This window comes from Sciurus carolinensis, chromosome 12 (assembly GCF_902686445.1).
Source record: "Sciurus carolinensis chromosome 12, mSciCar1.2, whole genome shotgun sequence".
Classification (NCBI taxonomy): domain Eukaryota; kingdom Metazoa; phylum Chordata; class Mammalia; order Rodentia; family Sciuridae; genus Sciurus; species Sciurus carolinensis.
Window position 1 is genome coordinate 74328952 of NC_062224.1, and position 72089 is coordinate 74401040.

General features: G+C 37.8%; 1 pseudogene; it reads left to right on the forward strand.

Annotated features, from left to right (window-relative positions):
* Positions 1-34938: 34938 nt before the first annotated feature.
* Positions 34939-35526, forward strand: LOC124961405 (60S ribosomal protein L7a-like; annotated as a pseudogene).
* Positions 35527-72089: the final 36563 nt, after the last annotated feature.

Sequence of the window (72089 nt, forward strand, 5' to 3'; positions counted from 1 at the left end):
CCATAAAATCTTTAATTAGTCACTTAGTGTGAATAGTTTTCATCACAGAAATGCATTTGACTTCAAGTTGTGCTCCTGGATGCCACAGAAGGCTTCATATGCATATAGAGTATGTGCAAAATAGTTCTGCCCTAAAATTTGAAATAATCAGAATTCCAAAAATGCCTGACTGTGGGGATTTTGGAAACCTGAACGTAGAACTTATTTTAATCTTTTAAAAATATTTCAAAGTCTCTGGGTGAAACTTTGGAAGACAGATATCTATAGGTTAAGAAAATAGAAAGTTCCGACCAATATCTGTATTCACCTATGTGATAAACTAGGAATATACTTTTTAAAATAGAAAAAAATTTTCAGCGAATGTTTGATTGTCATTTATCTCTTCCTCATAAAAAGTTTATGAATGTGGGTGTAAAAGATTTTTTTTAATATTCTGGTAGTTTGGACTGCAATTAAATGGGGAAGTCTGTGTAAATACATTTGCCTCCTACTTGTGAACTTTTGAAAAGTGAGAATTTGTCTTTTCACAAAGTTTAAATGAGACAGAACAAGTGATTATGACTTTCTTCTGGGATGGAAGTGCTGCTTAAGCCAGGAAGTGTTTATGTTTTGAATTAACCAATAAAACAAAAAAAAATGCTAAAAATAAATGCTGAGCTACAACACATTAAAACAATTATACAAGTGTTATTCCTAGTAAACAAAAGACTTAGATGATATTAATGCCTTTCTACATTTCCCCCACCTCCCAAAAAAACACTAACACTGGAAAAGTAAACAGTATAATTTCGTGGCTTTACTGACGCTTCCATGTAAATTGCTTGGTGCTCTGAAGCTGTTCCTCTGTATTTACCACATTGATTTGTCACATGCTGATGATGTTGGCTTTACCACTGGGCTTCTGTGAACTTAAATGAACTGTTTCTTTTCTAAATTTTTCATTATGAAAAAAATTAGGTGTACACCAAATAGGGAGAACAGCAAAATAAACCACCCTAGATCCTTTAACCAGATCCAGTGATGTCAGCATTTGCCACACTTTCTCTATTTATCTCTCCCCATCCCTGTCCCTGTCACTCATTCACTCCATTCTTTCTTGCTTTTTCTCTTCATGCCATTTTAAGGTCAATTAAGGATGAATTTATAGAGGAAAATGAGGGGAAGGGAGTGGGTGGGAATAAGAAAAAATAACAGAATGAGACAAGCATCATTATCCTGTGTACATGTATGTTTATGCAAATGGCGTAACTCTACTCTGGGTACAACCAGAGAAACGAAAGTGTACAATGAACCAAAATTTTTTTTAAAATATGATGACCCTTCATCCCAAAATGCTTCAACCTTTATTTCTAAAATAATAAGCAGTTTTTTAACTTGACAACATCATGAAAACACTTAAAAAATAACAATAATAATTTTATCTAGTACCCTGTCTGTATTCTAATTGCATCCATTATCTCAAAAATGTCTGAACAATGTTCCTGTCTTTCTCATACCATGTTTCTCTTTCATTACTTCAAATTATAATAATCTGCTTTGCTTGAGTATATTAAATGAAATAATATATTCCTTATGGCATGAGACCCATATAATCTGTATCTGGTTTAAGTGAGTGGTCACTGAAGCTGGAGGACTCGGACTCAACTCCCAGCTCCTTCACTTACTTGCTGTGTGAGCTTGGACAGGTTATGTAATTCCCATATGCCTCACTTTTCTTGTCTGTAAAATAGGGAGAAAAATAGCATAACACCAGAGGTATTGTGGTGAAGAGTGAATGAATCATTGCTTATAACGCATTTACTACACTGCCCAGCATGCAGAAAGCACAGGATTTATTGGATTTATTGTTTTTCTGTGTTGTGCCTCTTTCTGAACACACTGTATGCTTACTTTCTGCATTTCTGCAATTTGCTCAGCATTTCTAGCACTTTGAATTTATGTTTTTATATATCCAAGGAAAAATATATACAGTATAGTCGTTAAAATGAAGGCAGATATTCCTGTACCAAACATAAATTGTACTTAGCTCTTTCTTGGAAAGAAACAGTTCCCAGCCAACAAAGAGCTTCATCCACTTGTGAATGTGTCAGATAGACAAGGGGCATCAATATGGCCTAAAATCACATCCTTATTGGACCAGTACAGTGTTTAGAGGGGGAAGTGAATTTCCATGCAGCACATGCTTTTTCCTCTGTGCCCCAGTTCCCACTTATTTTAGTTTTCTTCTCCAAGGGAATTCTATCCTCCGTTTTCTAATCTTGGTTTGTAATAGTTACTAGTTGCATGACGATTTTTCAAATGTTGCCTAAATTCTCTGGTGATCAGTTTCCTCATTTTCAAAACAGGTCTAATAAAACTTGCTTTCCAAATAGTTGTGAGGATTCAGTAAAACAACACACTGAAGGACATTTTACATTGTAGTTCATCCTTAAATATCAGTCTCCTTTCCACTTTGGTTAAAGTGATGGCTCCTTTTATTGTAGAAATGACATCCTATCCCTTTTGTGGCTCTTTTTTTTAATTCTCTCACTCTGCCTCTCCCACTCTCTTCCTGTTTTCTTTTTCCTCTCCTCTGACATCGCCTTTTGGCATTCAGCCAGAACCTCTGTGCAGTATCCTGAGCTAAGGAGGTTGAGGCGTCAACTAGTTACCATTGCCACAACATCCAAAACTATTAATGCCACTCTCCAGCCAATATTTAAAGCAATACCATTAAGAACAAAAACTGCTTACATGTGTATGGTATTGTTAATCTTAAGTGGTTTTCATACATCATTATATTTGATCTTAGTCATAACCCCATGAACAGGATATCATTATTTCCCTATGTAGAAAAGATTTGTTCAAGGATCCAGAGAAAATGTTCTTAGCAGTATTCTTCACCAAGATTAGCTCCATCTCAATTAACAGCATAGGCTGATGAATATTTGACTCTTCTGATTTGAAACATATTGAGGAAGCAGGAAGAATAAATTTTGGCTTTGTGTTACTGTTTCGTTTCAATTGTTGGTTAAAATAACTTAATTGTGAAAGAATATTGCACGCCTTAGGAAATTGTTCCTAATTTAAACAGATTTGGCCATTCCAAATTCTGTCTTGAAGGTTTTAGAAGAAGCTATTGCCAAAGGAATTGTTTAATGTGTTATACTCAGTTTACTAAATCCTACTGCATTCGTACATTTTCTTTTGCAAAATACCTGAGGCTGGATAATTTGGCAGGGGATGGAGGAGACGTTTATTTACCTCACAGTTTCAGAGACTAAAAGTTCAACATCAGGCAGCCCCATCTCTTCAGCCTCTAGTGAGAGCCCATTAGGTGCATTCCAACATGGCAGAAAAATGGAAAGCAAGCAGGTCAAGTTTAGAAGAGGCCAAGCATGTGGGGTTGGCCTTCACTTTGTAACAACCTACTATTTGAGGACTAACTCACTTCTTTTTTTTAAACGTTGATAGACCTTTATTTTATTCATTTACTTATACGTGGTGCTGAGAATCAAATCCAGTGCCTCACACAAGCCAGGCAAGTGCTGTACGACTGAGCCACAACCCCAGACCCCTAACTCACTTCTTAAGATGAGCATTAATGCTTTCTGAGGGTAGTAGCCCCAAATGACCTCATTACCCCTCTCACTAGGTCCCACCTCTTAAAGGTTCTAGCACTTCAACACCTCCCTGCCCACACTGGATACCAACCTTGGAGGATACATTCAAACCATATCTAAACCAGAACAACTGCTAAGGGCATGAAAGTTAGGGACAGAAGCAAAAACCACCAGAGTGTGTGTGTGATAACCTCTCTGTTTCTGTGAAAGGTGAAAGAGAGAAGAAGGACTATGTAAAGCAAAAGAACTTACTACCACTGGTGGTCAGTAAGGCCAATCCACATGTTCATCTTCACTTGATGGGAAAATCAGCTGCCTGCAGAGACTTAGTGATGGTCTCCCTGAGTCCATAACACTTCCCTAGAATGGGTTTTTGACTGTTAATTAATAGAAGCAAGGTGAACACCTCAAAAATAATAATAAAAAATTATGCCTTTTCATTTTAAAGATTTATTAGAGGTTAACAAATTTAGTCTATTACAGAATGATGAGAAAGATATCTATCTAATCAGAGTAACTTGCTTTTTGTACTGTATTCTCTTTATAACTGTCACACCAAAATTATCCTTTGAAGAATATGCTTAAATTACACAAATTCCAAAATTATACCTTCTCTAGTTTCAGTTTTATCAAAAGTCCCCAGTGGGAAAATCTGAATATAAGTTGTTGCTTAAAATTGTCCAAATATTTATAAGGCCAATACACACTGAATATCAAATTCAACTGTTTTTTTCCATTTTCTTTCCAAACATAACATAGTTCAGGGCATTATAAAGGATAATGGAGAATAATGATGTTTATAATGGCAAAACTGTTATAAAAATAAAACGATTGAGGAAAATACGCAAAGGAAAGGGATATGAGAAAGGAAGCAATTAAAACTTCAACCAAAAGAGAGCAGGTGTGGGAGGAGAATGGAATGGAAATGGAAATGGAAGTGAGATTTTAAAAGAAAACAAGCACTATTTTCATTATTGTTCAATAAGTATTTAGTTGTCAGAAATATCAAAGTGCTCTATAAACCAAAGACTCAGAAAAAAATTCTTGCCCAGGAAAATAGATCAAAGACCTAAGGTTGCTAATGGATGGAACTCAATAACTTGACTACATTAATTCATAAAATGGGGACAACTCAAGAATTAAATCGACTCTGTATCTCCTCTCTAGATTATAGCTGTTTTGTATTTCAGTTTTTATACTGCTTTATTGAAATGACTGACATCTTGCTATGTCTACTAGATGATGCCCTTCTTCCTCAGAGACTGGACTTCCACTCATTTCTCAATCCTCAGCTCCTTTGTCCCCTCGATCAGGGTAGATGTAACCTGAATATGTCTCATATAAATTTTACCATCAGTCTCCATCTGTGCTTGCTCCTTCCCCATTCTCTAAATTAATGCTGTCCATCTCCTGTGTCTTCCAATATAGAAATGTAGTGTCCATTCCTAATTTTTACTTTTCCTTTACATCATACATTGAACTTGTCAACAAACATCTCAATTAATTTTTCTCTAAAACTGTCTCTCAAATCTGACTTTCTTTCTCCATTCATATTGCCATACCCTAGTTTTGATGTCTCACTTGAAGCACTTTGAAGAGCCACATGCCTGGTTTCTAAACCACAGGTTCTCCCCATTCCTATGCATCTTTCACAAATTATGGGATTAAACAAACTAACAAAAAATAATGTAATCCATTCATTTATTCAGAGGTTACCCATCGCTAATGAGAAAGTGCTGCTTTTTCTGCATGACACCATGTCTCCATGATCAGGTACCAGGGTTTTCCCTCAAGCTCATCTTTTCTTCTTCTCTTTTTGTCCACACTCCTACATTCCCCCAAACTGAATCTCTGCCTGTCCTTAATAAATGCTCAACACCTCCATTACTTTATACATACTATTTCTTCTTCCTAGACTGTATCCCTCTTTTATTCAAGGCAAAGTTCTACTCATTCAAGACCATTCTATATCATGTTTAAAATAATTTTTCAAACTTCCAGGCAAAATTTGCTGCTCCAGGATCACGTTCTAACAGCACATTGGTCATATTTTTCTATTAAACTATTATTTATATAGTATCATCTTTGCTCACTCACACCATGGTCTCCTCACTGGCTTCTGAGCTCCCTTGAGGGTCAGCCACTATGCAATCCCTGTCAGCAGAACTGGCTCTTGACACACATATGCTTGAATAAGAAAATGAACTGATGAGTTAGTGAATGAAAAAGAATATATTAGATAGAATCTCTAAATCACTTGAAAGTGTTCTCAAGCAATTTTAAGCCCCACTTACATGAAACCTACCTATAAACTTTTGATCAATAAAGCCAAGGTAGATCTCTGGACCCTGATTATGTAAGAGCATCAAGGTTATGGCATTACATGAAAGTAATTATTCCAATAATTGTTGCTCATCCAGGTTGTTCTTCCTCTCAAGTTCTTTGGATTTTGTTTGCTTAAAATATATTTCCCTTGCAAGATACTAAGTTTCATCAGAAAGAAGATCAGAGTTTCTTTGCTCAACCCTACTTCCTCCTTGCATTATCTGACTCAGAGCAAGCTATTGATATTGATGCATGATGGATGGATGGATGATTCTTATCAGTTGCTACAGATTCTGACAGATAAAATGGTTTAGAATAAGTAAGTGGACAAAGCTATGGTTAATTTAGTGGAGAAGAAAATCCAATATAATGACTTGGATACCATATCCTCAAGAGCTACAAAAACACCAGAAGCTACACTGGGAACAATAAATAGCTGTCACTCTAGCTGGTTTGGAAATTTTACACTGGTAATTCTTCACAAGGAGTCATTAAGGTTTTTTGTACTTCTTGAGGTGAGAAAAGATGAGTTTGTCTTTTAGGAATCTGACAGCCTACTTTTGCCTTCCTATGTATATCACACACTAATTATAGAAAATAATTAAAAGTGTGCATTATAGTCATACATAATGGTGGGATTTATTGTTACATACTTGTACATACTTACAATGTAACAATATAATCTGGTCAATATCACTTCCCTGCACGTCCCCCTTTCTTCCCTTCTTCCTACCCGCTGGTCCCTTTCCTCTATTCTACTGATCTTCCTTTGATTTTCATGAGATCCTTACTTCTCCCTACCCCCCACTTTTTCCCCCCTTTTCCTCTGTAGTTTCTATATTTCAGAGAAAACATGAACTTGTCCTTTGGGGTTTGAATTTCCAAGTTCTATCCATTTTCCTGCAAAGGACATAATTTCATTCTTCCTTCTGGCTGAATAAAACTCAATTGTGTATATATACTACATTTTCTTTATCCATTCATCTGTTGAATGGTTCCATAGTTTGACTATTGTGAATTGTGCTGCTATAAACATGGGTATGCATATATCACTATAGTATGCTGACTTTAATTCTTTATGTTAACTATTGAGGAGTGGTATAGCTGGGTCATGTGGTAGTTCCATTCCTAGTCTTCTAATGAACTTTCATACTGATTTCCATAGGGATTGTACTAATTTAAACCTTACCAACAGTATAAAAGTGTTCCTGTTTTTCTACGTCCTCTCCAGCATTTATTATCGTATTTATTATTGTATTCTGACTTGTGTGAGATGGAATTTCAGTGTAGTTTTGATTTGCATTTTCCTAACTGCTAACAATGCTAAACATTTTTTTATATTTGTTGACCCTTTGTATTTCTTCTTTTGAGAAGTGACCGCTTAATTCATTTGACCATTTTTTAATTGGAGGCTTTTTGGTGTTAAGTTTTTTTAATTCATTATGTATTCTAGATATTAATCCTATGTCAGAAGAGTAGCTAGTAAAGATTTTTCTCCCATTCTGTAGGTTCTCTCTTCACATTCTTAATTATTTCCTTTGCTATGCAAAAAGGTTTTTAATTGGATGCTGTCCTATTTATGAACTCTTGGTATTATTTCCTGAACTCTAGGGGTCCTATTGAGAAAATTGTTGCTTATACCTACATGCTGGAGTGTTGACCCCACATTTTCCCTTCTAGGAGTTGTATTGTTTCTGGCCTAATTTCTAGGGCTTTGATCCTTTTTGAGTTGATTTCTGTGTGAGGTGAGAGTTAGGGACCTAATCTCATTCTTCTATACCTGGATTCTATGCCAGTTTTCCCAGTACCACTTGTTAAAGTGTTTTAGTGTACTATTTTTTATTTTTTATAGATTGAATTAAAGGATTGATCTTACATGTACAGTTTACTTATGAAAAGATTTACCAAGGCATTTCCTTGCATAGGAAATTCATTAGTACTTGTTAAATAATCTTTGGTTTATAATAATTCAAAACATTTAAGTCACTGGGTAGGCAGTATACTGAGAAGGCAAGCAGGCTTAATTTGAACCCTGGCAGTTACTAAATAATAACGCATATGCTAGTTACAAACATTAAATGTCTTAAAACATATAAGGCCCTTATCTCCATGATAGTCACATAGAAATTACTCAATAAATGCTTTTTAAAAAATTGATAGTCTTTACAGCTAATCACCTGCTTTGAAGCTTTAGGAAAATTCTACAAAATTTTATAAATTAGATTGTATTGTTTATCCATGTATTGAAAAAGACACAAGATTTTTCTTTCAAAAATAAAAGACTTGGTGGAAACTCATCCCTAGAGCACATGCTTGTCTGGTATTCATAAATCAGGTCCAGCTGATGAAGCTGGAAATTTCTGAATGGAAGATTCACTTTTGTTCCATCTTTCCTATTTAAGAGGGAAAAAAATGTTTGATGTAGACAATGTCTAAATACTTTTATTTATGTAGCTTAGAGTTAACAGTATCCTTTTCTTGTTTTATCAAAAAAACTCTTAAATGAATGAATCATTAAATTAAAAAGTAATTATCAAACAAAAGGGATTAATCAGTATTGGAATAGAACAGTCACAGTAAGTAGCAATGATACTAAAACATTCTGAATACTCTGAGTTGTGATGATTGAATTTATGCTTCTGATTAGTTTTTACGCTTATAAGTCAAAGACGTAAATAGAAAATTAAATTGAGCACAGAGCAGACCTATCAATGCCTAATTAATGACCAAAACAAACTTTCCTTCTATTCAAAAGTACTGCTTTTCATCTGAATTACCAAACTACACATTCTTGGATAGAATTTGCATATCATTCCAAAAATGCTACAGACAGCATAGAGTTAGCAACAATCCATAGAACCCTAAAAGCATAACCATGGCCAATATGATCAAGATTGATATCTTTGTTAGACTATATAAAATATCTCCCTCTGAGAAATGTATGATAAAATTATGAATGCATGCTCTATGGGGTGTGCCACAGTCGGGTAACAATGGCCTGTCTATGAAGTAAGGGTCTGCCAGCCTAGCAAGCAGAGGGGATGGGAAAGATATTCCCTTCATTGTATAACACTGTGTACCCTCTAATTTCTTCAAATTTTATGCAAGTCCATGTTTTACCTATTTAAAAATAAATGTATAATATTTTTAAATGACAAGAATATCTTCTTCCCTACCTACATTGAAGTATAAAATACAATGCTCCAGCCCCTGGTGCAATCTCCCCACACTTTCGCTCCTGAACTTCTTCATAAGCCCTGCCATGCCTCTCAATTTTGTTCTGTTTCCTGGACTAGATTCCTCCTCCATGGGTTGATCCTTCACCTGGATGACCTGGCTACTTTATCCTGATTTATTTTCCTAGATGTTGACTTTCTGATTTCCCTCACTTTGTCCTGCATATCCCATGGAACTCCCAGAAGTCTACCCCAGGCACCTCACTGAATACAGACTCCCACTCACCCAAGATGGACGTCTGAGCCTTCCTACCTTAGCAACCCACCTCTCTAATCTGTTGGTCTTGAAGTCCAAAGTCCAAGTTCAAATGTCTTCTTGAGCATTTAGATATGTGACCCTAAATAAGATATCAAAATTAAAAGCTGTCTCTACACTTACTAGCTATACATCTTTGGTCAAGTTCTTTCTCCTCCACATCTCTTGATTTCCTTATTCAAACCACATAGATTATACTATAACTGCCTTAATAAGAAATGAAAACAAAATATCTCACTACTCAGAATGGATCATGACACATAGGTGAGATGGGTCAGATATTATATTGAGGATATTGTTACTATTTGTTGTCATTATTTTTACTTTAATCACCACACTGGAGTTTATCTGCTAGAACAGGGTTAGCAAACTTTCTCAAAAGACCAGAGGCAGACTCAAGGTTATGGTGTAAGTATTAATATAGACATTTAAAACATAGTCATTTCAAAATGTGAAAAACATTCTTAGCTGGAAGAAAGAAAGAAACAAACAAACAAACTGCCATATTTGACCTATGTGCCCTGGTTTTCCAACTTCTGTTCAAGAATAACACTGTCCAGCAGGCAAATAAGGTAAACCTCAAATGTGAAAATTGTCTAGTTGTCATAAAATTAAAAAGTAAAAAATGACTGAAATTAGTTTAAGAAAATATTTTACTTAACCCAATATATTTTAAATATTATCATTATAAAACATAATCAATATAAAATATTATTGAGATACAATTTTTTGATACTGACTCTTTGAAATCTGTTGTGTATCTTACACTTACCGCGTATCTTCTGAGCATAACTCAGAAGAGACACATTTCCAAGGTTCAAGAGGCATATGTGCCTGATGACTATCAATTTGAATAGCACTGCTCTAGAATTCTAAAATGAAAGGGTTGGGTTAAATGATATGCATGTTTCCTTTTGCTCTAACATTCAATTATGAAGCTACTTTAACTTTCTAATATTTTCACCAACTACTCTAGTTTGAGTCTTAAGTGTCCCCTAAAGAGTCATGTGGTAAGACTTGTTCTCCAGCATGTTACTAAAGGAAGTGGTGGAAGCTTTAAGTGGCAGGGTCTAATGAGAGGTCTTAGGTCATTGGGGTGTGAAGGGATAGTGGCACCCGGCTCCCTCCTCTTCCTCTGTCTTTTACTTCTTTGGCTTTCCTTACTCTACCACACATTCCCCACTATGATGAGCCACAACAGACCCAAAACAACAACTAATCATGAACTAAAACCTCTAAAATTGTGAACCTAAATAAAACCTTTTTCTTTAAGAGTTGATCATCTCAGGTATTTACTATACTGATGGAAAGTTGACAAACACTCATTTTAATCATCCTCTATGTGCCAGGCACTATGTTGAGCCTGAAGAAAAGACAAACAGCTTAAGAATAGTTCCTTTCTTCAAGACTTCACTGCTAATGTAAGAACAATTTCTAAGTTTGTAAGAACTTAACATTGTACCATATTTCAGCATGTAATTGGCATCACCACATAATCATCACACCCTGTTTTTTCAGTACAAAAATTGGCATACAACCTTTTATCACATCATCATCACATGGTATAATTCCATTTATATGCCATTAAAAAGTAAACAGAGTGGCTACACCAATTTGCAAGTCCACCAGCAACGTGAAAGTGTGTCTTTTTCCCCACATCCACGCCAACACCTGTTATTGTTTGTGTTCTTGATAATAGCCATTCTAATTAGAGTAAGATGAAATCTTAGAGTTGTTTTCATTTGCATTTCTCTAATTACTAGAGATGTTGAACACTTTTTCATATATTCGTTGATCACCTAACTATCTTCTTCTGTCCAGTTCCGTGGCCCATTTATTGATTGGGTTCTTTGTATTTTTGGTGTAAAGTTGTAAGTTCTTTATAAATTTTGGTGATTAGTGCTCTATCTGAAGTATAATGAATCAAAATGCAATCTTTTTTTTTTTTAAGCACACTTTCTTTTTTTTTATTGTAAACAAATGGGATACATGTTGTTTCTCTGTTTGTACATGGCATAAAGGCATACCATTTGTGTAATCATACATTTACATAGGGTAATGGTGTTTGATCCATTCTGTTATTTTTTCCCTTTCCCCCCACCCCTCCCACCCCTCTTTTCCCTCTATACAGTCCTTCCTTTCTCCATTCTTGCCCCGCTCCCTAACCCTAACTCTAACCCTAACACTAACCCCTCCCACCCCCATTATGTGTCATCATCCACTTATTAGCGATATCATTCGTCCTTTGGTTTTTTGAGATTGGTTTATCTCACTTAGCATGATATTCTCCAGTTTCACCATTTGCCTGCAAATGCCATAATTTTATCATTCTTTATGGCTGAGTAATATTCCATTGTATATATATACCACATTTCTTTATCCATTCATCAATTGAAGGACATCTAGGTTGGTTCTACAATCTGGCTATTGTGAACTGAGCAGCTATGAACATTGATGTGGCTGTATCTCTGTAATATGATGATTTTAAGTCCTTTGGGTATAGGCCAAGGAGTGGGATAGCTGGGTCAAATGGTGTTTCCATTCCAAGTTTTCTAAGGAGTCTCCACACTGCTTTCCAGAGTGGCTGCACTAATTTGCAGCCCCACCAGCAATGTATGAGTGTACCTTTCTCCCCACATCCTCACCAACACCTGTTGTTGCTTGTATTCTTGATAATTGCCATTCTAATTGGGGTGAGATGGAATCTTAGGGTGGTTTTGATTTGCATTTCTCTTATTACTAGAGATATTGAACATTTTCCCATATGTTTGTTGATTGCTTGTAGATCTTCTTCTGTGAAGTGTCTATTCATTTCCTTAGCCCATTTGTCAATTGGATTCTTTGCATTCTTGGTGTAGAGTTTTTTGAGTTCTTTATAGATTCTGGAGATTAGTGCTCTATCTGAAGTATGATTGGCAAAGATTTTCTCCCACTCTGTAGGCTCTTTCTTTGCATTGCTGATAGTTTCCTTTGCTGAGAGAAAGCTTTTTAGTTTGAATCTATCCCAGTTATTGATTCTTGTTTTTATTTCTTGTGCTATGGGAGTCCTGTTGAGGAAGTCTGGTCCTAAGCCGACATGTTGAAGGTCTGGACCTACTTTTTCTTCTATAAGATGCAAGGTCTCTGGTCTGATTCCGAGGTCCTTTATCCATTTGGAGTTTAGTTTCATGCATGGTGAGAGATATGGGTTTAGTTTCATTCTGTTGTATATGGATTTCCAATTCTCCCAGCACCATTTGTTGAAGAGGCTATCTTTTCTCCATTGCATATTTTTGGCCCCTTGGTCTAGTATGAGAAAATTGTATTTATTTGGGTTTGTGTCCGTGTCCTCTGTTCTGTACCATTGATCCACCTTTCTATTTTGGTACCAATACCATGCCGTTTTTGTTACTATTGCTTTGTAGTAGAGTTGAAGATCTGGTATTGCGATACCCCCTGCTTCACTCTTTCTCAAAATGCAATCTTAAAAATAAAAAAATAATTAAAAAATAAAGTAAACAGAGCAGCAAGTATTCACCAGTGGCATATGAATATGCATTGGTCTCTCACACTGACAGCTGGGAGCCTAAAATTTTCAGTGCATGATTATCAGTATATTTCCAAAAGTCAACTTGCACGGTTTGTTCAGAATGCTGTAGTATTAATGGTAAACACATCTCTTGGATGAGTGGCACTGAGGATAACAAAATGAATGACAGCAGCACAAAATCTTCAGACACAGAAGATTAACATTTTCTAAGTTCATACTTTTCAACAGCATAACAAATATTCTCAAGGGTCCTATTCGGACTACAAATCACAAGTCAATTACAACAAATGCATTAATTATTTGTCAGACCAGAAAAAAATATTCACTAAACCGTCATGAAGAAATGACCTGCATCCATTTGGACTATTCAGTTTTAGTGGATACACACAGGAATTCCACGCATCCTCCTCTTGCACCAAGGAAAGTTTTGTAAAAAATTACTTTCAAAATATTGGCATAAAATCTGTGATGATTATGCAGTGAAATACATTAGGAAAGGGACAATAAATGAATACAGAGGCGATCCAAGATGGCGGCCTAGAGGGAGACTGCACCCCCAGTCGCTCCAGAACCCAGGAGTTAAGAAGGGGAGCATTGAGAGACTCGGACTGAAGTGGAGCCACGGGTGAGTCTGCCCACTGGGTAAAGCTCGGCCCGGGTGGCAGGCCCAGATAGAGGTGGCTTATCGGAGCCGGGCAGGGCAGCTAGAGTCATCCACAGGCAGTCCTGCGCACTCCGGCGGTGGGCCCCGCCCACACAGCCAGCTTCTCCAGGTTCTCGGAACGGAACTGGCCCGCTAGTGAGAGCCTGTCTGAACAGAGCAGGCTCCGAGTCCCGGAGCCGCTGCAGTGCAGTGTACTCCTGCAAAGAACCAGCGGAGAGCCTCGATCTGCAATCAGCCTCAGGGATAAGGGCAGGGCAGCCGGAGACCTCTTCAGGCGGCTCTGCCCACTCCGGCTGCGGGCTCTCTTCACGGGGCGATCCAAGATGGCGGCCTAGAGGGAGACTGCACCCCCGGTCGCTCCACAACCCAGGAGTTAAGAAGGGGAGGCATTGAGAGACTCGGACTGAAGTGGAACCACGGGTGAGTCTGCCCACTGGGTAAAGCTCAGCCCGGGTGGCAGGCCCAGATAGAGGTGGCTTAGCAGAGCCGGGCAGGGCAGCTTGAGTCTTCCCAAGGTAGTCTTCCACACTCCGGCAGTGGGCTCTTCCCACACGGCCAGCTGCACGGTGCAGGCCCACAGTGAGAGCATTTCCGCACAGAGCCAGTTCCAAAACGTGGAACCAGTAGGGGGCTAGGGGCAGTATTCTTCGAATGAGCTGCTTTATCAGATTCCTCCAAGACATCAGGCTACTGAAGGCTGGGAGGTGATACACTGGAAATCTACTGGGACACTATAAGCCAATAGTGGAAAACTGCAATATCTCAGGGTCCCACTGACAACTGACCATTATGAGAAAACAAGGGAAGAAAATGTCCCAAACAAACCTAGATACTACATCAATAAAACCCAATGACAGCACAGCAGAAGAAATGTCAGAAAGGGAGTTCAGAATGTACGTAATTAAAACGATCAGGGAAGCTAATGAGGAGATGAAAGAGCAAATGCAGGCATTGAAGGAGGAGATGAAAGAGCAAATGCAGGCATTAAATGATCGCACCAATCAACAGTTAAAAGACCAAATACGGGAAGCAAGAGATCATTTCAATAAAGAGTTAGAGATACTGAAAAAAAACCAAACTGAAATCCTTGAAATGAAGGAAACAATAAACCAAGTTAAAAACTCCATAGAAAGCATAACCAATAGGATAGAACATCTGGAAGACAGAACCTCAGACATTGAAGACAAAATATTTAACCTTGAAAACAAAGTTGAACAAACAGAGAAGATGGTAAGAAATCATGAACAGAATCTCCAAGAACTATGGGATATCATGAAAAGGCCAAATTGAGAATTATTGGGATTGAGGAAGGCTTAGAGAAACAAACCAAAGGAATGAACAATCTATTCAATGAAATAATAACAGAAAATTTCCCAAATCTGAAGAACGAAATGGAAAACCAAGTACAAGAGGCTTATAGAACTCCAAACATACAAAATTACAACAGACCCACACCAAGGCACATTATTATGAAAATACCTAACATACAAAATAAAGACAGAATTTTAAAGGCCGCGAGAGAAAAGAATCAAATTACATTCAGAGGGAAACCAATAAGAATATCAGCAGATTTTTCAATCCAGACCCTAAAAGCTAGAAGGGCCTGGAACAACATATACCAAGCCCTGAAAGAAAATGGATGCCAACCAAGAATCTTATACCCAGCAAAACTTACCTTCAAATTTGACGATGAAATAAGATCCTTCCATGATAAACAAAAGCTAAAGGAATTTACAAAAAGAAAGCCAGCATTACAGAACATTCTCAGCAAAATATTCCATGAGGAAGAGATGAAAAACAACGATGCAAATCAGCAACAGGAGGCGCTAGCCTAAAGGAATAGCCAAATAAAGGAGAAACCAAATCATGTCAAAAACAAATATGAGTCAATTGACTGGGAATACAAATCATATCACAATAATAACCCTGAATGTTAATGGCCTGAATTCATCAATCAAAAGACACAGACTGGCAGATTGGATTAAAAAGAAAAATCCAACAATATGCTGCCTGCAAGAGACTCATCTCATAGAAAGAGACACCCATAGACTAAAGGTGAAAGGATGGGGACAAACATACCATGCACACGGACACAGCAAAAAAGCTGGAGTATCCATCCTCATCTCAGATAATGTGGACTTCAAACCAAAACTAGTCAGAAGGGATAAAGAAGGACATTACATGCTGCTTAAGGGAAGCATAAATCAGCAAGACATAACAATCATAAATATCTATGCCCCGAACATTGGCTCATCCACGTACGTCAAACAAATCCTTCTCAATTCCAGAAATCAAATAGACCACAACACAATAATACTAGGCGATTTTAACACACCTCTCTCACCACTGGATAGATCGTCCAAACAAAAATTGAATAAAGAAACTATAGATCTCAACAACACAATCAGCAATTTAGACTTAACGGACATATATAGAATATACCATCCAACAAAGAATGAATACACTTTCTTCTCAGCAGCACATGGATCCTTCTCTAAAATAGACCATATTTTATGCCACAAAGCTACTGTTAGTAAATACAAGAAGATAGAGATACTACCTTGTACTCTATCAGATCATAATGGATTGAAATTAGAAATAAATGACAGAATAAAAAACAGAAACTTCTCCAATACCTGGAGACTAAATAATACACTATTATATGATGAATGGATAACAGAAGACATCAGGAGGGAAATAAAAAAATTCTTAGAAGTAAACGAGAACAAAGACACATCATATCAAAATCTCTGGGACACTATGAAAGCAGTACTTAGAGGAAGATTTATTTCATGGGGTGCATTCAAAAAAGAAGTAGAAATCAACAAATAAATGACTTAACACTACAGCTCAAAGCACTAGAAAAAGAAGAGCAGACCAATACCAAAAGTAGTAGAAGACAGGAAATAGTTAAAATCAGAGCTGAAATCAACGAAATCGAAACAAAAGAAACAATCGGAAAAATTAATAAAATAAATAGTTGGTTCTTTGAAAAAATAAATAAAATTGATAAACCCTTAGCCACACTAACAAAGAGAAAGAGGGAGAAAACTCAAATTACTAAAATTCGGAATGAACAAGGAAACATCACAACAGACACGAGTGAAATACAAAACATAATTAGAAGCTATTTCGAAAATCTATACTCCAACAAAACAGAAAACCTTGAAGACATCAACAAATTTCTAGAGACATATGAACTACCTAAACTGAACGAGGAGGACATACACAACTTAAATAAACCAATTTCAAGCAATGAAATAGAAGAGGTCATCAAAAGCCTACCAACAAAGAAAAGTCCAGGACCAGATGGGTTCTCAGCCGAGTTCTACAAAACCTTTAAAGAAGAGCTCATTCCAATACTCCTCAAACTATTCCATGAAATAGAAGAGGAGGGAACCCTACCAAACTCGTTCTATGAAGCCAATATCACCCTGATACCTAAACCAGACAGAGACACATCAAGGAAAGAAAATTTCAGACCAATATCCTTAATGAACATCGATGCAAAAATTCTCAACAAAATTCTAGCAAATCGCATACAAATATATATTAAAAAGATAGTGCACCACGATCAAGTGGGTTTTATCCCAGGGATGCAAGGTTGGTTCAACATTCGGAAATCAATAAATGTCATTCACCATATCAACAGACTTAAAGTTAAGAATCACATGATTATTTCAATAGATGCAGAAAAAGCATTTGATAAAATACAGCATCCCTTCATGCTCAAAACACTAGAAAAAATTGGGGTAGTGGGAACATTCCTAAACATTATAAAGGCAATATACGCTAAGCCCATGGCTAATATCATTCTAAATGGTGAAAAACTGAAAGCATTCCCCTTAAAAACTGGAACAAGGCAGGGATGCCCTCTTTCACCGCTTCTATTCAACATCGTCCTTGAGACTCTAGCCAGAGCAATCAGACAAACCAAAGAAATTAAAGGGATACGAATAGGAAAAGAAGAACTCAAACTATCCCTGTTCACTGATGACATGATTATATATTTAGAGGAACCTGGAAATTCCACCAGAAAACTTTTAGAACTCATAAGTGAATTCAGTAAAGTAGCAGGTTACAAGATCAATGCTCATAAATCCAATGCATTTTTATACATAAGTGATGAATCTTCAGAAAGAGAAATTAGGAAAACTACCCCATTCACAATAGCATCGAAAAAAATAAAATACTTGGGAATCAATCTCACAAAAGAGGTGAAAGACCTCTACAATGAGAACTACAGAACACTAAAGAAAGAAATTCAAGAAAACCTTAGAAGATGGAAAGATCTCCCATGTTCCTGGATAGGCAGAATTAATATCGTCAAAATGGCTATACTACCTAAAGTTCTATACAGATTCAATGCAATTCCAATTAAAATCCCAATGATGTACCTCGCAGAAATAGAGCAAGCAATTATGAAATTCATCTGGAAGAATAAAAAACCTAGAATAGCTAAAGCAATCCTCAGTAGCAAGAGCGAAGCAGGGGGTATTGCAATACCAGATCTTCAACTCTACTACAAAGCAATAGTAACAAAAACGGCATGGTATTGGTACCAAAATAGACAGGTAGATCAATGGTACAGAATAGAGGACATGGACACAAACCCAAATAAATACAATTTTCTCATACTAGACAAAGGTTCCAACAATATGCAATGGAGAAAAGATAGCCTCTTCAACAAATGGTGCTGGGAAAACTGGAAAACTATATGCAATAGAATGAAACTAAACCCCTATCTCTCACCCTACACAAAACTCAACTCAAAATGGATCAAGGACCTCAGAATCAGACCAGAGACCTTGCATCTTATAGAAGAAAAAGTAGGTCCAAATCTTCAACTTGTTGGCTCAGGATCAGATTTCCTTAACAGGACTCCCATAGCACAAGAAATAAAAGCAAGAATAAACAACTGGGATAGATTTAAACTAAAAAGCTTTCTCTCAGCAAAGGAAACTATCAGAAATGTGAAGAGAGAGCCTACAGAGTGGGAGAATATCTTTGCCAACCATACCTCAGATAGAGCGCTAATTTCCAGAATCTATAAAGAACTCAAAAAACTCTACACGAAGAATACAAATAATCCAATCAACAAATGGGCTAAGGAAATGAACAGACACTTCACAGAAGAAGATGTACAAGTAATCAACAGATATATGAAAAAATGTTCAACATCCCTAGTAATAAGGGAAATGCAAATCAAAACTACCCTAAGATTTCATCTCACCCCAATTAGAATGGCGATTATCAAGAATACAAGCAACAATAGGTGTTGGCGAGGATGTGGTGAAAAAGGAACACTCATACATTGCTGGTGGGGTTGCAAATTAGTGCAACCACTCTGGAAAGCAGTGTGGAGATTCCTCAGAAAGCTTGGAATGGAAACACCATTTGACCCAGCTATCCCACTCCTTGGCCTATACCCAAATGACTTAAAATCAGCATACTACAGAGATGCAGCCACATCAATGTTCATTGCTGCTCAATTCACCATAGCCAGATTGTGGAACCAACCTAGATGCCCTTCAGTTGATGAATGGATTAAGAAACTGTGGCATATTTATACAATGGAATATTACTCCGCAATGAAGAATGATAAAATTATAGCATTTGTAGGCAAATGGTCGAAATTGGAGAATATCATGCTAAGTGAGATAAGCCAATCTCAAAAAACTAAAGGACGAATGATCTCGCTGATAAGCGGATGAGGACATATAATGGGGGGTGGGACGGGCTAGCATTAGGTTTAGGGTTAGGTTTAGAGTTAGGCTAAGGAGAGCAGTAAGAATGAAGGAAAGAAGGACTGTGTAGAGGGAAAAGAGGGGTGGGAGGGGTGGGAGGGGTGGGAGGGGTGGGGGGGAGGGGAAAAATATAATAAACATCATTACCCTAAAAAAAAAAAAAAAAAAAAAAGAATACAGAGCTGGGAGGCAGGATGCATGCACCCAGCAGGAAAGAGCCAATTCCCCCTGAGTGCTGAAGAGAGGGCCAGGAAAGTATCCCAGAAGTGAGGATGGTTGGGCTGAGCATGCAGAAGGCGAAGGATTTCAATTCCAGCAGAGGGATGACATGATTAAAGGCAGAGAGACATGACACAGCCTGCTCCACCAGGGACCTGAAGGTTGCTTCGACTGATCAGATGGATCCACAGACTCCAATGAAGAGTCACACCTTGGAAGGATTTATTTAGCAATGCTACTAAGATATTTGTACTTTTCCCTGTAGGTAAAGGTGGATGTTGTCATGATCAGCTTTGTAGTTTGTAAAGATCATTTGGCTGAAGTGTGGAACCCAGATTGCTTGGAGGAAGTGCAGAAGACAAGGTGACGTGTTGGGAGGTCATTGCAGTAACCTAGGTGAGCAATGATGAAGGGACAAACTGAGACAGAAGAGAGGGACACGAGGACAAGAATGCTAAGGCCAACAAGTAACTATGAGAAGAAGAGGAGAAGGAGGCAGAGGCCCATATTTCTGACCTAGATAACTAGGAAGAGAACTGGGTTTCTATTCACCATGGCAAGAAATACAAGAGAAGGCCCCTCAAAGAGAAAAAAATTCTTGGTGGATTCCAGAGAAACTCATCATACATGGAATGCTTTTCTATAGTGAATGTTCCCTGGCCAAGTTCAGTATAATGAGATTTAATCAGCTTGTCCTTCTATGAAAAGCTCAGTGAGAGCAAGAGCTATTTTTTAAAAGATGCTTGGTGAGTTTCCAGGCCTACATGGGAACGATCCTGCCAGTGCATTGTGTGAGGCTTGTTTTCTGACAGAGCATCTTGAGTTCACAATCTAAAGTTCCCAAATCAATCACAAACTCCCTACAGAAAACTAACTTTGCCTGAACTGCAAACTCAGAGCTCTTTTCTTTGATGCTTTGATGATGGAAATATATTGAGCCTCTCTTCACCTCAAGTAATCTTCAGTTATTCTCTGGTCAGTCCTTCTCACTGTACTTCTCAGTCTTATTATCCCAGATTTCACCATTATAATTAACAGTCTTTCAGTGCAGTGCCAAGCATTACATCCTCCCTTAAATTTGTCTGAGCCAGGCAGAAAGAGGCAAGATTTCTTACCTTGACAGCTCTTTTTATTAGGGAGTAAATCCTCCCCAGAATGCTTCCCACCCGGTAGTATTCCTCTCCTGACTCATGGAGTGGAACTGGATAATAATCCCACCCCTAAACCACTAGGAAAGGGCATTTGGATTACCATTCATTCTCAGATAAAGACCAAATACGGTTCATTCCATTGGATTGTGTTTGAAGGAAGGGGAGGAAGGAGACAACCTTTCATGTGCTACCAAAATAATAATCAGCATATTCATTTCCTGATGCTTCTGTAAAAAATTACCACAAACTATGTGGCTTAAAATAACAAGCATTTATTATTGGTTAGAAAGCCAAAATGCAATTCACTGAGCTGATCAAGGTGTCAGCAGGACTGTGAGCCTTCTAGAGAAGAATCTGGTTTCTTACCTATTCCATCTTCTAGAGGTTGCTGAATTCATTGGCTGCAGGCCCCATTCTCCATCTTCAAAGTCAGCAACACAGCATCTTCTAAACTCTCCCTCCACTTTTCTCTGTCCTTCACATCAGCTTTTCTGAAACTAATCCTCCTGGATCCTTCTTATGAGACTCCCATGATTATCTGGGCTTACCCAGATAATCCAGGGTAAACTTCCCTTGTCAAAATTCTTCATCACATCTACAAAGCCCCTTTTTCCATGTGACACACTACCAGATTCCAGGGATTAGAACATGGGTATCTTTAGGAGACGTGACTCAGCCTACCATGATCAGGCTTCTACAATTCAAGGACAATAAATGATTGTCAGAGTAGCACTAAGTATGGCAATCCCCAAACTCTGCACTTTATAAATGTTGCCTAGTGGAAGACTAACTAACACTTTTTGAGGAATGTACAGTCCCCATTTTACAGATAAACCAGGAATCACCCCAATACTCAAGTCCAACTATTTCCCTCACCTATGTTCTGTTCTGCTTGGGAAAGTCCATTTTAAGTCACCAGGTGGAGGGGTTTAAATCCCCAAGGCTAAATGATTTCTTCAAGTGCATACCTTCTCAGTGTCAAGTACACATCTGGCCTATATTTCTATAAATTCCAAGAAATACACAATGTTACATTTTTTTCAAGCAAGGTAATAACAATTTAATTTCAATTTAATTCTGAGGATTATCCCTATAGGCATAATCAACCCTTATTCACCTATTTCCGTTTCCTGGCTGTGCCTTTCAACATCATCAAAGTAAAGACTTTTTTAAAACTGAACATTTCGAAATAAGGTTAGCAACACAGAGTGAGTTTATTGCTTAAGTTCCTTTTTATTTTAAAGTTCTGGAATAGTCTATAGGTACATTTCAATAATGATAATAGATTATCTTCTTGGCAAGAATTCTCCTATCTACTCAAAGATAGACACACAATTTAAAAACTAAAGATGAATAATATTTTGTGTTAAGCAAAGTGTTAAAAATGAGTTTTTACATTTTGAAAAGAGGCAAGATGCACATGCAGGTTTTAACACAAATAATAAGTAGTGATGCAATATGATAGTGAACAGTGTTTGAAACATAACAGCACCCTTTTGCCCAAGATGGAGAAAGATGGGGTAATGAGATAATCATTGATTTTTCACAAATAATGAATTCCTAAGAAAATACACTAAAAATATAGAAAGGTTGAACAATAGAGCCTTACATGTTATAAGGAAGATATCTTTTTCTAGGACACTCAAATATAAAGTAACACCCCTAATTATATCTTACTTTTAGTACATCTTCAACAACTTATTCCCAAGTCGGTCTTGACTTATTTTCTCTTCCTCTACAAGTGAACACCACAGTCAGCTCTCAGATGGGATCAATGTCCAACTGAAGTTAAATGAAATACTCTGAGAGCCACAGTCTTTGTCTTTGTCTTTGTCACTCATATCAACATTTTGGTGTTCCTGTTTTCCATTCCTATTTAAATATTGAGGATGAAATGCAATGTAATATTTGTCTAAATGATTTCAGAATAAACACTGCAGTCCACCCAACAATAGCTACTGGTTGGCAAGCAATAACCAATGGACATCACTCCAAATCCAGCAAGAGAAAGGCAGGTCAGGTATAATATTATACAGTGTGTGGGGAAAAAATTAATTAAAATATCCAACAGAACAGAAGAAGTGCTGAGAGCTCTGTCCTCATATGTTAAGTCCTCAGCATCTCAACTGGTGCATACGATGGTTGCCTGTGTTTGTGGTAAGGGAGGAGCATGAAGGATGGATGGAGTCTGTCTGTCTGTCTGGAAAGCAAGTTTAGCTTTTCGTTTGACACTCAGACAATTGATCCATTGCAGTACTTCAGCACAATGCAGTTCCAATAATCTAGCATTCTTCTTCAATGTCTCCTGACTTCTGTCCCTCTTCCCTCGCTGTTAGAGTCAGACTTCAGGACCCAGCCAATTTCGGGTGCATGCGATATGTGGCATCCAGTGTGAGCCTTCCCTGCAGTCATTAGCTGCTGTTTTCCAGATGTGCACCCATTCACTGCGTGCCAGTGCTGCTGCTACAGATTTGGAAGTTTACAAGTGAGTCATGAAGTAAAAATGTCCAGGAAGCTCCAGCATGAGCCATTACATAAAAGCTAAAATTTGGACCATCCACTGGTTTCTCATTTAAAAGTATTGATGAAGGACTGGGGATAGAGCTCAGCTGTAGAGCACTTGCTTAGCATGCATCAAGGCCCTGGGTTCAATCCCCTACCTAGCAAACATGAACCACTGAAAAAACGTATTGATGAAATTGATGAAGAGGATTCCCTTTCAACCAGAACCATGTTCCATATTGGGCAGGAACTCCCAGATGATTTTTTTCAGGCCCTTGGGAATGTCAGAAGGTTCTTATTAAAATGAACACTGAGTAATAAACTTTAATAGTCTCCAGAGGTACGTAATTCCAAAGAATAATACATAAAAAATGCTGATTTAATAAGAGTGCTTATAAACTGCTCATAAATCATTTATTGCAAAGCATAATTTCAAATTACTCAAAAGATACTGAAGCCGTGATAAATTATAACTCATGCTGAACTAAGCCTTATGTTTTCAGTATCAAACAAATAGATAAATTAATGTCCTTAATTAGCAGTTGATGAGGAGAAATCATGCGTAGCTTTAAAAGAATCCTATAACGTCTGTGAGATTTCCAAGTCTGTTGGCTAAAATAAGCTTTTCCCTTTCACAGTTTTTTACACTCTTTTTCTGGATCTCCCTGCAAACTGTCAACCCAATATATCATGTAGAATTGTGTGGCTGCCCATCACAGGAAATTGCTGTCTGACAAAGGTATTTCCAATCTGTAATGATTACCGTATCTGTCAAGCAGATAGTTAAAGTCATATAATAAAACCTAGAAAATCTGGTGCTTCCCCATATGTCTGGGTAACCAGTATTCTTCCTCTCACACATGCACGAAACAGATGCACTGTATTTGTTAGGGGAATACAAAATAAAACACAACAAAGCCCATTTCTCCAATTGGCATAAGCAGCACCAATGTGGGAGAGGGAGTTGGAATTAAGACTCTGGGGTTTTCCATTTGTATCTTCTAGTTGTCAAATTCTGAAAAAGTATAATCACCCTGACAAGAAAGAGTCAGCAGTTTCTATGGCAATCTTGAGAAGGTAATGCCAAAGATAGGCCAAAAGAGGTAGAGAAGGGGTCAAGATTATTACTACAATTTCTTTCCTCGCCGAATCTCGTTATTTTCGACAGTTTGAAAAAATCCAATTTTTGTGACTTTTCTTGATGTTCATGGGTAAGTGTCAAACTGCAAGTTATGCTAGGGAACACTAGAAAGGAAGGGAGTGGGAAGGAAATTCTCACAATGGCATCCGACGGCTGAGATCAAAGCTGATAGACAGGCGTCAGGAGTTTCACTGACGTCCTCAAAGTAAGGCAAACCTTACACTTAAAATCTAGGCCCTGGAGAAAAAAAAAAGAGTGGGAGCAGGTGGTGAAGCACTTTGATTATCTTATGAGACATATTTTTCAAGCGTGGGCAAGATATAAAGGCAATCTGCCAAGTTACTGAACATCATACGTTATTCCAGATATTTTAATTATCTGTCATTTAGTTTGTTATGGAGTTATAGTATTTGGAATTATGAATTTGGAAAAGTTTCTGACATATGGACTACCCATGGCCTAAGGCCTCTTCATACAAGAAATGATGCCAGAAGCAAGCACTTCATCTTTGGGCTTCAGTTTCCTTGATATTCAACAATGAATATTATGAATGCCTATTTTTTTCCTCCAATAATTACCATATCTAAAGAAATAACTGGGCAATAACATGAGGAACAGGACCTAAAACTGAGCCTGGTTGTTGATGTAAAGCAGACACCGAAGTAACCAGAGTCTGGCTATGTTGGAGTAGAGGACAGAGGTTACCTAGGTGCCAGTCCTAGGCAGAGTAGCCTCAAACAGGGCAAAGACAAGGAGTAAAGTTTAGGCCAGAAGAGCACAAAGGAATTGGGTCTCCCAACAACCAACACTGAATATATTAGAGGCACACTTAGGAATCTTCTCTTGTCAACACACTTTTTAAAGCAACTATGATGTTCCAGGCATTGCATCAAGTGTTAGGAATGGTGAACCAACCAGAAAATGTCTCTGCTCTGCGAGGATTAGCAAGAGTGCCTAATCTAGACTCTGGGGAAGACCTCCTGGAAGCAATGCCACTTTGTCAACCTAATGAATAAATAGCAGCCAGCCAGGTGAAGAGGGGAGAAAGAGTTTTCCAGGCTGAGTGCTACTCCAAGGCCATGGTATCTGATGAACTGAAAGAAGTCCACTGTTTGAGAACTTAATATGTGGGTTGGAGGAGAGTGAAAGTGACTTAAAAAGAGGAAAAAAATAAGGGCAAGTTCCTAAAGGCCTTATAAGTCAGAATTTATCCAAATGCTAAGAGATGTTATTTAGGATGGTAAGCAGAGGGGGAACAAGGTCTGATTTTCCCCTTCGACTTTGGTGTGTATGATGTATTTAGGGAAAACTTAAATGAAGGCTCCACTACTTTCAGATGCTGCTGAAGTGGTCCAGGCAACCAAAGTTGGTAACCTGAACTGGGAAGAAGACAATGGAGGCAGAGTTAAGGAGGCAAGAGCCATCGAGGAAGTTAAGCTCAGCTGCTCATGGTGGCTTGGGAATGGAGGAGAGAAAAGAGCTAAGGGTGAGCTCTGGGTAGCCTTCTTTGACAGTGGGATAGGGAAAAGGGATATCTGAAGATATCTTCACTCTGGAAGGGGCATGGCAGAAGAGGAACTGTGCTACATTTTTCCTTTAGGTTAACACTTTTGCATTTGCTCTCAAGTTCTGCACCATCCAAGCTCCATCAGCAGATGGGATTGACAGCTTGTGCCTCAGTTCTGTGAGTTGATTTCTGCCTCCTCCCCACAATCACCAATAATTCTGTGTTGCAAACTAACACCCCAGACATTAAAAGTTAACTATTTAGTATGAATAATATTCCATTGTGTGTATGCATGTGTGGGTGTGCTTGCACACATACACATGTGTGTAGTGAAAATAATGGGAATGCTGTCAGACTCAAAATGGAGTCACTGGCGTCAACTCTAACAACAACAAAAAAGTAATTAAAACTTGTAGGTTATTAAAGAAAGGGCCTTACACATGACTGCCTGATGATAGCTATCACAAAACACTCTTCTAGGACCACAACTTTGCACGGAGTCCACCACAGCCTTATACAAAAAGTACTTCTGCAAAAACATCTGCCCAGCAACTGTTTGCCTTTGTATTGATGCCACTCTTGCTATTCATCATTGTGGCCAAAGGTTATTGTTTCAAAATATCTGATGTAATTCTCCTCATTTTTGTCTTTAAAAACTTTGCCTTGCCCCTCAACTTCTTTGAATATGCTCATAGTTTACTCTGGCATTATTATGGTTTAGATGTGAGGTGTCTCCCAAAATCTCATGTGTGAGACAACACAAGAAAGCTTAGAGGTGAAATGATTGGGTTATGAAAGCCTTAACCTAATCAGTGCATTGATCCTCCAATAGGGATTAACTGAGTGGTGACTACTGGAGGTAAAATGTGGCTGGAGGAGGTGGATCATTGGGGGTATGCCTTTGGGCTTTATATTTTTGAGCTGCACTTAGTCTCTCTCTGCTTCCTGGCAGCCATGTTCTAAGTCACTTTCCTCCACCACATTCTTCTGCCTTGATTTTCTGCCACACTTCAGGCACAAAGCAATAGAGTCTACCATCTATGGACCAATACCTCTGAAACCGTGTGCCCCAAATAAACTTCCCCTCCTCTAAAATTGTTCTTGTCAGTTCTTTGGTTCACAGTGGTTAAAAAAAAAAAAAAAAAAAAAAAAAAAAAGCTGACTAAAACAAGCTTCTCTTCAGAACATTGCTTTGCACACAACAATGTTCTGCTGTTCTTTGGAGAATCTCTCTCTGATTTATTTTGGATTAAAAAAAAGTGTGTATATATAAATATATATGTATATATAAACAAATATACATGAATGTGTATATAAATACATATATGACACTATATGAAATTGTAAAAGCTGGAGTTCATAGATCAGATGAAGGTAACATTTTAACTACTGGAGAACAACTCTCCAAGGAAAAGTTCTTTACAAATTTAGTGGATTAACTTTCTATTCAGATCTCTCCAGCTTTATTGAGGCATAATTGCCCAATGAGAGTCAACTCAGGATAAGTAGGATTTTTTTGTTTTAGAGGGATTTTTTGTTTGTTTGTTTGTTTGTCTTATTTGTTTTTTGTAGTACCCAAGCCCTTTTTTTAATTATTATTATTTTATTCACTTTTTTGAGACAAGAGTCTTACCATGTTGCCCAAGGTGAACTTGAACTCATGATCCTCCTGCCTCAACCTCCTGAGTAACTGGCGTTACAGGCATGTACGTGGGATTCTTGACAAAATTCTCAGAAGTGAATTTAAAGATGTGTCAATCAAGAGGCATGGACTGAGGTTCATTTAGGAAAGCAGAGGCACATTCAAGGGAGAATGTGGACTATGTTGACAGTGAAAAGCCCCTTGCTGGTCTGGAGTTCTAATATTTACAGAGAACTAGGGGCTACGGGAGAGTCTTCCATTCTCCTTTAAAATTCTACCATAAGAATGCCAGACCTTCCCCTCAGCCCCCACCACTCCACACAAGGCTGGGCCTTCTTTTGTTCTAGGCAGCGTTGACTTCTCTGAATCAGGCCTACACCCTTCACCTGGAAGTGAAGCCACCCTTCCCACCATTAAAACTTTGCCCTTATATTCATGGACCCAGATTCCCTTTGATAGACACAAGCATTCCCGTCTCCAGTATCAGTATTGTACACCTGGAATACATGCAATTTTTATTTTTCAATTATACCTCAGTAAGCTAGGGATGGAGATGGGCAGAAAATTCATCAGTTCACATTTACGAGGAACTTTTACCTCCCTGGAGAGACATCCTCCAGTCCTTAACAGTGCTATCTTCTCCCGCTCTAAGAACTCGAGCTTTTCCAATTTCATATGTCTCATTTTTTTAGGTAGTGACCCAAAAAAAGCTAGCTGAGGATTGTAGCTAAAGCATCATCAAAATCTTTCTGAGAGGACAAGGAAAAGATCAGGAATAGAACAGTTCCTTCCAGTCATTTGTTCAATCATTTGCTTATAACACTAACACTTATTGAGTTATTCACAAATGTTTTGAAAATGTTAGCTGTTAGGCAGAAACTGCTAGAGGCAGACTTCTATGCTTATAGGAAAGAAGCTGCTCTCCTTTTAAATGTTAATAACACTTCAAGTTATTTATTATCATTATCATCATCATCATCATCATCATCATTTCCTTATCTAAATAAAAGGAACAAGCCAAAAATTACTAAGTCATGCTGAATCACAGTTCTTTGCTTATTATACTCTCATTCTGAAGCTATGAATATGCTTAAGTTCCCCTAGTAAAGTCCCCAGGGCTCCTGTGCTAAGGCACTGCTTTGGGAGTTGTCCCCAGGGCTCTCCTAACTTGCTGTGAGTAAAACCTTCCTTCACTCTCATCTTCTGCTTGGGCTTATTGGCTTTGCACTCACCCAGGAGCGAACCTGTTGTGTTTGATTACAAAGTTCCTTGTAATGTTCTAGGCTGGGTTAGACACAGTTGTGAACAAGGCAAGTTATCTGCCCTCCTAGTGAAGGAGGAGTATGGGTCATAGTATTTATAGAGGGTCAGTGGCTAGGGGTCAGACTAGAGGTGGAGTTAGGGCAGAGTTACACAATTTTGCACCCATTTCCCCTGCTCTTGGATTTTGTCTGCATCATCTTACTTTTTGCAGCCAAGGATGGGGGCCCAGGGTGTGGACCAAGGACATGGGCTGTGTTACTTACTCACTAATGTTTGTTCTGCCCTTGGAAGGTTCATGGGCATTTCCTGCATTCCTCAGGTTAATGGGCACTTCCCTTTTGATATTCAGTTTATCTTTCTTTTTCTATATCCCCAAATTCCCATCTCTGCTCTCTGGAGATGGCCCACATTCTCCTCTGAATACGTATTCCCTGTTTTACTCCAAAACCTTCTCACTCTCAAGATGGCCTGCATTCTCCATTGAAGGCGTACCTGCTTTCTAAATAAATCTATCTGTGTTTCTGACTGGTATGTGCTGAGATTCTTTTCCTTCACATACACCAAGGACCTCACTTGTCCTGAGTTAAGATCCCCCTCTTCAGGAATTCCCCTAATGACGGAACTACCATTTGATCCAACAACACCACTCCTGGGAATATATCCAAAGGAAATGGATATATATATCGGTGTGTCCAAGAGATATATGCAAACCCATATTCATTACAGTATCATTCACCATAACAAAGACACAGGTGCTATCTACATGTCCATCAACAGATGGAGGCATAAGGAAAATGTGGCAAATACATATGATGGAATATTTGCAATCTTAGAAAGGAAGGGAATCCTGCTTTTTGTGACAACATGAATGAACCTAAAGGACATTATACTGAGGAACATAAGCCAGTCACTGAAGGACAAATATTACATAGTATCTTTATATGAGGAATATAAAATAGTCAAATATATAGAAGCAAAGAGTAGACAGGTGGCTCCCAGAGGCTGGGGGAGGGAAAACAGGGAGATATTAGTCAATGGGTACCAAGTTTCAGTCGTGCAAGCTAATAGTATTCTGGAGATTGTGCGATATAGTGCCTATACTGAATACTGTATTGCATACTTTAAAATTTGCTAACAGAGTCAGGCCTAGTGGCACATGCTTGTAATCCTAGTGATTGAGGTTGAGGCAGGAGGATCACAAGTTCAAGGCTGACCTCAGCAACTTAGAAAGAATATAAAAATACATAAAAAGGGCTGGAGGTGCACGATGTAGCTCAGTGGTAAAGTGCCCCTGGGTTCAATCCCCAATACCAAAATATAAAATTTTTCTAAGAGAGAAGATCATATGTTAAATGTTCTTATCACAAAATAATAACAATAGTGAATGAAGAGAGTCAAAGGAAGTTGGTGGAGGTAATAGATTTATGGCATAAATTGTAGTGATGGTTTCATGGGTGAACATTTGTCTCCAAACTCAGCAAGCTGCATATATCAATCATATGTGTCCATCATACCTCAACAGAGTGGTTATAAAAAGAGAATGTTGGGTTTTATTCTAAATGCAAAGCCCAGCACTGAATGCCTTAAGCAAGGGGTGACAAAATCTGGTGTGTTATCAGAAAAACACTCTGGCCACACTGGGGAACTGGTATAGAGCAAAAGACTATTCCTAGGGCAAGAGCTGCAGGACTCTGCCTGAGAGATGAGAAGAAGGGCTGGGTCTCCATGAAGGTGGAAGAAGCCCAACAGCTTTGAGGAAGCTGGAGTGAAGTTGGGGACAGGAGTGAATCTCTGCTCTGTGCAAGGCTTACACTTTCTCTTTTCTGTAACACTCCCCACTTCATCTCAACCAATGGCTTTTAGAAACTCACCCTATGCAGAATAGCAATGTAGCAAACACTGTTCAGTTTTACTCCACTAAGTCTCTTTTCATGGCTTGCCCCATGTGTCAGGTGTATTTCAGGTGCAAAGAAAAGGTTCTGTACCCAGCCATAAATTCCCTTGGGCATGTTTTTCCTTGTTTGACCATCTTACCCTCTTTTCCCTCAACCTCACCCTCCTGGGAAGCTTTGCACTTGAACCAATGGAAAAGATGACTCTGGAGGTGCCGGAAGACCACTGCAGGCCAAGGACTCATTTTAAAAATAGAACAGGGAAACATTTTAGCAGACTAGTAAAAAGTTCAGATGCCACTGTTAGGAGGAGGCCTCTGGCTGTCTTCAGCATAATCAAAAGGAGCTTTGGGTCTTTCTAGACCTTTATTTCTCCCATTCATTCCTAATCTCTACCTCAACTTCCATTCATTAAGAAAACCAGTTCAGTACCGACTACTGTGAGCCAGCTTTGGGCACCATGAGGTCACTGGTACTAGAGAACATCACAAATTGTATTAGGTTCACATAAGCAGATAAAACTGTCAATTTTAGCCTCTGATAAAGGAAACCCTCAGGGTCAAGATGCTTTGACCCTCCACACTTCATCACCCTCCCCTGTAGACCTGCTTTGTTGTTGTTGTTCCTATAAAATTCGCACCTTGTAGGGGCAGGAAGGGTCCTATGTGTTCATGGTCCACTCTCATAGTGCTCCCAGCTGGTTCAGCCAGAGATGGCTCACCTTCCCCTAGAGAAGGAGCCAGAGCAACCAAGGACAGGAAAGGAATATACCATGTTTATTTCCATTTAGGACTTTCTTAGCACATCCCTAGAAAGAAAATTCACAGGGAGCAATTGGTGACAGGGAAAGAGACTTACAGTACTGGCCATCTGGTGACCTAAGCAACTTCTCATTCAGAAATAACACTGATCTTCATCCTGTGGTAGGATTTCAGCTGTCAAATAAGATAGATTCTCAGCACTAAATATTCCTTCCAAATAAATTCATTTCTGATAGTCAACATAACTTGAGATTTCTAAACTATTTCTAGATTTTAAAAATTAATTATGTCTCTTAGATTAAACAGATTTCTAAGGGGAAAAAATAAACAACTTGATGTTTTACTCTTAGTTTCCTCCATAACACTAGTATGGTGAAATTCATCCGTCCTCTTAATATTTATATACTGCAAAGAAGAGAAGATAAGCATATGGCTTATTTTCTGTCAGTTCTGACCCTCTCCAAATGTTTTCAATGGTAAATATTAAGATGGAAAAAATTATAATACCAAAAAACAACTTCTCAGACTATACTGTTCCCTGCATTTACTTCCTAACTGAAGAACTTTTAAAAATAGGAACCAGACTATGTATTCATGAAGGAGAATTAAGTTATCTGTTCTCAACCACTGCTCTAAGTTTCAGGGATCAAGATGATTTTATTTTCCCATTTTTTTTTTCATAATAGGAAGAACAGATTTACACAGACTCTTTTTTCAATTTCTTTTTTTTTCTTCATGTTTTTAAAATTTTATTTCTTAATTTACATGCTGTGTAAGATATATTTCTGTGAATGTCAAGTTTTATGGGTTTTGACAAATGGATAGAGGTATATATCCACAATCATGGTACAGAAATGATACAAAATTGTCCCTCGAAATTCTCCAATGCTGCCTTTTTGCAATCAATCCCACCCTCACCCTCAGTCCACCTCTCTCTTTTCCATCCCTATTGTTTTGTCTTTTCTAGAATGGCATATAAATGGAATATGATCAATGGCCTTTTGAGTCTGGTTTTTCACTTTCACTTAGTAAGTCTCATGTTCAATCCACACCCCCCCCCCAAAAAAAGTGTTTTCTATCCTATACCTGGAAATAATGTAGCAGTTTGGACTATATGCATATAATTTTAAGGACTTAACTAGGGATTTTTGCACTTGAGATTTATGTATACTTTTGCATGTGTCAGTGATTGGTCCCCTTTTATTGCTATAAGTACTGCATTGCATGGACACATCCAGTTCACCCACTGAAGGACATTTGGGTTGATTTCAGTTTGGGGAGATTACATATAAAGTTTCTATAAACATTTGTATGCGTATTTTTATATGAACATAAACTTTTCTTTCTCTCAGCAAATAGAAAGTAGAATCACTAAATCATACAGAAAGGATAGGCTAAGATAGATAAGAAAACTTTTAATGCTTTTAGTAAAGTAGTATTTTGTACTCCCAGGTGCAGTGAATGAACACCCCAATTGCTCTACAACCTTATCTGCAATTAGTATTGTCATAAAAAAAAAAAAAACAGCATTTAGCCATTCTGGTCGGTATGAGGAGGTATTTCATTGTGCCTTTAAGTTGTATTTTTCCCTAATGATGGGTCCTTCTAAAACTCTGAGTGGAAATAAACCTTTTCTCTTTACAAACTGATTATCTTAGGCGCTTGTTACACAAGCCAAATATTCCCTGTCTTCTGAGCTTTGCTACTCACTCTTCCTGAAGAGTTCTTCCTTTAAAGTGTATCCCTGCTTTACTTCCATTTCTCACAACCTTACGTACAAATATTATTGTATCACAGAGATCTTCCCTCCTCTATAAATCTTATAGAAAACCAAACTACCAATTCCTCCCATACCATTTTATTATTCTTGGCACCTAACATCATCTCATATGTCATATATTTTGTTTATTTCATATTTTCTATCCTCCCTCTAGAATGTAAGAAAGCAGTTTAGTTTTGTTCACTGTTGGGTCTAGAAGAGGGGGCCTGGCACTAAATAAATATTTGCCACCCAAATGAATGAAGAGATGAGGGTCTTTGCAGAGAACTCATAGAAAGAGTGTGGTATTTCCTCTTCTCTTCCTTCAGGTACTTTTGTCCACTTCCCAGCTGACAAGGAGGAGGATTCCAAAGAACCAGTCATAGAACTTGGAGTTTTGGGAAAGGAGGGCTTGACATCATGTACCTGACTGCATGTGACTAAGGTAGAGAATTCTGAGGAGTTAGGTCTTGGAGTTTCCCACAACTATCAAGAGGATAGAAATACGGAGAGGGGAGGAGGGGAGTTTTAGTGGGGAAGGGAAACAGAAGTCTTCCTGTCAGTCTCAAAGACACTGTGAAGGCAGCCAGGCAGGAGCCACATTGAAGGGTCCCACCCAAGTGCCTCCCATGGTACAGTGGTTTGCTAGAGTGGCCATGACAAAGCCTGGATGGCCTTAGCAATAGATACTCATTTTCTCATAGTTCTAGAGGCTACGAGTCTGAGTTCAAGATGAGGCTAGAAGTCCTAAATCATGGTATCACCATAGATGGTTCTTTCTGAGGTCCGTGAGAAGAGTCTGTTCCAGGCCTCTGCTCTGGCTTCCTGTGGCTTGCTGGCGATCTTTGATATGCTGGTTCATAGAGGCATGACTCCAGTCTCTGCCCAATCACTTCTCACAGAATTCTCTGTGCGCATGCTTCTGGATCCAAATCCGCCCTTTCCATGAGCACGTTAGTTACGTTGACGTGAGGGCCCACCCCAATTGACCTCATCTCAATATAGATAATCCCATCTGCAAAGACATTATTTCAAACTAAGGTCACATTCTGAAGTGAGTTAGAGACTCAACATATGAATTCGGAGGTGGGTGGAGAGAAATCGCACTTCAAGCTATAACAGTCTCTTACCAGAGGAAAAGAAGAAAGTGTTAAACCTGCAGCCGGGCAGCCCACTGGCAGGGTACCATTCCATGCTAACCATGGTTATGATATAAACCATGGCAAGAAATCTCACTCAGGCGAATGACTCACTTATAGAGTGAGCCCGACATCATCAACAGAATGCTCTTCTGTCAAATGAGGGTCTAATGATAATACCAAGTGAAAAAATGAACAGACTATTTTTACAAAAATAAAAAGTAACATGAATTTTTTTAGTGGTGCGTTACAATTATATATAATCGTGGGATTTGTTATTACATATTTGTACATGCATGCAACATAATTTGGTAAATTCAAACTGGGGAGTGAAATTGACCAAATCATTGAATTTTTAAACAGCAGGTCATCTCTCAGACAATCTCCACAATTCTCCTTCCTCTTTCTCTCTGCCTCTCTTTCTCTCTTCTCCAGTCACCCAAGATGCTGAAAAGCAAGAAAGGCCAAAGGGAAGAAGGTGGCCCCAGCCCTGCTGTCATAAAGAAACAGGAGGTCAAAAGAGTAAATATTCTCTGCTTGAAAAAAGTCTAAACATTTTGGTACTGGAGAAAGAGCCCCAAAGGGACTCACTTGCTTTGTCAAATGGCCCCATGTCATCCAGATGTGGTGCAGAAGGCTATTTCCTATACGCTGCTGAAAATGCCTTCCCATGATTAACCAGTTCACCCAGGCTTGGGGCCACCAGTTACTCAACTGTGTAAACTGGCCCATGAATACAGACCAGAGATAAAGCAAGAGAAGAAGCAGAAACTGTTGACCCATGCTGCCTGTAAGGGGGATGTCCCACGAAGAGACTTCCTATCACCACCTTGGTGAAGAACGAGAAGGTTCAGTGGGTGGTGACTTCACTAGACATGGATCCCATCAAGCTGTTTGTCTTCCTGCCTGTCCTCTGTCAAAAGATAGGGGTCCCCTACTATATCATCCAGGAAAAGGCCCAGCTGGGACACCTCGTCCTCAGGAAGACACTCAGCACCTGTCCTCACACAGGTTAACTCAGAAGACAAAGGAGCTCTGGCTCAGCTAGTGGAAGCTCTCAGGACCAATTACAATGGCAGACATGAGATCTGCAGCCACTGGGGAAGCAATGTCCTGGAGCCAAAGCTTCTGGCTCACAGTGTCAAGCTGCAAAAGGCAAAGGCTAAAGAACTCACCACTAAACTGGATTAAATGAGTTTTCTGTAAATAAAAATTTAAAGATAATTAGAGCTGTAGTCAGCTCTAGCTACTTGAGGTACTGGGGAAGGAAGATCAGTTGAACCCAGGAGTTCAAGGCCAACCTGGGCAATGCAGCAAGATTCTGTCTCAATCAATTAATAGATCAAGCAATAATTGTCTGGGAGTACAGCTCAGTGGTAGACGGTGTGCTTAGTATGTCCAAGGCCCTGGATTCAATCCCCAGTACCAAAAAATTTAAAATAAAGAAATAAAATTGTCTTTCAAAAATTGTTCAAGTCAGTGGCACCAACTTTTTTTTAATTTGTTCTAATTAGTTACAGATCAGAATAGAATGCAGTTTGACACATTGTATACAAATGAAGCACAACTTTTTCCTCTGTCCGAACATGGTGCAGAGTCACACCAGTAGTGTAATCATACATGTGTGTAGGGTAATAATGTCCATCTCATTCCACCATCCTTCCCATCCCCACACCCCTTCCCCTCTCCTCACTTCCCTCTGCACAATCCAAAGTTCCTTCATTCTCCCCACACCCATTACGGATTAGCATCTACTTAAAAGAGAAAACATGCGGCCTTTGGTTTTTTGGGTTTGGGCTTATTTCACTTAGCATAATATTCTCCAGTTCCATCCAATTAACTGCAAATGTCATAATTTATTTTTCTTTAAGACTGAATAATATTCCATTGTGTATATGTATCACATTTTCTTCATCCATTCATCTGTTGAAGGGCATCTAGGTTGGTTCCATAGTTTAGCTATTGGGAATTGAACTACTACAGACATTGATGTGGTTGTGTCACTGTAGTATGCTGATTTTAAGTCCTTTGGGTATAAACTGAGGAGTGGGGTAACTGGGTCGAATGGTGGGCACCAACTTTTGCTAATCAAATAATGTATTTCTATTAGCTGAGAGAAAAGTCCCACCATGTAGAGTTACATTCTCTGAACAGAATATGAAGGCCCCCATAGAGATATGAGGCTGCATATTTCATCTGTTAACCACTGTTGACTCATCAGCACCAGTTTATACACTAGTATTAGATGTGAACAAAGCATTGCTTTGACGTCAAAAGTATGTTGGGGGATTTTATTTGCTTTGTTTGGAAATATTTTTCTTGGGCTGTCTTATTTGATTTTCTAGCATCCAGGGAATTTAGAGAAGACAGAAACACATCAAAAGTTTCTTAAGTGCCCTCTGTCATCCAGTGACATTAGAACTAGCTTAAAAGAAGAGTCCTTCATGGGTGTAATGCTTTTCTTCAAGGAGCTCAGAGTCTTTTACAACAAGTATTATTTTCTGTTTTATAGTTTCTGAGGGTTTTAGAGGCTAGACCAAATCTGTGGATAGATATGAAAGGGAAAATCAAAGAGTAAAATATTATGGTTGGACTCCTAGTCCATAAGCTATACTTCTTAGAAACATGACTCCCTTTACAACACAGTAATCATCAGCTGCTATATTACCTGGGCATCTATAACTATAGCCCTACCAACCAAAGGGAATATTTGTTTAGCAAAAAATATTAAGTTTGACCATGTATCTTAGACTAATATGCATGTGAGATGCAGTAATGAAAAAAGTTCTCATGGAAAAGTTCCAGTGGAAAGGGAAACAGTCAATAAATAAGGTTAATTTATCAGTGTACAGGGCTTAACATCACCATTCGAGACTTCTCTATCACCTGAGACCTGTGAATGTGACCAGATTTAGAAAGAGCATCTTTACAGATACAACCATCTTAAGATGGGGTCATGCTGGATGAGGGTGGGGCTTCAATCCAACATGACTTGCACTGTCACAAGAAGGAAATTTGAAAACAAAGACACAGAGAAACAAGGAGAAGATTGTGGAGGCAGAAATTAGTGATTCCGTTGTAAGACAAAGAATACTAAAGATTGCTGCAGCCACTGGAGGCCAGGAGAGGAGCATGGAATCGACTCTGCTCAGGGCCTCCAGAAAAAAATCAAAACTATTGACACGTTGATTTTAGACTTGTGGCTTCCTGAACTGTGAGAGAATTCATTTCTGCTGGTTCAAGTTCCCCAGTGTGTGGTACGTTTTTTTGGCAGCAGGAAATAAAATAGGACAATTTATGAGTAATGATAAGTGCTAAGGAGAAAAACTAAAGCACTAAAGTGGGATTAGTTAGAAAACTACTGCAATACTCCAGGTGAGACCTGATGGTGACATGGACCAACATGGCATCACATTGAAGAAGGTCGCATGTTAGGTTGGCTGGAAAAATCCACCATGAGAAGGTAACATGAACGGAGATAAGACTGAGCGAGGTGAGCAACCCACGATGATCCCTGTGGAGTGTTCCAGGTAGAACAAAAGCATGTGCTAAGACCCTGAGGTTTGTATGTACCCGGCAAGTGGTAAATGCTATGAGGTAGTTCAGGGAATGGCAAGGAGGCCAGTATGGTTGGACTTGAGTGGCGGACAGTAGAAGAGAGAGTAGAAAGAGAAGATGAGCTTGGAAAGGCTGGGGAAATGCTGTGAGCTGTCATGACTTTGAGTCAGACAGAAAGGAAGTTCTTAGAGTGTTTGGAACAGAGGAGCAGAGAAAAGTGGCAAGATCTGACCTATATTTAATAAGATCTCTGAGTTGTCGAGAATATTCTGAAAATTATGGGAGAAGCAGATAGACTAGTTAGAAAACTATCACACTCTTCCAGGTGGGCAATAATGCTGACATGAACCAACGTGGGTGGTGGCAAAGATGCCTGCTCAGGGTCAATTCAGGGTATTTTTGTGGATATGGCCAATGAGACTGTGGATCAGATGTGGAACATGAGCAAAAAGAAGGAATCAAAAATGCTCCCAGATGCTTTGCCAGAGGAACTGGAAGAATGGACTTGGCATTTACTAAGAAGGAAGGTCATAAGAGGAGTAGGGATACTGAGGAAAATCAGGAATCGTTCTGGAATGATTCTGTTAACCTTCAGATACCAATTAGCTATATAAGACAGAACACTGACTAAGCAGTTGGCCATACAAGACAGAGGAAGGGAGAAGTCTTGGTGGGAGGTTCTAATTTAGAAACTGGGATACAGGCGGCATCACATGGCTGTGTGTTCATTATACCCTCCACAGTGCTTCTTGTTTCCCTGCAGAAGGAGATGTATTCTGGCAGTGCCGGATGGGTGACCCTGCCTCTAACTTGTGACAGTTCCACACCCTTCTTAGGGGAAGAATTAGAAAAACAGCTTACCACAATCTGTCCAATGTTTTAAATTGTTATGCATTTATTATTTATACCCCATCTAGCTTTAAAAAAAAAAAAAGAGCTGTGGCTCATAATGTTCAAACACATAAAACAGAAAACTTACAATTTGAAAAAGTTGAATAGCAATTAGAGAAGTTAAATAAGTAAGCCAAGCACCTGCCAGTAGGAGACTTCTCTAAGTTCTTTTTTATGATCATCCTACTTCGTAGAGGATGAAAAAGTCAGCAGGCATCAGACTATCTAGAAATTGCTAAATAATATTTTCATTATTCTCTCACTTCTGGAAGAATTTTGAAAGTATTACTTTGGAAAAATGAATCAAAGTTTTTGTACTGATCAGTGAGATCTAACCACTCAAATATAAGCTGCCTGTCCCAGATGTCTGTAAGGAAAACGGGCTTCCTCCTCAGGGCAGGAAGCCAAAACAGGCCTGTTTAGCCTGCATGCCTCTGCAGAATTCCAAATGAGGACCAAGGCAGGGCAGCAAGGGTCCAAGCTCGTTTTTCAATGAGCAATCTCAGTGTTGTCCTTACCAGAAAGCACTGCTTTGTTTATAGATGTTGTCTGGTCCTTTGATAAACTATATATTTTCCCCTCTGGTCTTGAGTTTTCGGACACACTCTGAACTTTGGAGGGCTGACAGAATGTAGGCATGGTGCCTGACAGTTCTGTTCTCTTATCTTTACAGGAAACTTGCATTCAATGATATGTGATCATTGTCCAGAAGGGCCCCTGAATTCTAACCATGCCTCAGTTGTCAACTGGCAATCTTTCATGGAAAGAACAATAAAATCCAAGGGCAAGGATTTTACTATGTCTGAAAGATCTTGCTGGAATGATTTAAATTCCAATCACTGCTGGCTGCCAGGGTAAGAAAGGGAAGTGAGAAAGCGTATTAAAAGAATCCTTTGGTAGCTCTGATTTAGAAATAGTTCTACTGATGATGTGATCATTTTCCCTGGGACAGAAGTTTCACAAGGCCTCCTTTCCCCCAAATCTGCTACTAATTTATCATTTTAACTATTTCTGGAATGGCTTCTATGTACCCAGCAAGTGGTAAATGCTGTATAATACCCAAAAGATGCATGAATTTCCTCAGGAAATCACAAGCACACTGAGAAAATGATAGAAACACTTAGAAGATGGAAACCTTAGAAGATGGAAAGATCTCCCATGTTCCTGGATAGGCAGAATTAATATCGTCAAAATGGCTATACTACCTAAAGTGCTATACAGATTCAATGCAATTCCAATTAAAATCCCAATGATGTACCTTGCAGAAATAGAGCAAGCAATTATGAAATTCATCTGGAAGAATAAAAAACCTAAAATAGCTAAAGCAATCCTCAGTAGCAAGAGCGAAGCAGGGGGTATTGCAATACCAGATCTTCAACTCTACTACAAAGCAATAGTAACAAAAACGGCATGGTATTGGTACCAAAATAGACAGGTAGATCAATGGTACAGAATAGAGGACATGGACACAAACCCAAATAAATACAATTTTCTCATACTAGACAAAGGTCCCAACAATATGCAATGGAGAAAAGATAGCCTCTTCAACAAATGGTGCTGGGAAAACTGGAAAACCATATGCAATAGAATGAAATTAAACCCCTATCTCTCACCCTACACAAAACTCAACTCAAAATGGATCAAGGACCTCGGAATCAGACCAGAGACCCTGCATCTTATAGAAGAAAAAGTAGGTCCAAATCTTCAACTTGTTGGCTCAGGATCAGATTTCCTTAACAGGACTCCCATAGCACAAGAAATAAAAGCAAGAATCAACAACTGGGATAGATTCAAACTTAAAAGCTTTCTCTCAGCAAAGGAAACTATCAGAAATGTGAAGAGAGAGCCTACAGAGTGGGAGAATATCTTTGCCAACCATACCTCAGATAGAGCGCTAATTTCCAGAATCTATAAAGAACTCAAAAAACTCTACACGAAGAATACAAATAATCCAATCAACAAATGGGCTAAGGAAATGAACAGACACTTCACAGAAGAAGATGTACAAGTAATCACCAGATATATGAAAAAATGTTCAACATCCCTAGTAATAAGGGAAATGCAAATCAAAACTACCCTAAGATTTCATCTCACCCCAATTAGAATGGCGATTATCAAGAATACAAGCAACAATAGGTGTTGGCGAGGATGTGGTGAAAAAGGAACACTCATACATTGCTGGTGGGGTTGCAAATTAGTGCAACCACTCTGGAAAGCAGTGTGGAGATTCCTCAGAAAGCTTGGAATGGAAACACCATTTGACCCAGCTATCCCACTCCTTGGCCTATACCCAAAGGACTTAAAATCAGCATACTACAGAGATACAGCCACATCAATGTTCATTGCTGCTCAATTCACCATAGCCAGATTGTGGAACCAACCTAGATGCCCTTCAGTTGATGAATGGATAAAGAAACTGTGGCATATTTATACAATGGAATATTACTCCGCAATGAAGAATGATAAAATTATGGCATTTGTAGGCAAATGGTCGAAATTGGAGAATATCATGCTAAGTGAGATAAGCCAATCTCAAAAAACTAAAGGACAAATGATCTCGCTGATAAGCGGATGAGGACATATAATGGGGGGTGGGAGGGGCTAGCATTAGGTTTAGGGTTAGGTTTAGAGTTAGGCTAAGGAGAGCAGTAAGAATGAAGGAAAGAAGGACTGTGTAGAGGGAAAAGAGGGGTGGGAGGGGTGGGAGGGGTGGGAGGGGTGGGGGGGAGGGGAAAAATATAATAAACATCATTACCCTATGTAAACGTAAAAAAAAAAAAAAAAAAAAAACAAAATACATACACACATTAGCAAAAAAAAAAAAAAAATCGAAAGCACAATAAAATCATGTGACAAAATGTAGTAGAAACAATAAATGCTTTAAGAAGTCAAAGGAAATGATTAGGTTATCAAAAAAGAGCCAAGGAAGACTTCCTAAGGACATAAAAACTGAGGGAGATTCCGAAAAATATTTATTTGTCATGTCCAAGACAAGTAAAAGTCAGAAAATGGTTTGGTAGGTAGAATAATGCTTCTGCAAGATAGCCACACCCAACCCCCTAGAACCTATGACTATGTCACCTTACGTGGCAAAGGGGACTTTGCAGATGTGATCAAGATGACCACCTTTGAGAAGAGGGAATTATTCTACATGGGCCCATTCTAATCTCATGAGTTTTTAAAACTGAAGACTTCAGCAGACATGGGAAGATAGAAGAGGAAGGAGAGATTAGGAGCATGAGGCGGACTTGACCCTCTGTGGAAGATAGAGAAACAAGCCACAAGCCAAAGGATGAAGCCAGCCTCTAGAAGCTGGGAATGGCCCTCAACTGACAGCCAGAAAGGAAACGGGTCCTCCATCCTACAAATGCAAGGACCTGAATTCTACCAACAACCTAAAAAGTCCTAGAGACAAAACCTCCCTGAGAGCCTCCAGAAAAGGAGGCTTCCCTGTAACACCTAGATTTCAGCCCAGTAACACCCACATGAGACTTCCGACCTACAGAACTATACAATTAAAAAATCTATCTTGTAGGTTTGTGATAGTTTGTTACAGCAGAAATAGGAAATTGTATGCATGGGCACAATTCTAATAACTTACCTTACATAGAGAATTTCACTCAAAACTAATTTTTTTTTTTCAGTACTGAGGATTGAACCAGGGGTGGTCTACAAGAGAGCTGCACCACCCCCACCACGTCCTTTTATTCCCCTCCCCCTTTTTTTTTTTTTTTGTGGTGCTGGGAATCAAACCCACGGCCTTATGCTTGCAAGGCAAGCACTTTATCGACTGAGCTATCTCCCTAGCCCACCTCCTTTTTTTGAGACAGGGTCTTACTAAGTTGCTGGGGCTGGCCTGGAACCTGCTATTCTCGTGTCTCAGCCTCCCAACCTCCCAGGTCTCTGGGATTACAGGTATATGCCCCTGGACCCAGCTGATATTTTATTTCTTGTACAGTGCGTATTTCTGCAGCCCAATAGGTCCACCATGAAGCATGGTTACACTTATATCACATGCTCCCAAGAATCCTCAGAAGACCTGCCACAGCCAGAATCCACTTGTGAAGGTTTCCTTACACATAGATCTCCACTTGGTAAACCATACAGCTCCAACAACCTGTCAAAATGAAATGCGCTAGGGAAGGACACCCGACATAAGAAAACTGACACTGTTCAGTAGAAGCTTACCAGGTGAGCCAAGAGCATGCTCCAGGCCACAGTAATGGACAAAGCAATTGAATCAGGACAGCAAAGGAAACATAAGGCTGATGACTGTGAGCAGAAGAGAAAAGACACACAGAAAAGAGTGGTAAAGAGGTCATTCAGAAGCTAACAGAAAGCATGAGCACAACCCACAAATTAGTAGAAACCCTGATGTCAAAAGGAAGAGGCAAGCTGGGCATGGTGGCACAGGCCTGTAATCCCAGTGGCTCGGGAGGCTGAGGCAGGAGGTTTGAAAGTTTGAAGCCAACCTCAGCAATTTAAGGAGAAACTAGCCAGACCCTGTCTCTAAATAAAATATTTAAAAAGGACTGGGGATATAGCTAGTGGTTAAGTGCCCCTGGGTTCAATCCTCAGTACCAAAAACAAAAAAAAAGGAGAGAGAGACAGAGACTAAAGAGGGACACACTGGCAGTTATTTGACAGTGGTAGAAGAATGGAAGCAGAGTGACCACAACTCTGTGGCAGGAGAGGGAAGCTAACATTCCCCGCTGCTGAGGGGCATGAGAGATCAGGGCTGAGGAATGAACTTCCAGGCTCCATGAAGCCCTCAGAGAAAATTTCCCACTGTTGGTTTCCTAGTCTTTGCATCCCTACATCAAGCCTTTTCTCAGTGGGAAGGCAGACAGCTCTCATCTCACAACCTGAGGGAAATGAACTAGCACACAGGTTCACTCTACTGACTGAAGGTGACCTGCCCTGCTGAGGAAAAGGATGATTATTATCTTTTGACCTCCTGGAGTTTGGGACTCTGTAGATTCATTGCTTCTCGTCTGTTAGGTTATTTATTGAGAAGTTCCCTTTATTTCCAGGAAATTATTCTGATAAACAGTTGTTCCAAACATCAAATAAGCAGAGTTAGATTCAGTGGGCAGGATTTTAAAAAAGACCCTTAATCCTACAAAAACATCATTTAGCAGTTCACATAATTAGTACAATCATACTCGAGTATCATTTTCAGTCATTTCATGGATATTAGTCCTTTGTCCCCATCTGACTTTTTAAAATATTTTTATTCTAATTATTTATACACAATAATAAAATGTATTTTGACATATTATACATATATGGAGGATAATTTCTCATTCTACTGATTGTACATGATGTAGAATTACATTGGTCTTGTAATCATATATGCCCATAGGATGGTAATGTTCAATGCATTCCGCTATCTTACTTATTCCCATTCCCCCTCCCTTCCCTTCATTTCCCTTTGTCTAATCAAAGTACTTCCATTCTTCCCTACCCTTGCCCCTTATTGTTAGTTAGCATCTACATGTCAGAGAAAATATTTGGCCTTTGATTTGGGGGATTGGCTTATTTCACTTAGCATGATAGCTTCCAGTTTCATCCATTTACTGGCAAATGCCATAATTTCATTATTCTTTAAGACGGAGTAATATTCCATTGTGTATATATACCACATTTTCTTTATTCATTCATCTGCATGTAGGTTGGTTCCATGGTTTAGGTATTGTGAATAGAGCTAATATAAACATTGATGTGACTGTGCCACTGTAGTATGCTGATTATAAATCATCTGGGTTTAAACTGAGGAGTGAGACAACTAAGTCACATGGTGGCTCCATTCCAAGTTTTCTGAACAATCTCCATGCTGCTTTGCATAGTGGTTGCACCAATCTGCAGTCTCACTAGCAATGTATGAGTGTGTCTTTTTCCCCACATCCGCACCAAAATTTATTGTTGCTTTTATTCTTCATAATTGCCATTCTGACTGGAGTGAGATGAAATCTTAGAGTAGTTCTGACTTGCATTTCCTCTAATTGTTAGAGATGGTGAACGTTTTTTCATGTATTTGTTAATCGATTGTGTATCTTCTGTGAAGTGTCTGTTCAGTTCCCAGTCCATTTATTGATTGGGTTATTTGTATTTATGGTGTTAAGTTTTTGAGTTCTTTATAAACTCTGAAGATTAGTGCCATCTGAAGTATGTGTGATAAAGATTTTCTCCCATTCTGTAGGCTCTTTCTTCACGTTATTGATTGTTTCCTTCACTGAGAAAAAACTTTTTAGTTTGAATCCATCCCATTTATTGATTCTCCCTTTTATTTCTTACGTTTTGGGAGTCTGGTTAAGGAAGTCTGGTCCCACATTGACTTGGTGAAGATTTGGGCTTACTTTTTCTTCTGTTTGGTGCAGTGTCTCTGATCTAATTCCTAAGTCCTTGATCCACTTTGAGTTGAGTTTTGTGCAGGGTGAGAGATAGGGGTTTAATTTCATTTTGCTGCATATGGATTTCCAGTTTTCCCAGCACCATTTGTTGAAAGAGGCTATCTTTTCTCCATTATATGCTTTTGGCACCTTGGTCTAGTATGAGATAACTGTATTTATGTGTGTTTTTCTCTGTGTCTTCTATTCCATATCATTGGTCTACCTGTGTATTTTGGTGCAAATAGCATGCAATTTTTGTTACTATGGCTCTGTAGTATAATTTAAGAGGTAGTGTGATGCCTCCTGCTTCACTCTTCCTGCTAAGGTTTTCTTTGGCTATTCTGGGTCTCTTGTTTTTCCAAATGAATTTCATGATCACTTTCTCTATTTCTATGAGGAATGTCATTGGGATTTTAATTGGAATTACATTGAATCTGCATAGTATTTCTGGTAGTATAGCCATTTTGACATTTCTGCCTATCCAAGCACATGGGAGATCTCTCCATCTTCTAAGGTCTTCTTATATTTCTTTCTTTAGTGCTCTGTTGCTTTCATTATAGTGGTATTGTTAGATCAAGTCCCAACTATTTTATTTTTTTGAGGCTATTGTGAATGGGGTAGTTTTCCTAATTTCTATATCAGTGGATTCATCACTGAGGTATCAGAATGCAATTGATTTACGGGTGTTGATTTTATATCCTGCTACTTTGCTGACTTCATTTATGAGTTCTAGAAGTTTTCTGGTGGAATTTTTTTGGGTCTTCTACATATAGAATCATGTCATTGGCAAATAGTGATCGTTTGAGTTCTTCTTTTCCTATTTGTATCCCTTTAATTTCTTTCTCCTAATTGCTCTGAAGAGAGTTTCAAGAATTATTTTGAATAAAAGTGGTGAAAGAGGGCATCCTTGTCTTGTTCCAGTTCTCGGAGAGAATGCTTTCAATTTTTCTCCATTTAGAATGATGTTGGCATTGGGTTTAGCATAGATAGCTTTTACAATGTTGAGGTATGTTCCCACTATCCTTAGTTTTTCTAATGTTTTGAGCATGAAGGGGTGCTGTATTTTGTCAAATGATTTTTCTGCATCTATTGAGATGAGCATATGATTCTTGTCTTTAAGTCTATTGATGTGTTGAATTACATTTATTGATTTCCGTATGTTGAACCAACCCTACATCCCTGGAATGAATGACACTTGATCAACGTCCACTATCTTTTTAATATGTTTTTATATGTGATTTGCCAGAATTTTATTGAGAATTTTTCCATCTATATTCATCAAGGATATTGGTCTGAAGTTTTCTTTCCTTGATGTGTCTTTGTCTGGTTTTGGTACCAGGGTGATACTAACTTCATAGAATGAGTTTGGAAGTGTTCCCTCTTTCTATTTCATGGAATCATTTGGGGAGTATTCGTGTTAATTCTTCTTTGAAGATCTTGTAGAACTTGACTAAAAATTCATCTGATCCTGGGCTTTTCTTAGTTTGTAGGATTTTGATGGCTTTTTCTATTTCATTGTTCGAAATTGTTCTGTTTAAATTATGTATGTCCTCCTGAATCAGTCTGGGTATGTCTTATGTCTCCAGAAATTTGTTGATGTCTTCAAGATTTTCTATTTTATTGGAGTACAAATTTTCAAAATATTTTCTGATTATCTTCTGTATTTCATTAGTGTCCATTTTGATAGTTCCTTTTTCATCACAATTTAAGAAATTTGAGTTTCCTCTCTTTCTGTTCATTAGTGTGGCTAAGGGTTTATCAATTTTATTTATTTTTTCAAAGAACTAACTTTTTGTTTTGCCAATTTTTTGAATTGCTTCTTTGGTTTCAATTTCATTGATTTCAGCTCTGATTTTAGTTATTTCCTATCTTCTACTGCTTTTGGTGTTGATTTTTCTTCGTTTTCTAGGGCTTTGAGATGTAATATTAGGTTTATTTATTGATGTTTATTAGGTTATTTATTAGGTTACACTGTCTTCATAGTGTCTCAGAGATTTCGATATGTTGTGTTTCTATTCTCATTTACTTCTAAGTTTTTTTTAATTTCATTCCTGATTCTTCTACTATCTATTAGTCATTCAATAGCAAACTATCTAGTCTTCAGGTATTAAAGTAGCTTCTATTTTTAATTTCATCTTTGATTTCTAATTTCACTCCATTGTGATCTGAAAGAATGCAAGGTATTATCTTTATTTTTTTTTAATTTGCTAAGAGTTACTTTGCAGCAAAAGATATGGTCTATTTTAGAGAAGAATCCATGTGCTGCTAAGAAGAAAGTGTATTCACTCATTGAAGGATAAAATATTCTATATATGCCTGTTAAGTCTAAATTATTGATTATTATTATTTAGTTCTATAGGTTTTTAGTTTTTGCTTGGAATATCTATCCAGTAGTGAGAGAGGTGTGTTAAAATCATCCAGTATTAGTGTGTTGTGGTCTATTTGATTCTTGAAATTGAAAAGGGTTTGTTTGATGTATGTAGATGATCCATCATTTGAGGCATAAATATTTGTGATCGTTATGTCTTATTAATATGTAATTCCCTTAAGCAGTTTAAAATGTCCTTCTTTGTCCCTTCTAACTTTGGCGTGATATCACTTTCTCTGATATGACATTAGAAACCCTTGCTTATTTACACAATCCATGTGAGTTATATGTTTTTTCCCATCCCTTCACCCTCAGTCTGTGGATATTTTGCCTATGAGATAAGCCTCTTGGAGATAGCATATTTTGGATCCTGTTTTTTAATCCAATCTTCCAATCTATGCCTTTTGATTGATGAATTTAGGCCATTTATGTTCAAGGTTATTACTAAATATGATTTGTATTCCAAGTCATTTTGGTTTACATCTGGTTTTTACTTTGAATAGTTTCTGCTTTGATTAACTATTCCTTTAATGTAGTTCCTCCCTTTGCTGTTTTTTACTTTTTCTTTTTTTTCATTTCATCTTCATGAACTATTTTGTTGAGAATGTTCTGTAGTGCAAGCTTTCTAGTTGTGAATTCTTTTTTTCTTTTGTTTATAATGGAGGTTCTTATTTCACCTTCAAATTTTAAGCTTAATTTTGCTGGTCATAGTATTCTTAGCTGGCATCTAATAATAGTATTCTAGCTTTCAGATCTTGGTCTATATTATTCCAAGACCTCCTTCCTTTGAGGTCTAGGTTGACAAATCAGCTAAGATCTGAAATGGTTTTCCTCTGAACATGATTTGACACTTTTCTTTCCAACTCTGAAATTTCTTTCCTTAGTCCTTATGTTAGGCATATTCATAATGTGCCTTGGTGTGGAAGGTTGCAATTTTGTATATTTGGGGTCCTGTAAGCATCCTATATTTGATTTTCCATTTTATTCTTTAGGTTTGGATAATTTTATGATATTATTTCATTGAAAGCAGTGTTCACTCCTTTGGTTTGTATCTGCACCTTCAGCTATCCTGATAAATCTTAAATTTTGTCTTTGTATGTTATCCCATATTACTGAAAGTTTTGTTCATGGTCTCTTAACATCTTCTCTCCATGGCCAACTTTATTTTCAAGATTATATATTTTGTCTGCATTGCCTGAGGTTCTGTCTTCCAAGTGGTCTAGTCAGTTGGTGATGTCTTCCATTGAATTTTTAATTTGGTCTATCAATTCCTTCATTTCAAGGATTTCTGCTTAATTTTTTTAAGAATCTTTCTCTTTATTGAAGTGATCTTTCACCTCCTGAATTTTCTAATTTCACTCCTTCCATTATCCTTTACATCATGGATCAGTTTAACTATGTACAGTCTAAACTCCTTCTTTCTTCCACTGTGCTGTCATTGAATTCTATTATTAGAGAATCTTGGTTTGTTTGGGGTGATATATTCCCTTGTTTTTTCATGCTGCTTGTGTACCTACCCATCTAATGTGTGGATCTCAGGCAGTATAGTTTCTACCCTGTAGACTTATAGTGTCCCTGAAGGTTTCCTGCACCTTGTATTAAGAGGAAGACAAATAATGACAGCAACCAATGCAAACAATATACAACCTTAAACCAAATGGCTCCTATTATGACATTTACTGTTTTGTTGCAATAAACAGAAAAGATGTGTTCAGTTATTGCCTACAATAAAAGCAGTAAGTTTGCAAAAGTGTTTATAATTTCAAATGGTGGACAAAGAACAAAAGTGGTGTAGGATGTGATGTTTATGAGGAAGGAGAGAAGATAGAAGTAAAAATTAAAGGAAGAGCAAAAGAGGGAATAATAGAGGTTGGCTGTTAGCAGGAGAAAAAGAGAAAGAATTGAGAGAAGCAGATAACTGAGAGAAAAAAACAAAGTTTAAATATTTTTAAATTAAAAATAGAAAGAAAAAAGTAAAAATAAAAGAATACAAACTGAAATATATTAATCAGACATCTAGTCCTCAATATTTTGATACATGAAAAATAATTGGTTTCAAAAATGGTAGAAATATGAGAGAAAAAAGAGAAAGAAAAGAAAATGTCTCTATGAAAAATTGAAAAATTGTTTCTGTTAGAGTTCAAAAGATTCTCAGCTTCCCATTTCCCTTCTCAGCAGTTAAGTGGGGTTTTCTAGAGTACAATGCTTGCTCCACCCTCATGGTGGGGTTGCTAGGGTGAGAGATTTAATCCTGTAGGTGGAACTCCTGGAGGTAGGGTTAGGGTTTAGGTATGCTCCACTCTCTTTACTGAATGTCAATTGGTCTGGGATCTTAAATCAGTGCACCTCCAAGGCCCAGCAATTGCTGGTCCACAGTGAAAGACTACACCCCAGGAATCTCCTTTGGGTTCCACTTTTATGGTATAGGAGTCTGTTCTTAGCCCTGTGGACCCACCTGGGGAGACCCCACAATTCCTTCACCTGTGGACCCCACAATTCCTGGTCTATGATTCAGTTTCCCATCCCAATCTCTCCCCACACACACACACATACCCTTTTGAATTCCTGGTCAGGTGCTTCTCTCCTGGCCAGTCCTGCAAGCAACCAGATTGGATGGGGAGAGGGAAGCCAAGTGAACTTCCACAACCAGTATTCCCCTCTGTAAACCTCTCTCCACACTTGATTTTCTCCTGGTCACTTAGGAACAGTCTCTGTCATGCAGCATGAGTTTTCCCAGTTTGTTTTTTGAGCCACACTTGGATCTGCCAGGATCTGGCAATTGGGGCCCCTGCACTGGGCTACAAAATGGTTTCTTCTGTCCTTCATGAACACCGCTGGGAGAAACAGCAGCTTTTTTCCTGTACAAGGGGATATTGTGCAGTGCACCTTACTGTTTCAGTCAGGCAGTGACTCTGATCTCTAAACTCTCCATACCCCGACACACCTCAATGCTCTAGAGAACGGGGGTTCCTTTAATTCCCTTATCACTTTACTGTGTTAGCAGTGGGCCCATTCTGGCTTGGACCTCCAGTCACTGCAGCAGCTGTGACACTGGGGATTTCTTCCTTATTTTGCTATGTTTGATCTCCTGAGTCCCTGATCTGTTTTGAGTATCCAGTATAAAATTCCAGTAAAGTTCCCCCTTAATATTGTTTATTCACCTACCTTGCTGAAAACTGCCTATCTGCTTTTCTTGGTTTCACATCACAGAGCTACCAGGGACGTGACCTCCATCTTCCCCAATTCTCCCCTACTGAATTTTTGTGTAAAAAATTTGGTATTTCAACAATGTATTCATGTAACTAATAAGTATGCATTAGTTTATTGCCTTTTAGAACTACTGACAAGATGATTTTCCTTCTGAAAAAGATAATCAAAGTCCCATCTTTTTTCCCTTTCTACCACGAAAATAGTGTCTACCTTCACTACTCTTCATAAAGGAATTCTCTACGGAATGGTTCAGTTGTAAGAACAATATGCCATCAGCAGTAAACTTCAGATCTGCTGCTTGGAAATGTCTAAGAAAACATACATGGGCAATTACATAATGGTATATTCACAGTTTTCTTTTCTTTTCTTTTTTTTTTTTCAATATGTGGATAAATATAGCTACCATTTGCTAAACAGGTATCATGTGCCAGTCACCACACACACATTGTGAGTAATATTCATAAGAACTATTTTGAGGTGTAGAAATAGGCCATGTTACTTTAGAGGTGAGGAGTGAGAGCTTAGAGGGAATAGATGACTTAGCCATAGGCACTCACTCAGCTTTAAATGGCTGATACTGAAGTCAGTTTTTTTTTTTTTTTAAGTCTTTATGCCTTCCTTCTTCATGCCTGCCTTGTTCTTTGATTGCTGATTTGAAGTGCACAAGTAGGCAGATCCTGAAGATCTCAGGAAGCAGGGTTATGACTCCTACTTTAATTTGCCTAATTTAATTAATAAGCAGTAGGAGAAGGTCAATAGTCTGTGGTGTAGCATCTAGGAGAAAAGGTTTGCATTGGGACCTGGTGCCACCTGTTGGTTAATCCATGAAACTGGTGATCTCTTTTGTTTCACCCTCCCCCAAGTCAATTAAGAAGTCCAGCAAGAATTCTTTAAAATAGGAGTCATGGTCCCATTTCTCTTGGTCCCATTCTTTCTCACCTCTATCCTCCAAAATCTGTGTCCAGTCATTTGGTGCCTTGTAACAATTACCCATTTAGAAATTGGTCCTAGTTCTCCCATTTACTAGTGTAAACTCCAGGGAGGTTGAGTTGGTTTCCCTGAGTTTGAGTTTCTCACCCTTAAAATAAAATGACACCTTCCTGCACCCCAAGTTTGTTGATTTGAGAACCACATGAGATGAAGTTTGGAAAGGTGCCATGTATGTAGAGTAACACTCCATTGACCTTATGCTATTGGTGCACCTCGCTGATACTGATCACTGCTTTTTATTTAAAGTTTGAATTACATGAGAGAATTACTCAATTGCACATTTTCCCCTCCAGTATAGATCCCAGATTCCCTAACTGCATTCCTGTTTGCCTGTGTCATGGTTATTTCTCTTCTGGATTATGAATTCCCAGAGCAATGAGCTGATGGATCTATAAGTACCCACAGCGTACTCACCATGTGAACTCACTATACATGTACTGGGGACTAAAAGATACGTGTAATTTTTAAAATAATTTTTTTCAATGTGTGTGTGGTATCAGGTGTGAATCAACTTTGAGATGCTTCATTGAGAGAAAAGAGATGACTTAATGACAGGCCAGAATGGAGAGGGAGAAAAGTGGAAATGTGAATTTCAAATGCTCATAAACTCTTGTGTGAAAGACTAAAAGTAGAAATGCTGATATCTGGGAGAAAACCATCAATTGTATTGCATTTGTCAATAATTTTTTCCACACACATTCTGTAATATGGGGGTGTTGAATGACTTATACAGAAGTTAAATTGTGCAAGTCAATGTATAAGTTTCCTGCTACTATGTGTATCTTCACTGTACCATATGATCACTTCACTGCATAGCTTGAGTTCATGTGATATATGTGTACACAAACACTCACATTCACCCATCAAAACCCAGTTTAAATGTTACTTCTTTGGGAAGCCTTCATTGGTGCCATCAGACAGACATCACGACATCATTCTCTGTAATCACACAATAGGAAGCAACACTTTATTCTGTTCTCAGAGCTTTGTTTCCCCCACTAAGTCACTAGCACACTGCCCCACCACTCGACACAATGTTGGGCACATTTTAGAAGGTCCATAATCATGAAGCACACACACTAACTAATGGCATCCTGAGCAATGGCTGCCTTGAGTGTTGACTATTAATAGATACAGGACAGGATGACTTCTTCCACCTAGTCATAGCTAGGAAAATATAAACAAAGAAACACAGCAACAAAGTAAGCCTCATAAATTAAAAGGTTAAGGCTATGAACATCATTTAGAAATTGGCATTTTTAAATATCAAGTATCAGTCAATAGCAAAGGATGCTGAAGGAAGCATTGGGGCATACAGTGTTGTAGTGAGTGGCCATGGGAGTCAGGGGCTCAAGTTTTGAAGTCAAAGTCTCAGACTCTAATCCAAATTTGTTTTCTCTGGACTTGCACAAATGACTTCATCTCTCACAATGAACACTAATGTCTTTAACTCCTCTTTCTTTTCAGACCTCATTAGCCAGCTCCATCCTGCCTGCCTTCTTGAAACTCTAGTTAGAGAAATTAGACAGACCCAAGAAATTAAAGGGATACTAATAGGAAAAGAAGAACTCAAACTATCACTATTGCCAATGACATGATTCTATATTTAGAAGAGTTGAAAAATTCACCAGAAAAATTGTAGAACTCATAAATGAATTCAGCAAAGTAGGAGGATATAAAATCAACACCAAGCTGAGCCTGCCCACCTGCCCACACACCAAGGATGGAGGCCAGTAGCTGAGCCTACCCACCTGCCCCCTCTGTTGCTGAGGGACACTGCGCCTGCCTCCATGCTGACTCAGCACTCCCTTGCTGGGGCTCCCAGCTACTTTGGAGGCTGGTGCAGGCATTTTGAATTATTCCTGAGGGTGTGGCCATCATCATTGGAAGGGCAGTTCCCTTCCTGAGACACCTACAGGAGACTGGAGGCCCTTTGACAGGTACCTCTACTTACTCACTTACATCCTACACCCTTCCCCATCCTCTTGTTCACAACTAGAAATACTGTAAATAGTAATCAAACTGATCCTGTTTATTTTAATAATGTTAAAGTCTTTACAGGGGCCATTTGGTTCAGGGCTGCATTTTCTCTGTATTGGGCACAACTGGTATTGATGTCCCCTTCAAAGGAGAGGTAGTGGAAAACAGCAGGGTCATAATAAGCCTGCAAGGGGGGAACTTCAATATCTCTGATCTTTACTGCTAGAGGGGAATATATAGAAACAATAGGAAAAAACAGGGGAAGAAAGTGTCCCTAACAAATCAAGATGCTATTGTAATAGAATCCAATGACAGCATGGCAGTAGAAATGACAGAAAAAGAGTTTAGAATCTGCATACTTAAAATGATCTGTGAAGCAAAAGACGAGATAAGAGAGCAAATGCAGGCAATGCATGACCATTCTGGTAAATAATTAAAAGAACAAATGTAAGAAGCAAAAGAACACTTCAATAGAGAGATTCTGAAAAAAAAAAAAAGAAAAAAGAAATACTTGAAATGAAAGAAACAATAAACCAAATTAAAAACTCAATATAAAGCATCACCAACAGAATAGATCTCATGTAAGACAGAATCTCAGACAATGAAGACAAGCTATTTAATCTAGAAAATAAAGTTCAACAAACTGAGAAGATGATAAGAAGTCATGAACAGAACCTCCAAGAATTATGGGATATCATGAAAAGACCGAATTTAAGAATTATTGGAATTGAGGAAGGCACAGAGATACAAACCAAAGGCATGAACAACCTGTTCAATGAAATAATATCAGAAAATTTCCCAAACCTGAAAAATGATGTGGAAAATCAAATACAAGAGGCTTACAGAACACCAGGTGCACAAAATTACAACAGATTCACACCCCATACACATTATAATGAAAATGCCTCACATACAAAATAAATACAGGATTTTAAAGGCTGCTAGAGAAAAGCATCAGATTACATATAAGGGAAAACCAATAGGGATATCAGCAGATTTCTCAGCCCAGACTCTAAAATCAAGAAGCACCTGGAACAATATATTTCAAGCTCTGAAAGAACACAGATGCCAATTAAGAATCCTATACCCAGCAAAACTAACCTTCAGATTTGACGATGAAATAAAATTTTTCCATGATAAGCAAAAGTTAAAAGAATTTACAAATAGAAAGCTAGCCCTACAGAACATTCTCAGCAAAATATTTCATGAGGAGGAAGTGAAAAGCAACAATACAAGTCAGCAAAGGGGAGGAACTACCCTAAAGGAAAAGCCAAACAAAGGAGAAACCAAGTCAAGTTAAAAACCAAAAATAAGCCAAAATGACCAGGAATACAAATCATATCACAATAATAACCCTGAATGTCAATCGCCTAAACTCAATAATCAAAAGACATAGACTGGCAGATTGGATTAAAAAGAAGGACACAACAATATGCTGCCTTCAAGAGACTCATCTCATAGAAAAAGATATCCACAGACTAAAGGAGAAAGGATGGGGAAAAATACCATGCACATTGACCCAGTAAAAAAGCAGAGGTCTCCATCCTCATATCAGATAAAGTGGACTTCAAACCTAAGTTAGTCAGAAGGGATAAAGAAGGACATTTCATACTGCTTAAGGGAAGCATAAAATGGCAAGATATAAGAATTTTAAATATTTATGCCCCAAACAATGGAGCATCTATGTATATCAAACAAACCCTTCTCAATTTTAAGAATCAAATAGACCAAAACACTTTAATAGTGGGGGACTTTAACACACCACTCTCACCACTGGAGAGATCCTCCAAACAAAAACTGAGCAAAGAAACTATACAACTAAATAATACAATCAATGATATAGACTTAATGGATATTTACAGAGTATTTCATCCATCATTGAGAGAATATACTTTCTTTTCAGCAGCTCATGAATCCTTCTCCAAAATAGACCATATGCGATGCCACAAAGAAGCCATTAGTAAATACAATAAAATAGAGCTCCTATCCTGTATCCTATCAGACCATAATGGAATGCAATTAGAAATGAAAGACAAAATAACAAAAAAATCTACTCATACACCTGGAGACTAAATAATATGGTATTGAATGATGCAATGATAACAGAAGACATCAGGGAACAAATAAAAAAATTCTTAGAGGTAAATGAGAACAATAGTACAACATATCAAAATCTCTGGAACACTATGAAAGCTGTACTAAGAGGAAAGTTTATTGCATTGAGATCATACAATAAAAAAATAAAAAGTCAACAACTAAATGATGTAACATTACATCTCAAAGCCCTAGAAAAAGAACAGATCAACACCAAAAATAGTAGAAGACAGGAAATAATTAAAATCAGAGCTGAAATCAATGAAATTGAAACAAGAGAAACAATTGAAAAAATTGACAAAACAAAAAGTTGATGCTTTGAAAAAGTAGACAAAATTGATAAACCCCTAGACACACTAAAGAAGACAAGGAGAGAGAAAACTCAAATTACTAGAATTCATGATGAAAAAGGAAAGATCACAACAGACACCATTGAAATACATAACATAATTAGAAGCTACTTTGAAAATATATACTCCAACAAAATAGAAAATATCAAAGACATTGACAAATTTTTAGAGACATATGATCCTCCCAAACTGAATCAGGAAGACATACACAATCTAAACAGATCAATTTCAAGCACTGAAATAGAAGAAGCCATCAAAAGCCTACCAACCAAGAAAAGCCCAGGACCAGAAGGATTCTCAGCTGAATTCTACAAGACCTTTAAAGAAGAACTGATACCAATACTCTCAAAGTATTCCAGGAAATAGAAAAGGAGGGAACCCTTCCAAATTTATTCTATGAGGCTAGTATAACTCTGATACCAAAACCAGACAAAGACACATCAAGGAAAGAAAACTTTAGCCCAATATCCCTGATGAACATAGATGCAAAAATCCTTAACAAAATACTAGCAAATTGCATACAAAAATATATTAAAAAGATAGTGCACCATGATCAAGTGGGGTTTATCCCGGGGATGCAAGGTTGGTTCAACATCCAGAAATCAATAAATGTAATTCATCATGTCAATAGGCTTAAAGTTAAGAATCCCATGATTATTCCAATAGATGCTGAGAAAGCGTTTGATAAAATACAGCACCCCTTCATGCTTAAAACACTAGAAAAAATAAGAATAGTAGGAACATAACTCAACATTGTAAAGGATATCTATGCTAAGCCTATGGCCAACATCAGTCTTAATGGGGAAAAACTGAAAGCATTCCCTCTAAAAACTGGAAAAAGAAAGGGATGCCCTCTTTCACCACTTCTATTAAACATTGTCCTTGAAACACTTGCCAGAGCAATTAAACAGACCAAATAAATTAAAGGGATTTGAATAGGAAAAGAAGAACTAAAGCTGTCACTATTTGCTGATGACATGATCCTATATTTAGAAGATCCAAAAAACTCCACTAGAAAACTTCTAGAACTAATAAATGAATTCAGCAAAGTAGCAGGATATAAAATCAATATGAGTAAATCTAATGCATTTCTATTCATAAGTGATGAATCCTCTGACAGAGAAATTAGGAAAGCCACTCCATCCACAGTAGCCTCAAAAAAAATAATAAAATACTTGGGAATTAATCTAACAAAAGAGGTAAAAGACCTCTACAATGAAAACTACAGAACATTAAAGAAAGAAATTGAAGAAAACCTTTGAAGATGGAAAGATCTTCCATGATCTTGGTTAGGCAGAAGTAACATTGTCAAAATGGTCATTCTACCAAAAGCACTATACAGATTCAATGCAATTCCAATTAAAATCCCAATGACATTCCTCATAGAAATAGAGAAAGCAATCATGAACTTCATCTGGAAGAACAAGAATAGCCAAAACAATCCTGAGTAGAAAAAGTGAAACAGGAGGTATCATGATACCAGTCATTAAACTATACCACAGAGCAATAGTAACAAAAACAGCATGGTATTGGCACCAAAATAGACAGGCAGACCAATGGTACAGAATAGAAGACACAGAGGTAAAACCACATAAATACAGTCACCTCATACTAGACAAAAGAGAGAAAAACAAACAATGGAGAAAAGATAGCCTGTTTATCAAATGGTTCTGGCAAAACTGGAAATCCATATGCAGTAAAATGAAATTAAACCTCTATCTCTCACCCTGCACAAAACTCAACTCAAAATGGATCAAGGACATAGGAATTAGACCAGAGACCCTGCACTAAATAGAAGACAAAGTAGGCCCAAATCTTCATCATGTTGGCTTAGGATCAGGCTTCCTCAACAAGATTCCCACAGCACAAGAAATCAAAGCAAGAATCAATTAATGGGATGGACTCAAACTAAAAAGCTTTTTCTCAGCAAGGAATACAATCAAGACTGTGAAGAGAGAGCCTACAGAGTGGGAGAAAATCTTTTCCACATGCACTTCAGATAGAGCACTTATCTCCAAAATTTATAAAGAACTTATAAAACTATTCAATAAAAATACAAAGAACCCAATCAATAAAAGGGCCAAGGAACTGGACAGACACTTTACAGAAGACGACACACAGGCAATTAATAAATATATGAAAAAGTGTTCAACACTCTAGTAATTAGAGAAATTCAAATTAAAACAACTCTAAGATTTCATCTTACTCCAATTAGAATGACTTTTATGAAGAACACAAAACAATAATAGATGTTGGCATGGATGTGGGGAAAAACGCACACTTTTACATTGCTGGTAGAGTTGCAAATTGGTGCAGTCACTCTGGAAAACAGTATGGAGATTCCTCAGAAAACTTGGAATGGACCCACCTTTTGATCCAGTTATCCCACTCCTCAGTTTATACCCAAAGGACCTAAAATCAACAAACTACAGTAACACAGCCACATCAATGTTTAGCAGCTTAGTTCACAATAGCTAGATTGTGGAACCAACCTAGATGCCCTTCAACAGGTGACTGGATAAAGAAATTGTGGTGTATATACACAATGGAATATTATTCAGCCATGAAGAAAAATAATATTATGGCATTTGCAAAGAAATGGATGGAATTGGAGAATATCATGCTAAGTGAAATAAGACAATCCCAAAATACCAAAGGCCAAATGTTTTCCCTGATAAGTGGAGAATTATATATAATGGAGGTGGGGGGTGGAAAGGGAGAGAAGAATGGGGGAACTTTAGATTATGTTGAAGGAAATGAGAGGGAGGGGGCATAAAAAATGGTGGAATGAGACAGACATCTTTACCCTATGTACACGTATGATTACACGAATGATATGAATCTACATTGTGTACAACCATAGAAACAAAATGATATACCCCATTTGTGTACAACGAATCAAAATGCAGTCTGTAAAAAATTTAAAGATAAATTTTAAAATTTTAAAAAATCAACACCAATAAAAAAAAATTACATTCCTATACATAAGTGATGAATCCACTGAAAGAGAATTAGGAAAACTACCCCATTCACAATAACCTCAAAAAATAAAATAAAATCCTTGGGAATCAATCTAGCAAAAGAGGTGAAAGACCTCTACAATGAGAACTACAGAACACTAAAGAAAGAAATTAAAGAAAATTTTAGAAGATGGAACTATCTCCCATGTTCTAGATGGGCAGAATTAATATTGTTAAAATAGCCATACTTCCTTCTAACTTTGTCTTGGTACAACATTTTCTCAGGACAGTAACCAGTGAGAGATGAGAGATACCCTGCTCAAAGCACTTCAAGTGCAATCCAAGGTTAAGGGAAACGAGGAATAGGAAGGCTAGATGGAGACTTCCACAGATGCAGCTCCAGGAAAAAGCTTAGCTTTACCATTACTCTGAAATACCAGATGCGTGAAAGATTGAATTCTCTATCGATTCATTTTTACATGAGATTTTTTAATGGACTATCTCAATGTAATGAACAAGATACTGAGATGTATCTAATAAGATTCAGCTGTCGCAAATGGTTTTCTAAAGAACTTCATTTTTTTTTTCACCAGGAACCTGAAGCAAAGTGTCACTAAAAAGTCTGATTGGATTTGTGTTTGGTTGTTTAAAGCCTAAAATCAGACTCAAAAAAATTCATGGTCACAGAAGTGAAATTTTGTCTCTTATTTAAAATGTGCCAAGATTTCATTGATTTATGTTTTCTACAAAGGAAGATATTTTCTCTTGTGCTCTATTTTTTTCCTCATAATAGTTCTATAAGTGTTGTGGGGTGCAACTTAAGAACAGACTCATCACCACTGAGAAGTCCAAATTTGGGAGTCTTTATTAAGCCAGCCGGCCGACTGCCTCACACAATGCTCCAAAAAAATGGCTATTGGGAGAACAGCCCTGACTACAGGGTTGTAGGGGTTCTTATACCAAAAATCACATCAATCATAAGTGTCTGTTGCTATGATTCGAAATTACAAACTAACATCATGAGATCATCAGCAGAGGGGGAAGTGGGTCAAAATGACCCTTACCTAGGTACAAACTAAAGAATGGATACTAACAGTCACACAATCACTGTTCACATGGTACATTGTTTAGGAGCAATAGGAATCAAAAGAGAGCAATTTTTCGTCTCATAAGAATTGTCATTTTGTATTGCTAAACATGTCACACTAAGTAACTGATGATGGGAACAGAGGTGGGGTGTTCCCATGGGAGAAGCTTATTTCCTACATAACATGGAGTCTCAGAGCAAAATGGAGTCTGTTTTTTAGTCATTTCCCTTAGAGTCTGTCTTATAACATTCTCATGGAGTCAGATCTGTCAGCCCATCACATAAGTAAGAGAAAATGTAATAATTTGTTCTTCATCAAGCCCCAGGATAGGTATTCCCAAATCCACTCCAGGGATACAAATATCCTATACAAATATCATGCCTTCCCAATTGTGCTATTACATGAAGAAGTATTGGAAAGTACCAAAATAATGATCAAGGGAAATAGAGACAGCAAACCAATTCCAAGGCACATTTTACCACCCACTCGCTAGGTGATCTCAAATGAAATCTTTATGAAATTTGGTTTTCCATAGCTATAAAATGGGGATTACCTTATCACACTCCTGTGATGTGTATAAAGTACTTGGCACAGTGCCCAGCAGGTCATCATTTCTTGATGAGGAACAACTGTGTCAAGACAGTAGTGGAAATAAAGATAGTTGATGCTGGTGCTTCAAATTACAAAACCGATTTTACATGTTGGTTCTTAAGACATTTTTACTTAACAAAACTGTATGACTTTTCTGTATCTGGAGCTCTGTGGAGGTATAGTAAGAATTACATACATGTTACACAAACAGAAACAGAACCTCGTTTCTCACACACTGAGCTGAAAATTCTAGGTTTATTAAATTGGGCTTGGTACTTAATTAAATGGTCTCAGCATGCTACACAAATTACACGGCACTGAAGTATTTCTTTAATTCAACCCTGAAGCTGTGAAATGAAGCCTAAAAAAAAAAAAAAATACTGCATTGTGTTTTATCATTTCACTCACTTTTCTCAGTTTTAAATATAGATAGGAAATAAAAATGGCATCATCTCTCCAAGAATCTCATGCATTTTTCATACATGTGTGGCATTAATATACCTTTACTGGGTTTTTGAGTTATATTTATGACATTCTACCATCTGCAAGTGAGGTTCCAACTAGAAGGAAATATTTATATATACCAGGGAGTCATACATAATTTAATGCTGGAGCAGGAAAAAAGAAAGTGTTCAGCATGTTGTACAACATCCCTTACAAGGATATATATCTGAGTGGGAGTTGCAGATCAAAGGATCTTCTTCTTAAGCAACACCAGATATTGAAAATAAGAAAACATTTGATTTGGATTTTTTCCATTGACCATTACCTAGACAACGAGGATGGCTTTATTAATCTCTGAATTAAGGGATAAAACCAAAATTTTTCTTAAGATATTTAGAGATAAACTTTTAAGATAGCACCGTATATTTTGCAGTGCTGACAAATTCTAGGAAGAGAACAGATTGGCATGTGTTACCTATATCACGGTATCAGCCATATTCTGGCAATCATCTCTTTCTGAGTTAGCGTTAGGCATACTTATCGCGACACAGTATGATATGTTTTCACTCTTGGCACCTCATATTTATTGCTTTATTGGAAATTATGTCAATTGAGAATTTTACAGCATTTTTACATTTTTGATTCTGCAGTTTATAGTACTTGCTAACACCATGAAATTTTTAAATCAAAAATTTTAGACCATACGATAGTGTCTAATGCAGTAATTTAATACTGTAAGATGGCAGCACAAATACACAAAGATGTGTGAATTAAATAAAGTTGAAGTAAAACAAATTTTTCTATGAACTTGGATTCAAACTAGTAAAAATTATGTATATATTACACAAGAAAAGACAACTGTGATTATTATTAATGCTGTTCCAAGATATGCCAACTTTCTCCTTCTGGATTCATAGTCACTATGTTAGTTTCTTGGGTCTATCATAATAAAGTACCACAGACTGAGTGGTTTCAAATAATGAGAATGTGTTGTCTCAAAGCTCTGGAGGCTAGAAATCAAAACCAAGGTGTCAGCAGGTTGGTTCCTTCTCAGAGCTCTAAATCTGTGCCAGGCCTCCTTTCCAGCTTCTGGTATCCTCGGGCATTCCTGAGGGTGTGATTTTTCCTGTGTCTTCATGTCATCTTCCAGGCGCATGCCTGTCTGTGTGGACCAATTTCCCCTTTGCAGTAAGAACCCCAGTTATATTGGTTTAGGGCCCACTCTAATAAATTTTGTTTTAATTTGATTGCCTCTGTGGAGACCCTATTTCTTGGTAAGGTCACATTCAAAGGTATCAGGGAAGAGGACCTCAACATCTTTGGTGGGTAACAATTCGACCCATGATGGTAGAGTTGCACTCTTGCTGCCAACTTTAAAATTAGGCCTAACTACATGATTTGCTGTGACCAATGAATTATGATCAGAATTAATGTGCATGCATTTCTTTTTTCCTGCCAGGACACCCACTGAAGCATGTGCTCAGAAGGAGCCTCCAAGGCCTAAGTCCCTGAGTCCTTAAAATGAGCCAACTCAAGCTGGCTACAGTGGTGAGCACCTGTAATCCCAGCAACTTGGGATGCTAAGGCAGGAGGATCTCAAGTTCCATATCAGCCTAAGCAACTTAGCGAGACCTTGTGTCAAATTTTTTTTTTTTTAAACTGTGGATGAAGCTCAATGGTAGAATGCCATTGGGTTCAATCTCAAGTACCATAAATAAATAAATAAATAAATAACAAATAAGATGAGCCAACCTCTTGAATATCATGAATAAAACTGAATAAAAACTGAATTTACCCTATTTTAAACCATCAAAAATTCAAGGTCATTTTTTCTTGTACCATATCCAAGCCTGTTAAGATACAAAAATTGGTGATCAAAAGTGGAGAGAGAGAGAGGGGTTAGACAGAACCCACTGCCAAGTGAGTCCCTTTGGACATGTAGCATTAGAAAAAATATACTTTCTGCATATTAATCAAGAAGGAGAAGCAAAAGGAACAGAAAGTAAGAAAACACAACATACAACAGCATGGAAGAATAGAAACAAATGGTGAATTTGATTGTTGATAGATGAAATTCATTGAAATAAAATAAGTGCCTAAGAAATTTAAGCTCTCTAATAAGCCCTGAGCCCATCGCGATTCAGAAATGAAGGCAACACAGGAACTCCTTGCTCTGTCAAAGAGCAAAATTTGGGGTGAAATTAGAGTTTTATTTGCTTTTATGATGTTTTATAGTCATTTTAGTAATGTCTTCTTAAAAATAAAGAAATAACACAAAAAAATATTTAAACTCTGGTAGCTAATAGAGTTTTTCCAGAAGTAAATAACTTTTTCCCCAGCAGAATCAGCCCAAGGTTAGGGATATGAGAAGTGACTTGACATCATGAGAATCTTTTTTTTTTTTTTATTGTAAACAAATGGGATACATGTTGTTTCTCTGTTTGTACATGGTGTAAAGGCATACCATTTGTATAATCATAAATTTACATAGGGTAATGTTGTTTGATTCATTCTGTTATTTTTTTCCCCTTCCCCCCAACCCCTCCCACCCGACATCATGAGAATCTTGACAAGAAACTTTTATTTCTTGGATCCTCTGCAAACTTCCAAAGATCCCCAGGCAAGTGGCCAGAGTATTGGGGGAAAAGAAACTATTTTGGTATAATTTGGTAAGAGGTGTGATTTTTTAATCACTTGTTAAATCTTTTACTACAGGAGTATGTCAGGTTTATTATTATAATTTATAGTTCAGATTGACTTTTGTGAAAAGTAAACACTATAATGAATGATGTGCAAGAACTCCTGTTTCTACTTTTAAACAAGCTCATTAGTTTCTTTGATTTAAATTTGCAGTTATATGGTTGTAAACCCAAGAGAGTATTGAAAATCAAGTTCTTATTTAAATCAAATATGTTGTTATCTGTGATAAACAAGTTTATCTGATCTTCTCAGAGAGAAGCAGATGCTTTAATGAGAAAAAAAGAAAGAGGGAGGAGAAAAGAGAAAGGAGGATAGGAGGGAGGGAAGGAAGAGAAGCAGAGTTGATAGCAGAAGGAAATCTTTGATCACAAGTACTATCAGATTCAGGTAAAGGTCTCTGTGGAATTATTTGGGTCTTGATTTTAATTTAGAAAGTAAAATATCTCATCAGAATAGTCCAATCAAATCTAACCCCTTTGATCCAAGGAATCTTCCTTAGTCTGGAAAAAAAGATTTTTTTGATAATGAATCCCTTGGAAAAGCAGCCTTCAATGATCTGGCAATATTTTTTGAATGGTCATTGTTTTATGTCTCTACAATTTACATATCACTCTAAAAACCCAAAGTGGATATGCATATGTGAAAAACATTTTTATAAATATCTTCCTTGCCTCTGAGAGTTACCTATAAAGTTAAAATGAATTCCCCTCACATATAAATTCAGGCAGGAACAAACACATGCAAGTTCATACCCATGCATACACGTGCACACACACGCACACATACAGACACACACACTCACACCCCTCATTATTGCTGGTCTTCTACCTACAGCCAGATGCAAATATCCCAAATATCCCAAGGGGTCAACAAAAAAGACAAACCCATAAATGGAGAATTATACACTAAAACCAATGTAGAAACTTGCTTGCTTATGTTGGCAAAACTCTAGAGAATATATGAAAAATATATTTTGAGGTATTCATCCGAGGAAGAAAAGAATGTAAGATTAGGTCTAAATTTATCATCATGGGCACTCTTAGCAGAAATCCTGGACTTGTCCTCAAACAGCTGGGAGTGGTTCTAATAGTGTGCTCAGCTGGTTCTCAGAAATCTCAATTCAGTGTTGAACGGCACTAAGTGAAGACGAAATGCCAGAAATTCCTCAGCATAAAGTAGTGAATGGATCCTGAAGGCTGCTGGAGATAGGAATACTGATGTGCATTTGCCATGGGATCGTACTCACTCACCCCTGGACGGTGTGCCTTGCGGTGATTGGGGGATACTGCTGACCCTAAGTCCTTGAGGGCACCACTAGATCTTTGAAAAGCTTTTTTTTTATTAGTGCATTTTAATTATACAGAATAATGTGCTTCATTGTGGCATATTTGTACATGCAAATATCATACTTTGATCATATCCTTCCCTCCATTACCATCCCTTACCCTTCTCCCTCCACCTTATCCCCTTCCTGTTCTCTAATAGTCTCCCTACTACTTTCATGTCTTTTCTCCCCAGATTCCACATAAGAGAAAAAAACCTGTGATAACTTCTCTTTCTGTGTCTGGCTTATTTTGCTTTTAGCTTTATGATCTGTAGTTCCATACGTATTCCTACAAATGACATGATTTTATAATTTGTTTTGGTTGAATAAAATTCCATTGTGTGTGTTTGTGTGTGTGTGTATGTGTGTGTGTGTGTGTGTGTGTGTGTGTATATATACTGCATTTTCTTTCCCTATCTATTGATGAGCTCCTAGGCTGATTCTATAACTTGACTATTGTGAGTTGTACTGTGATAAACAGGCATGCAGGTATCTCTGTGGTGTGCTGACTTTAATTCCTTCTGGTCTATGATGAGGAGTGGTATAGCTGGAACATATGATTGTTCTATTTGTAGCCTTTTGAGGACGATCCATACAGATTTTCATAGTGGCTATACTAATTTACACTCCAACTAAAAGTGTGTAAGAATTTCTTCCTCCCTGACAGCCTCACCAGCATTTATTGGTTTTTTTGTATGCTTCATGATTAGCATTCTAAATTAAGTGAAATGGAATCTCAGTGCTTTTTTTTTTTTTTTTTCTTTTTTTGCGGTGCTGGGGATTTCTCAGTGCTTTTGATTTGCATTTGTCTGATGGTTAAAGATGTTGAATTTTTTTAATATAATTCTTGGCCATTCGTCTTCTGAGAAGTCTGTTCCATTCATTTGCCCACTTATTGATTATTGGGTTTTTTTTCTCTTTTCTTTCTTTTTTTGTGGGGGAGGGGATTAAGTTTTTAAGTTCTTTGTATATTCTGGATATGAATCCTCTGTCAAAAGAAGAGCTAGCAAAGACTTTCTCCTGTTCTATAGCTGTCACTTCAGTCTCTTGTTTCCTTTGCTGGGCAGAAACTTTTTAATTTGATGCTGTCCCATTTGTGGATTCTTTGTATTATTCCTTTGTATTATTCTTTGTATTATTATTGGAGTCCTATTCAGGAAATCAATGCCTGTGCCTATGTCTTGAACTATTTCCCCTATGTTTTCTTCCAGCTTTTTCAAAGTTGCAGGTCTTACATTTAGGTATTTGAGTTGATGTTTGTACAGGGTGAGAGATAGGGATCTAGTTTCAATCATGAATATCCAGTTTTCCCAGCACCATTTGTTAAAGAGGCTGTCTTTAATGCATATTTTTGACACCTTTGTTAAGAAGTGTCTGTCTCTGTCCTTCATTCTGTTACATTGGTCTACAAGTCTGTTTTTATGTTAGTACCACACTGTTTTTGTTACTATGGCCTCTGCATATTTTGACATTGGGTACTGTGATACCGCCAGCATCACAAATCAGTTCCACTGATCTGCCTAAGTTAGGGATCCCGTTGCAAGAGAATATATTGAAATGAGCTTTCTGATTACAATTGGATTTTAAGGACTCTAGCAAAGGCCTTCATCTTCAGCAGCAAGGTAGAATGGCTTTTATAATAAGTATCAAGACAAGGAATCACAATGGACCAATTCTTTGGCAGTGACCAAGGAGTCTTAAGGACAGAAGGTATGGATAACTCACTGAAATCCTATTTAAATTTTTGGAGAAAAATGCTGCAAAATAGATAAACAATAAACAAACATGGTGATCCCAGTAAATTTCCCAACAGATCTCAGTTTACTTCACCCCTCTGTGAGCCAAGAGCCAAAATGGACAGCCTCTGGGACAGAAAGGCCCTCTGCTTTGTCTCACTGGTTAGTGGCAATAAGACCAAAGAAGGAAGAAAGGGTCAAAGAGAAGTCTGTTCTTCCTCCTTACTGAAAAAGTACATCCAAAACTTAAAAAACCCAAAACTAAACACATTCCAGGGGGCATTACAGAGATTCATATGATCATCAATGATGTGGAAGATTCTAGGAAGTAACTTTATACATCCCCATTTAACTCTTTCAGTTCTGCCCATGCAGTGGATAGACAGGTCTTGGAAACAGACTGGGTTTTGAGATGCAGTGATGATCAAGAGCACCTGTTTTGTTTTGTTTTCTGTTTATCATTGAACTTTTTTTAATTAGAGCATTACAGTTATATATAGTAGTAGAGTTCCTTTTGACAAAATCATACATTCACAGAATTTGATTTCCTCCATATTAGTCTGTGTCCCCTTCCCCAGCAACCCCCATTCCCTCCTCTCTGCCTTCCTCTGTTCTCTTTCCACTACTCTACTGGTCTTCCTTTCACTTGTGTATTTGTTATTTTTCATTGGTGCTTTCTATATATACATAAAGGTGAAATTCCCCATGGTAACTTTACGTGTACATAATATGATTTTGTTGAATTCTTTCCACATTCCCTCCCCTTTCCCATCTTTCCTTCCTCCCTCTTGATCGCCTTCCTTTACTCCACTGATCTTTCCATATCATTCTGTCATCCTCCCATCTTTACCTTACTTTGCTTTAGCTTCCGTGTATGAGAGAAAACACTGACTTGATTTTCAGAATCTGGCTTATTTTGCTTAGCATAATGTTTTCCATTTCCATTCATTTACTGGGAATGCCATAATTTCATTCTTCTTTATGACTGAGTAAAACTCCACAGTGTATATATACCACATTTTCCTAATCCATTCATCTGTATGGTGGACATATTGGGTTGATTCCATAATTTAGCTATTGTGAATTGTTCTGCTATAAACTTTGAAGTGACTATATTGCTATAGTATGCTAATTTTATTTATTGTGGAGAAATACCAAGGAATGATATAACTAGGTCTTATGGTGGTTCCATTCCCAGTTTTCTAAGGAATCTCCACATTGCTTTCCAGAGTCATGAGACTACACCAACAATGTATGAGTGTACCTTTTTCCCCACTTCTTCACCAGCATTTATTATTATTTGTATTCTTGGTAATTGCCATTCTGACTAGAGTGAGATGAAATCTTAGTATAGTTCTGATTTGCATTTCCCTAATTGCCAGAGATGACAAGCATCTGTTTTTGAGATGCCTCCTTATAGGAGAAAAGCAATTGAGGTCTGGTGCCTGGAATACAGCTTTTAATCTGGCAAATGCTTCTACTATATTCTAATAGATGATGCTAAAAGTTAATTTATGTCATGTGGTAAACAGGAACACACCTTAACATTCCTGCCATAGCTTTAGATAATTAGATCAACTCTCTGCTATGCATTATAATTGAATATATAGGACATTGGCAACCTTCCCATCATGCTGGTTCACTACTTTGATGACATCATCACATGCTGACATGACCTAGGGAGCAGGAAGTAGCAGGTACTCTAGATACCTTAGAGATGTGCATGCTAGAGAGTTGGAGATGAATCTTGTGAGAATAAAAGTCCTGGTAGCTCAGAAAAGAACAGTCAGGGCTCAATGCTTCAAAGTTCATTGAATCTCCCCTTTTAAGTAAAGGACATGTTCCTGGATCCACTGTTAAGAAAAGTGGCACAACACACTCTGGGGCTCTTTGAATGTAAGAAGCAAAATAAGTCAGATTTGGGGTTACACTCTGACACATTTACCAAGGAACTTGACAGTCACTGACTCTGTGGGAGACCAACTGCAAGATAATGTTCTTTGGCTGGGTAAAAGGTTTAAACAGAACCAGGAGTTCTGCCATTTACCTTATGACCCAAAGATGTGAGAAAGTCAAAGGGTCTCAAGTAGACCAGGATGTTATATGGTAATTGAAAAAAAAAAAAAAAAACCAAAAAAAAAATCTCTAGGAAAATCAGAAAATAAAACTTCTTGGTTTCTAAAGGTTACATCTTCATGTATCAAATTCTGTCCACTAAGACACATCACAAATGCCACCTCTTCCATAAAGTCTTTCAGATCTCCCCCAAAACCTCCTTCCTTTGAATTCTTTGGAGTACTTTAGGTTTCTTCTCTCACATTAGTCAGATAATTTTGTATTATGATTATTTGTGGATTTTGTCTTCTCCATTCAGAATTGAAGTAGTTTTGTGAGTCCTGAAGTGCCTTGTCGGTACCCCCCAGAGATTATTGGATCTGATTGTCAAATGAATTCAACACAGCGTGCATCAACCTCTAACCCATGAGATGATACCTGCTCTGTGTAAAGAAAATAGGTTTAATCACCGGTGCCCAATGTGGCAAAGGTATTTAACTGCTAGAAAGTCTAGAAAACTAGCACCTGGGACCTGAAACTCAGCTGGTCTATCTCCCAAACTGTTACCAGCCCTGGCTTCTCCCATGACTTGTACACCAACAAAACAAACATGAACGACATTGCATTTGGGAGGAGACATGTACCATGGAGATGGTGGCCTCACCCAGGGAAATTGGACAAACACATGCAGGCTCTTGTAACAAAGTAGTATATATTCCCTGTGCTCTGAGAGTCCATGTGTAGCAAGTGCTCTGTGCTGTTCCAATGTTCTTTTCTTCCTTCCCGTTCAATTTTATAAGCTCTACCTCAGACTGGTACATTATGTTTGTCGTTTATCACTTTGCATTTCCTAGAAAAGACATGAGCTCATTATTAAAAGGAATCATTACTTGTTTTCATGGAATCTGAAATGAAATTTTTGATTAAGTTTCTTTGATTCATTTGTAACATGTCACATCATGGTATTTTCCCTTGATAGCATTTAATGCATTTTAAATTATGAGCTTCATAAGAGATTTTAAATATTCAAAACGATTAAATTTTTTTAAATTAAATTCTTTCCATGCAACATAAAGAAATTTTAATCATTATGAATGACTAATAGGTTTAATTTCTTAGCAATATGTGCCAGCCCTTTTGATCTTTTTTTCCCTGACCTTCACTAATAGTATTCTATAGTTTTATTTTGCTATATCCCCTTAATATTTCATAGTGAATAGGGTAGAAAATAACCACACCATCAAATTCACTGGCATAAAACCATAATAAGGCATTTATACCTGACTAGAAAATACTGGCTATTACCACCTTTTAAAGCCAAAAGATATTAACACTACAGTATGGACACTGAATTTGAAGCTGACTTGAACTCACATTACACCACATTCTGTCCACTTCCCAAATTTGCTCAAACCTTCATTATTCTGAACTTTTAGACTAAATCATACATCATCTGTACTGCCTAAGTAGCAAAATCCAATGACAGGTCACAGAATTTTGATGTCAGTAAAAAATTTTTGGGTAGTAGTTTCTGCAGGCTGCTGCTCCCTGGTCTTATTCTGACAAATATCTCAGACAGACAGTGCTTCAACTAGATCTCTCTCAAAACAATCAGAAGCTCCTTAAAGGCTCTCTCTGGAGTGCTTAGTAATACTCTTAATTTATAATGCTTTCAATTCAATGAATGCAAAGTCTTTGACTCCCCTACATTGTGAAGGGGAGAATACATTGTTACAATATTCCTGTAGAAAATAAGTGCAATGTAATAAACCTTGCTGTATATATCAAAGCCTTAAAAAATTTCTGCATACTTCTTCATCCAACAATGCCATTTCTAAAAATTTATGCCAAGAAAAAAGCTATCTTGAAGGATAGAATCAGATATGTGCATGAGAATGCTAGATGCAGCATTGTTAGCAATATTTAGAAACTTTAAAATAACCTAAATGTCCAGCAATAAGAACATTTATAGTTAAAATTTTTTGATACATTTTTAATATGATGGATACTTACATCTATTAAACATCAATTTGCAGGAAAAAAATATTGCTAAGTGACAAAAAAAATTAAGTCACCTAAATGCCATTTTGTGTTAAATATGTATCAAGAACAGGAGTAGATTGACTATAAAGTCAACATGCTGCAGCTCTGGACCGCTTCCTTACACCAGTTCTTCCAAAATGGGCATGCCCTCCTTCAAGCAGAAAGGTACAATTTCAGTTTTAGGGTTTCCCAAGTTAGAGCTCACCCTCCCTGCCTTCTTAGTCTTTCAATCAGGGTTCAAGAACCCACTGACTCACTGATCTACCTCCACATCTACCAGGGTCAGCAAAAATTCACCTGGAGTATCTTATACAGTATTCATATCCAGTTTTGTCTCCAAGGAGAAGGATCTGAATAAGCCACTGCCCACTTTCTGGCTCAGAAGGACACTTTGACCCCAGCATCATGGACACCTCCACCCTCCATACGTACTAGAAAGCTTTTATAGGAACAGGGCTTCCCCAGTCAGAAATACCTCACCTGCAAACATGCCAACCTGCCAACAGAGTAACACATGAGATGATACCCATAAGGAGTGTGACGCTAAAACAAAAAGACTCTTATAAATTAGCAATAATAAAAGATTGATTTGAATCAACTGTATGAGTGGCAAGAGTGAATTATCCTTTTAATTCTTTTTCCAGTCTTTGTATAGAAAATTTAATACAAAATCATTGTCTTTCAAAAAGGCAGTGAATATTTAATCCAAAATACAGAGATGGAGAAGGAGTTTGAAGAAGTAAAATAATTTAATTGAAACACTAACTTGTCATTTTGCTGAATGTGTGACATTTGTACCTTTTTTCAACTTTTTAAAATTTGCAATTTCTGTATTTTCCTTCTCATTCTGTATAAATATTCAAATTTGACCTCTATTTTGTATTTTTTTCCTCAAAGAAATTTTCCCCAAATCAAAACTTTTAAGCCTTAAAAAACGTTCTGTGTTCATTCCTAATCCAGAAAAAGTACTGTAAAGATCA